The following is a 72,089-nucleotide window of genomic DNA, read 5'->3' as shown; positions in this document are numbered from 1 at the left end:
TCATCAATACCATATGCAAACTTATCAGACTGAGCACAACATCTGTCTAGCATATGCTTTTGGGTCGGTAAAGAAACAACTTGGAAGCACAAGCTGCAAAATTATTTTAACTATTCTTTTGCATCCTGAGTCAAGGTTGTGCCAGAAAGTTTAAGAGATGCTGTCTGGTTTTATTGGTTTCATGAGTGGCTGGTGGCTCTCCGTGAGTGTGAGGTTCTCAGTCTGATGTCATTAGCAAGTTGCTGTTCTCAACAATAATTCCTGGATACCAAGTGCTCTGGCATAGAACTTTACAACGGAATTAAAAGATTTCTTTAAATACATGGTAGGTTTGAGAATGGGTAATGAGGAAAGCAATGAACTTCACTGTCATCCTTTTAGTAAGTGCTAGGCAAAATACATGAAATATGGATACCTTTCCAAAATCAGCATGTGCAGAGAAAGGCATCTGATTGCTTGGTGAGGATTTAAGACTAGCTGTACTTTGCTAGATCTGGACATGCTCAACTTTATGCTCCTGCTGCTAATGGAATTTCAACAGAATGAGGACTGTTAACTCAAACATTTTCTATCTATCTTCTTCAAGTCTATATGTCCATGAAGAGGTACAAGACTATGAAGGTAAAAAAAGGGGATGAGCAAAAGGTACATTCAGCTTTTCTAAATTGTTTTTCCTATTAGGTCAAATTAACTAAATGTCCAGTTGGAGCCTGAAAGAGTGAGAGGAGTAAGCTGATTCCTTTCCAACTGAGTTTAGAATAAATGAGGATTCAAGCACTGAAGAAAGCATACCAGCTTGGTTTTGATAAAACAGATGTTCTGATGAACAACTTCAAATAATCTATGTCAATAAACGAACTGATAGACATTCAAGTTTCTGCCAGAAACAGTATTTTGTTGTAAATGAGGAGATGCAAAATGCGTACAAAATATTCTGTGGATACAGGAAGGAGCTGGAAAGAGAAGTTCATGAAATAGCCCCTTTCGAATGAGCACAATTTTTTTCTTTTTTTTTTTTCTCTTTTTTTTAAAACCTTGAACAAGCTATGTTTTTGAAGGATGGAAGTAGCAAATATAATATAAATCAAGTCTTCCTTTCTAGAAGAATTCTGCACACTAAGAATCAGATCTGTGAAAGTCCATGTTAAGGCATGACTGTAATTGTTGTGGTTCCTTAAAGGAAGGAGGAGGTTGTAGCCCAAATCCATAGGGGATAGAACACACTCCAGTCTAGCATTCATTTGGTGGTCATTGATGGAAAGCAGTTATTCAAAGACATAATGAGACTGAAACAGTTATCTGTGCTTTGTTAATAGGTACATTTTACTGTTGAGACACAAAGCTTTCTAGCTTTCTGCTACTTAATGTGGTTCAAGGCTATATTGCTACTGAAAGTAGATACTAGGTTTCTCACACAGTTTTACCAGTGTGTTTCTGTACTGCATTACAACACCTCTTCTGCACTTCTAACAGTCTTTTTATGAGATGGGACTGTTCTGAAGCTTGGAGAATTAACTATAGTCAGGCTTGGTTCACTCACAGTTTAATCTAGACATGACCATATCAACCCAGTACTAAACAAGTTTATCTCAACTTTATTTTTGATCTTTTTGGGTTTGTTTTTAATTTCTTCATCATTCATGGAAAATTCAAAGAGGGAAACAGAACTACTCAGAGATCATCTATTAATATCTTTCCAGTGTTTTCCAACAAAAATTAAAACCTCAAATAAAAACAACAACAACAACAACAACAAACAAAAACAAAAACCAACCAACAAAAAAAAAAACACCAAAAAAATCCCCAAATTCCCACCATCACTACTTTGGCCAAGCAGAAATCCCACCCAAAGCAGCTAGCAAATGCCCTGAAGCAGCCTTAAATTTCAGTGAGCAGGTCAGGGGATCATGTGAGCCCATGTCCATTACCTCAGCTATACACTCCCATTGTTTTCATAAATACCTTTTATACTTCTGTATTAGCTCCTCTGTGTCAAAACCCCCCTTGGAACCAAGCAGCTTCCCAAGGAAGCTGAGCCCATTTGGCTATGAGCATCAAGTAACCTGATCAGGTGGTATCATCTGACTGTTTCTGACCTCCCATAGCAAATGCAATCATAAGTCTGTTCTGCCAAGAACAAAGGTTGCAGAAAGTTATTATTCCCCATTTGCAAAAGAACTAACCTTTAGTATTTCCATCACATGTCTCAGTATTCCAGTGTAGGTTTTATTTTACTTTTGGGATTGCACCACCCCATTCCTGATTACTTTGTTTTTCCTAACGTGTTAGCTACTAAGCTATGTATTTAAGTAGTAAGGAAAATATTAGCTGGTTTCTTCTGTGATAAGAAAAGATAGAATAACCCACAATAAAACACTGTCAGCTCCAGAGCACTACCTAGGCTTGCATCATATCACTGAAAAATAAATGTGCAATATTGGAGAGCTTTTCTCTATGTGATCTTTGCATACATACTACAGTAGCCTCATAGTTTATATAAACTAATAATAGTTGCCTTCAAAAAACTTTCCAATTGTAAGTTAAATTTACCTCAGTATCTATAATTGCTGTACTCAGTGTTAAATTCAGCCAACATAGCAGACTGTTAAAATAAAGTTTACAGAGGCTGATAGAGATAAAGATATTTTACAAGGGATGTACAATTTCAAAAATGAGACTTGTCTCCCAGCTGGTGACCATCTGGCGTCTGTGACTGTGTGTTTGAGTATTAGTCTAAGTCATTATTGTGTCAGTCTTACACACACAGAGACCACCCAGCACCTTACTGGCCCTACTGCTCAATGCCATAACGGCACCGTTGTTTCTCCCTCAGGAGTGTCATTTGTGCATTGCAGACTACCTAAGGGCTGCTTCCTGTCCACATGTTCTTTGGCCTTCTGCAAAAACACATTCCCTCTAGAGGGAAGAATGAGGTTTAATATTGCTGCAAAAAAACTTTAGGAAATATATCCAGAGTGATAATTAATTACAGCAATATACAATTCCAGTCCCTTTTGGAATCTAATTATATTCTTGCCCTTGACTCTCTGTAACTGTGACTTCCACAAGCTAATTACAGGTTGGCTGAAAAAGTATTTCCTCCTAACTCTAGCTCAGTTGTTGCTTTGCACATTTTTATCATGACCATCTCCTGCTATGAATGGTCTGTTTCCAAGTTTCTTGAGCACTGTCAGTTTGCTTTGAACAGCAGCTCAAAATACTTTCTTCAGAAGGCAATAATCTTTACTGCATATAAATTGCAGATAGGACATTTCTGATTTGCAGAAGAGTACGTTAGTGATCTCTATGTGGACTGTGTAAAAAAAATGAGCTGGCTAACTGTGTTTGTGTTTCTGATCTTGACTTCAAATTGAGCTGAAAAGTCTTGGCTCAGCTATCTGTGAAGTGGTCCAGTTTATTCTCTTTGAGTTGTATTGATTCAGCTTCACTCCTAGATGAACATGGTTTTATGCCACAGAAGTTTCATTTGTCAATAATCAGAACAAAGTCCTGTGTAAGAGTTAGAGACCTACATCTTTAATTCATACATAGGCAGTCCTTGGTCACTGGTAGGACACTTGCTGGCCTCTAAATAGAAGGAATCTTCTCAGGCAGATTTAATAGCTTCTAAACATCAAGGCCAAAATGCCTAACCTCTGTTGTGTGCATGTTTGCGTAGCTACAGCTCTTTATCACTCCAAGCGTGTACTCTCTCCATTCTGGTGTAAATTCCTTTCTTAGAGAAGCTGACAGATGAAACATTTATTTAAAGATGTCTTCCCGTGTCCAGGAACATTAAGGGTACAATTAATCTCCATATTCAGGTATACTTTTCCATACAGACTTGTAAGAGGACTTGGCATCGCTCACATCTTTATATATTTGATTTCTTTTGAGAACTAACTTACTCCTCCACACTCCCCAGCACCAAATAATGGTGAGTTCAGTGCACAGAAAACAAAGAGAAGGTAAAAGCAGAGATAGAGTGGCTTAGTTCTTGTCTACAAAATAGAGTAAAAAGGTTCACCTAGGAACACATTTTAAAATGCATTAGCAGAATTAGACCTATACATTAGAAATAGATATGTATATAGAGTCTATCTTCATCTTGTGCCTCATTTATAACTTCTTAATTACTGTGCATGATACTAATGGCATTTGAATTAATAACATCAGTGGCTGAGACCACAGATTTAAACACCATGCTGAAGGAAGTTACTGTTGACTGGGACCTGTGTCCAGTGGCAAACCTGCAAGCTGCAAGTGCTGACTACCAGTGAATTTCCTTTGAAAACACATGGAAGTCACTGAGGAGCTGTCAAAGCCTGGCCAGATCTGAATGTCCCCAATTTGTGTGATAAGATCTGCCCTGCGGGATTTGTACATGGATCCCTTACGATCACCATTCAAATCTCAAATAGAAGGGAAACAAACAAACAATGACATCCGCCTCACACGAGGTATGGAAACGACTTGTAACAAAATAAACCACTGCTCAGTGGGAGGAATTAAAAAAGGATTCAAACCTGGCCACAAAGGCCTTGGGCAAGCATTGTGCAAGCAAAACTTGTAAATAATAAACACATCTTTGAAGTTCTGCAGCCAGTTAGATATCTAATGGCATGTTGGTGCCTTATTTATCCAGCAGCATGTGTGGTCGTCGTCTCCCTTTCTTTGGTAGAAGATCGGTCAGACTCTGCCATATCTCCTTTTCCCTTTCCCAAGAAAATAATCACATCAAGTTCTCTAGATCAGAAGATCAGGCTAAAGAGCCTACTGTCTCAGAAATACTCTCTCTTATATAGATGTGAATCACTTCACAGATTTTCCCTTTTCTTTGTTTTCTGTAGCAAAACTACAACCTTTCTGCCTGTCCATTTGACCCTCACTCCCGGTTCCTCCAAAATCACAGCAAGACTGTTTCATTTGAGGGAAACAACAGCAGGACTACAAGCTGAAGAAGCTCAAGATTTGCCTGATTCCAGAGATCCATGCAGTTCCCCTCCATCCCAAACTATTTGTACACCCAACTCCCCAAAAAACAATAATAAAACATTGTAAAGAACATGCATCTGTCTGTGCAACAGCATGGGTTTTTTAGAGATGAGAGGGCCTGGGGCCAGTCAGTTCTACACACTTATGAGGGTAAGCTGTTGTTTACTGAAAGAAGTACTAGAAAAGAGATTGCAAAAGAGAAACAGGCTCCTACTGCAGGGCCTGAAGCAGGGAGCTCTGAGCGAGGCACTCATAATAAATAGTAGCGTTTGATTTGAGCGCTTCCCTAATTTTCATGAGCTAGAAAAATTCCCTTTGAAAGAGATGTGATAGCAAGTGCTTCCAGCACTGGATAAACAAACCAATCACTCCAAACGTAGGAGGCACTGTCCTTCATTCAGTGAAGAGCATAAATGCATACTGGATCCTAGCTAAAATGGAAAGGCTTCACCTGCAGCCTGACTGCTTCCACAAAGACATTCTGTGCCAACTCATCAATGTTTTACCTGCTCTTTCCCCTGTTTGTAAGCAATATTTATATTAACTTCTTTGAGTTTACAAGGTGGCAATTTTGAACCTTATTCCACTATACTGTGTACGTTTCCTTTTGTTTGGTTGGTTTTGTTTTTTTTTTTTAAACACAGATGTCTTATATGCTCACCCTCCCCTAGCCTTCTTAATTCTTTGAAGTAGATAATGGAGAAATTTTCAGCATCTTCAGCTACTCTTTGCCCCAAAGTCCACTGCTGTGTGAAGTATAGGAAAGGAGAAAGATGCTGCTGTGCCTGTGTAGGAAACTAAGAAAGACTGCTCCAAATTGGTCACTATGTCTTACCATACATTTCCGTAATGCTCCAAAAGGTCAGAGACCTGTGTCTGTACACTGAAGTATTTCTGATGACTCCCTGGTACTCTCTGCATAAGGTGAGGAAGGCAGGCACAATGATGGGATTTTCTCAAAACACTTTTTAAATCCAAGGAAGGATGTAGCCTTTTCCTGTTGGGGGAATTTCCAAGAACAGGAGTCAGAACTCTCATTTCTGGTATGTATAATCTCTTAAGTCAGTAATATCTTACCCAAGCAGATAGAAAATTGGCTCTGTTTCTGTTCTGGCTGCATTTAAGCTCTCCAGTTTCCCTTTGTTAGCATATTCAGTGGGCATCTCCCACAGCTCTCAGGCATTTCAGGGCAGGTTAACACACTTTGGGACTGACCTGAAAACAAGGCCTGAGTGGTCCTTTGAGTCTGTCTTAATGGACTAACTTGGCCTGCAGTAGATCAAGTTACTCACGATGCAGAAATACTTAGGTTGAGTTTATTAAGCATATCTGCTCTTTTTGCACCATAATTTTGCTAGAAATGCATGGATATTAGACAGTGGAAACCACAAATGGGAAACTCGGGGGAATAGCATATTGAAGAAACAAAATGAAGCTGCACAAAATCACACTCTCTCAATTCTTCCCACCAGAAATGGAAAACTAGTAGTCTCAGCATATCAAATAAGAAAGGTGGTGGCCTGCAGGACTCAAGCAAATCAGACTAATTCAGCTCTAAGATGAATTTGATTTTAGTATTGTAATAAAAAATTAATCCTCTTTTTATGTGACAGTTTGGGGTTGGGTATCTAATATAAGCAAAGTACTAGCTCTCATCTTCTCAGGTGCTATAATTGCAGAGCTGAGCTAATTCACAGACGCTGATATTTTTTCCAACCTTTTATTCCAGGGCCAAGAGGCATAACAGATTGAATATAGCTACAAATAGCTATAGGCTTTGTCCTGTTTTCATGCATTTATGATTTCATCTTAAAGTCAATGCTGTTATAACATTGTTTACTGAACATTTAATTTGCTGAACACACAGAATTCCAGCTGAAGCTAATGTGAATTGCAGGTGCTCAAACTGCTGAAAAATAAACTGCCCCTTTTGTATTTAAATGTATGCTAATAGAAATCCATCAGGTTGCTGTGTTTCCACAATCATTAAAACATCAAAGAAGTCTATAAATATATTTATAAATAAATGATAATTTGCAAAAAAATCCCCAACATTAAATTGTACTTCCTGTCCTTCATCCCAGGTCTTCCTGAAGGGCTTGGTCAAAATTTCCTGGTGACAGCTAAAACGTTTCTTTTGCATTCAGCAGACTTTGAACCAGGCTCTAAATGCCTAAGAAGAGACATGAGCCTGTATGACCTGAACACATGCCAGTCTGGGCCACCATGCTCCAGTTCAGAGAAAGTCAGCACTGGAGGATGGGTTGTGGGACACTACATGTGGCTTTCCTAGCCCAGTGTCAAAGTAGCAAGCCCAGAGACGCTGGCATGTAGCAAAGGGTTCAGTGTGCAGCAAACCAGGACAGGGCTGCAAAAACACATTTGTAGGCAGGGGCTTGTTCACCCTGCCAGCTCTGCAAGCAGAGCTCATGGGCTAAGCATGAGGCCGTGTTAAGAGAATGTCAGGGGAGATTATGTATCATTTCTACCATTCATTTCCTTTCCTGGACTTCAGCCTAACTCTTCAGTTCTTTTCAGGACATTTCAGAAAGCATTACATAAAATGAAAACCTCAGGCTTGCATCTAAAATCCAAAATTAAGCTGTTATTCATATCTCCTGGTCACCTTCAGAGGCAGATAAAGAATAAATGATGCCACTAGCCAATACACTCGCCAAAATTTTGGGGGTCATCTGGCTTTGGCTATGTGACCAAGAAGCTGATCAGGCATTAGGACCAAATCAAGGGAGTACAGAGGAAGGGGAAAAAATCTCCCCTACCTATTGCTGCTTGGTGCAGCAATGCTATCAAGTTAATCTGTACTTTACACAGTAACTTTACTTTTATATCCTGTCTGTGGCAACACGTGCTTCAGCCATCTGCCTTAACTCACTTCCCTCACCTCACATCATGGAGAGAACTACAAGATATGGAGGTAAGGAAGAGGATTATTTTGAGCATAGTTTGGTTGTTTTAAGATTTATATCTGTGGGAGTAGGGTCAGCTATTGCCCTTCAATATTTTTTAAAAGCAGCTACTTCTGCATCTGCAAAGGGAACAGAACATTAATGTAAATTGTAGCCTTTCTCACAAACTTCCATGTTCATTTTTTGGCCTTTCCTAGCATAAACAATCCAGCTGGTGTGTTGTGTACATCCTAGGATCAAGTGTTCACCATGCCTCTCTGCTGCTTCAAAATCGCAGACTTCTGAGAGAAAATCTTATTTATTGTAGGGGCAAGAATGTATTGTGAGTCACCGTGGTTTTCTGCTGTCTGCATTAAACTGTAGTGAAATTGAAATCATACTTCAGTCTCCATTTAAATGCCTTTTCTTGGCAGGAAGAACGAAAGTTTGGCCTCCAAACTCTGACTGGCAGCACACTGCTTGGTTGGTAGCTAACTCCCAGCCTTATTGGGTCCTCCCTGTTGTCAACAGGATGGATCTTGTCCAACAAAAGCAACATCCTGTCAGCTACTCCTTCTTCCAGGAACCTGCCTTTTCCTCCCCCGCAACTGCTCTCTTTCTCCAGGTTCAGGCAAGAAAACAGTGATTCATGAAAGGGATAGAGCTACAGATGGAATAGACATCAGACCTTAAATTCATGCTTCCTATGGGCCGTATAATGTTCTTCCCCATTCATAAGGTCATTAAGAATGAATAAATGCAGCCTCTTTCTTTAGCTGGTAAAGACAACTAGATAAATGGGAAAAAAATACTTTCATGTAAGGAAGTCGTAAGGAAAGAAGGGGACATATTCTTAGGCCCCTCTCCAGATATCTCAGGAATACAGTCTTGGGAGTGCAGCTATAGGAATCCCAGCAAGGAAAACCAAGTTATTTGGGACAGGGAGGGCAGCCAGCCAGGTAATACAAAGACAATGCTTGACTTCTTACCAGCATCCTGCCACTGAGACAACAAGATCCCACACTTCAAGGCTCTTCTTAAGGGCATATGATAATTTATTTCCAGATGTTAGAAAACAGTTGTATAGATGTGGAGAATACTGGGAAGAATGAGAAAAAAAGGAGGGAATGAGGAGGGCTGCAGAGAAGGTTTCAGTTTTTTATTGTAGGCTGGAGAGGAGATAGTCCCTTCTTCGATGCTCTCTTCTCTGGGATGTGATGTTGTCCTTTCCTTAGCTCAGCAGATTGGGAGAGAGAAGGCAGAGAGATGCAATCCATCAGCAAGGAGTGGGAAACGGAGCCACTCATTGGGATGCAACTAGCAGAGTGATATGAAAACCCTTCCATTACCCCCAAGGGAGACTAGGGATCTCCGATCATACGTGGGTGGGAGAAGACCAGGTATTGCTAGACAAGGAACATGAGTATCTCTCTTCAGAAAGGAAATGTATGAAAAAGAGATTGCTTTCTTTCACAAGGGGAAAGGAAAAGCCTGAAAAGCTGACCTAGAAACAGGGGATAACACACACAATGGGCAACATGCAAGAGAACTGATGACAGCCTTAGGCATGACTTCAATATAGCCTGAAAATTTACAGGAATGGATTAGCTGAGAACATCCCATAAGAGTGCGCAGTGTTTTCAATTAATACTTAGGTATATACGATGATAATAAAATACCTTAGGGCTATCCATTTTTCAATGACGTGTCTATATTATTCCTGTATTTTTTTTCACTAAGTGATGGCTGCTACTGACTGCTAAGAATGTTCTGCTTCAGTAAACTTTGATTTTGCTTGCAGTTGTGCATTTATTAGGCAAGATTATCATCATCCAAGTTTCCAGGGTTGGGAATTCATTTGAAAAATATGGTCTATTTGCATTTAATTATCACATATTTACAGAGGAAAAATATAAACACGCCTGTTTTAGGCAAGGAATGGAGCCAGTAATGTACTGCAGACTTGGGATTGCGCTTTTTAATATAATAAAACTACTGTTATAAACAATTCACAGTTTCCACTGGGGGAAAAAACTTAATATGGTTTCCCTGATAGTTTGAATTTTTTTTTTTTAAATGTATAAAGCGAGGATATTTTACAAAATACCAAAATTACTCAACATGTTTGTATCATATGAGATATTATTAAAATTCACCTTGAAAGAGGATGTAAAGGGGGAAAAAATCCCCTCTATGAGAAGTAGCTACCAGTTGCAGCTGCTAGAAGAAATAAAAAGAAGAAATATATTCTTGTAAGACACCAAAGTTAAAGAACCAGATGACAAGATGAGGAAATGTCAAGTTAACTTTCAGGAAATAAATCCTCTGTTCAGAGTTCACATAGTTCCAGTCACTACACAGACCTCTTACATTGTTTCCAATTTAATTGACTCACAAAATGGAGTTGAGGGATGCTGACTTTACATCAGAAAGGCAGAATTATTGAACTGATATTAGACAAAAGAAAAAAATCTCACGGCTTTTCAAAATTCCTGCATGAGTGATTTCCTTGTCCATCTTCTGTGGTGTCCTCTACAGATTTTGGTGGGCTGAAATAGAAAGAACAATCAGCTTCTTTTCAACAAAGGACTTTCATCCTTCCACAAGAAACTGGAGGGACTGTCATTGACAGTTACCAAATCCTTGTACAGAACATGCTGCAGTGAGGTTGCACTAGGCTAGAAGAGACAGACCCTTTAGTGTAGCGATAGGCTGATGGGACCGCACTGTCTGCTCAGCCAAGGAGCAGGTAGCCTGGGACCAAGTACATAGGACTGAAGTGAGGGGTTATATGCTGATAAGAAGTAAAGTTGAAGATGTCAATAGAGTTTGTGAGGCATTTCATGGGGCCCCATGAAGATGGCTAGAACGAGATGAGCAGCTCTTTGGACTCCACTGGTAGCCTAGACACCTAGCTCACATGTAAACACCTACATAGTCAGAGACCTAAGCAAGCGTCTTACAATATCTGAGATGCACAAAACGTGCTGGTGTGACAGCATGGCACAGACCTTACAGTAGACCTGCATTTTCTCAACCAGCAAATGAAGGTTAGGCAGGCTAGCCCAAGGTTTCCCAAACAATGCCAGACACCTGTGTTTACTTAACTGAATCCCACCTTTGGTGAGGAACATAGGTGTTGCTCAGTGGCTCCAGAAAGGTACTGTGCAGCCAAGAAGCATTCATATTACTGAGGAGAAAGGAAACATGTCATATCAAACAAGATGGGGAAGCATTCTCTGTAGTGATAGCTATGGAAGGGGCAGATGATCCTTCGTGACATTAAATTCAGTAGTCAACACATGAGGCTTCCTCAGATACTAGTCATTTCATGCTGATAATTCTTCTGCTGTGATCTTGTTGCATCACAAAAATAAATAATTATTGCCTAAAAGTTCAGCATTAAGCAATTTCAAATTGGGTTTACCTATTTATGGTTTGATTTTATTTTAAGACTCCTAAAATGTTTGCTTGAAAAGTATTGTAAATATATTTATTACTACTGCTTTTATTTATTATTATTGAACAAATGAATACTAATGCCTGTTCCTGCTACTGCAAGAAGCATGATATTCCCTTTCATTATATTGCTCTGTAGTTGCTAGTTTTTACTTTCAGCTTCCTTCCTCATCCGTAGATGGTGTGAACGCTGTCATCTTTGTCATGTCTGTCTTCCATAGTCTTGACCTTGTGATTTGCTGTATGAAGTAAGATAATGATTTCTCTGTACTGGCGTGTTCTTCCAAAGAGATCAACACTCAGTGAGATGCTAATAGCATGAGACAGATCCAATTGTATATTTTTACTAAACATTTAAAAAGCCTTTATCTTTTTCCTAACCACATCACTCCTTGCTTTTGAAATTACTTCCATAACTTTTTTCTATTTCTGAATTTGACTTCTCTATCTGCCTTTTAAAAATTAAAAAAGATATAGGGTGCATATGTAGCCAGAAGCAAGTGAAATTATACCATCAGATAAAGATTTGTGACAACTAGAACTTCAGTTCCAGGTTTAAAAGGCATTGTTGCACAACTCTTTTCTTTTTTTTTTTTTATTCAGTACACCACTACTGTCTATAGGTCTACTTAGGCGTGTAAGACTCATTCATATGAATAAGTACTTGCAGTTATGTCCCATGAAGAAAACAAAAAAGGCTTCAGGCAGTTGGCCAGCTGATTGTTGAGGACTTAACATTTATACAACTCATTCTCCTCATGAACAATAACATTTATTGTGCTGAGAGTTCAGGAACTAAATATAACAGGAACCAGCAATAGACGGCTAAAATTAAAGCAAGGCAGAAAGGAAGGCCATAATGTAGAGCCATGGCTGTTACTTAATTTCCCTTCAGAAATAAGAAGGAAAAACAGGACCATTCTTTCATCCATTCTTCTCATCTAAAAATAAAAATAAAATTAAAAAAAACCCAACAACCACAAAACCCTCATAGATACAGACCACAGAAACTCTAGACCCTAGGTCCTGGTTTGCAGAGATTCAGCTTCTGCCAAGTGGACACAATTAAGAGGGTGGAATGACTCTCAATGAAAGCAAGGCTTAAGCTGAATATGAAGTATCTCATCCCAATACCCACTGGTACTAAAGAGAATGGCATCCTGAAGACTGAAATGCATACCCATCTGTATGCATACCACAATATTCAACAGGATTGAGATATGGCAGCCACATAGAAAGATAACAAGGAAAAAAATTATTACCATCCTTTTTTTTTTTCCACTTTTCCCGAAAAGACACCTAAGACATTCATTCCAATCATTTTGCTCAATAAGGAACCAAATTCTGAGAGAGCAGATCATCATTACTTTTGATGAACATCAAATAGTTTTAAAGTTTTAGAAAATCTTTAGATTTTCATTTAGGAATTGGAAAGAAGAGTCATTTGGTGGACTTACACAACTTCTAAAATTAAATTCTAGTCCCAGTGAGGTCAATGACTGGGCTTTTATTCCCTTCAGCAGGTCCAAGATTTCCACCACAGAACTCTAAAAAATCCATGTAGAACTTAGATGGGAGAATCAGCCTTACTTTTTCTCAATATTGGCAAGTATTTGACTAATTCACTTATGATATTCAACCAAAAGAGTCTTTGGTTCCCAGAAAATACATAACTGATAGAATTAACAAGGAGTAAGAAATAGAACACACACCGATGGTTTATGTTAGTAACTTGGGGTTTTTTGTGATTGCCGTAGTACTATATGTAAAACATAAAATTGTAAGTAATGGAGAATACTCTTTAAAATAGAGGATTCAGCCTTATTTTAACGTGAAGTAGTTGGAATATCCTGATGCAGGTTCAAGGACCTTTGTGCCAAAGGCATTTTCTCCTTTAAAATGTATGTTCTTTTACAGCATCTGGTCTGCAGTATCTTGAAGAGAAACAAGACTGAGAAAATGAAGGTACAAAAGGTTAATATCAGCAAACCTATCTCTCCACCTGAAAAGTAACTTGAATATGTGTGGCTTCATATTTAATCCCTTTCCAGATCTTGATTAGTAATTAGTAACATCCCATGCAGATGACCACATAAAGAAGTTAGTACTTAACTATATTGGCCAAGAAAGATGAAAACAATCTTGTGAGCTTTCTGGCTCATGCTCAGGCAGAAAAATATCATAAGAATTCCCTGTCATACAGCATTTCACAGTCTTGCTTTCAGACATTCTTTGAAACAAAACCTGAACAGCTGTGAAACAATCAGCTACAAAAAAAAAAACAAACAAGCAAAAATTCCCTGGTGTGTTTTGGTCTTATTAGGCTGAGGTTGAGTAGTTTGGGTCAATTCTTCTTTTATCAGTGTGGGTCACATGTTGTTAGCAAACATGCTTTAATACAGTGTATTTACAAACTATCACTATATAGAACAGGAAAGCAAAGCAAAACTGTTAGAATGAGCTTATTCTTACTGCATGCACACCAGTCCTACTTCGGCAAAGAAAAGCCTTATTGTTTAACAGATTGAGACACACTAAAGCAAAATCGAGTGACTTGCCGTCTGCTGGACAAACTACTGACTGGAACATTATAATTTATGCTGATTTCAAAAGGCCAAATCTTACAAAATCTAAACAAAATTCTGTTACAGAGCATTCAAGTTTGGTTGATTCCAGTAAGAGTTTGGGATACTGGTTGTGCTATAGCATAAAGCCTTCACTGTCTTGAGGCAGTTATGAACATTTAAAATTGCTCTATGTTTCCAGTTTCTCTGTGACTCTCCAAACATGTGAGAAATAGAAATGGTGGGGGTCGGTAGGGGGGAATATCCCTTTCAGACTGTGGATTTTGAAAGGGAGAAACTGTGCAATAGTGGCTTTCTATAGCAATAATTTACTTCCTCAGATCATTGCCCTCGTCAAGTAGCAATTCAGGAGCCACAGCACCATTCACAGGACAGCAGGAAGCACAAAGGGAGCAAATGTGAGGTAGAAATGGGAAGGGAAGGGAAGGGAAGGGAAGGGAAGGGAAGGGAAGGGAAGGGAAGGGAAGGGAAGGGAAGGGAAGGGAAGGGAAGGGAAGGGAAGGGAAGGGAAGGGAAGGGAAGGGAAGGGAAGGGAAGGGAAGGGAAGGGAAGGGAAGGGAAGGGAAGGGAAGGGAAGGGAAGGGAAGGGAAGGGAAGGGAAAGGCAGGACAAAACTGGTAGTTCAGATCAGGAAGATGACAGATGACTATGGAGACTGAAGTTCTTTCTATCAGTTTGTTGCATTCCTTCCATCCATTTTTTTATGTTTTTTTCCTGCTGGCATTAATATCATCAGTCACCTGAGTCATTCTGCCCTGAAGCTCCTCAGTGTGGAAGGAAAATCTGTGCAATGAGGAATTTGCAACCTGCTCCTTTCTTGCTAGTGACTGCTTAGCTCTGTTTATACAAAAGGAACTGCATGGAGCATGCTGATGAAATAGCCCTGTGTCATTCAATATGAGAACAACTTGTTCCTAACATAGCTGAACAGAAGAGACCACAGAATAGACTCTGGTTTTGTCTATATATAAATACATAATTTCAAACTGGACTAAAATAAATATTTATTTTAATATACAGTATATATTAAATGCTATTGATTACATATAATATTTATACAGATCTAATAAATTTAATAATATTAGTAGGTATAAATAATAATACAACATACATATAAATTAAATTAATTATTAAATAATTATGTCATTAATTGTTCAGTACCATGGCCCAAATGATAGCAAAATTCAGAATCAGGCACAGTTATTTCCAAATACAGGTGTGGAATTTGACAGACTGCTATCTCTGGAGTACTGTGTCGTTCTGGGCTCCCCAGTTCAAGAGAGACAGGAAACTGCTGGAAAGAGTCCAGCAGAAGTCTATGGGTCTAATGAGGGGCTGGAGCTTCTCCCTTGTGAGGGAAGGCTGAGAGAGCTGGGCCTGTTCAGCCTGGAGAAGGGAAGACTGAGAGGGGACCTTACCAACGCCTGCAGATGTCTGAAGGGCGAGTGCCAAGAGGATGGGGCCGGGCTCTTGTCAGTGGCGCCCAGTGACAGGACGAGGGGCAACAGGCACAAACTGCAGCACAGGCAGTTCCACCTGAATATGAGGAAGAACTTCTGTACTGGGAGGGTGCCAGAGCCCTGGCACAGGCTGCCCAGAGAGGCTGTGGGGTCTCCTTCTCTGGAGATATTCAAAACCCACCTGGATGCACCTCTGTGCAACCTGCTCTAGGGGAACCTGCTTTAGCAGGGGGTTGGGGGTTTAGCAGGACTAGATGATCTCCAGGGGTGTGTTCCAACCCTGACCATTCTGTGATTCTGTGATCTCCGACATCGCATGGGCCAGAAACAGGATCACAAGTTCTGGGTAGTGAAATACCATTACTCCTGAAGGTTCCTTGTGTGAAATGGCCATATAAGTGTTTTTCAAATTGCCCTGATAAAGTCCATCATTTTTATTATCTTTCATTTCTGATGTGTGGGATATTTTGCGGAGGAATACTGAGTTGCAAAGCAGTATTGTATATTATTAAAACCATTAAACCACAACACTTTTAAAAGCCACTGCTCTTAGAGGAAAAAATTTCTGAAAGGTTCAGAAATTACAGGGAAATTTAGTCTCCTGTTCTGTCCTTCTGTATCTCACCTGGAGTGATCAGTGAAAGTTGACTTTGGACATAGATACCCCAAAAAATGGTGATGGCATGGAACTGATCAACATTTTTTCACAGGAAAAGTACCCCACAAAGGCTGCATTCCTTTCAATGGTCATATAAGCCCTCAGTAGCTGAATGAAATAAGATTACAACATACTAGTTAAAGAGTTGTTACAACATTTCTTGGCTTTTGCACTTCAGTTCAGCTTCAGCACTAAAAACAACAAACAAATCAGGCCTCCAGAACACACACAGGTTGTTTAAAAACTGTGAACTTTAAAAAAACCCACAACACATCTGAAGATACTTTATGCATTTCTGTCATTTTAGCTTTACTGTACAGTCATAAGAGTCATAAATACCAAGTTTAAACCAGGGACAGAAGAAAAAACTCCAGCAGATGAGGTCTTAGGAAAAATACTAAAACCACAAAACTTTTCTTAAAAGAGGAGACAGCACTACAATACAAGCTGGAAAGACGTCATGTGTGAATCTGAAACACTTGTCTCTGTTGACTGCTGCCTGGGAATTGTGCATTGCTGTGGAAGGTGGGAAGAGTGACACAGTAGCAACAAAAAAAAGGGACCATGGAACATAACCAGCTGTGAGAGGGGAGGAGGGAGTGCTCTGCATTCTTTCTTCTCTAATTTCACATTTTAATTTAAAATGAAAATTATATTCTTAAAAAAAAAATTAGCCTCTGCTCTTCCCACCCTAATTTGCAACATCCCCTTTATGAAGGCTGTTTGAGTGGAAATATGAAGTGAAAGAAACCCCAGAAGGAAGGGGGTTTTGTTATAATTAACCTACCATAATTAATAGACGGGTAAATGTGTATTGCATTAACCTCCAGCAACTGCTAAGTACAGGCAATTTGCAACAATATCCCTTTATAATAGCATTTCCTATTGCAAGAAACACCATAGTGGTTTATAACTGAGAGGACCACACACCTTCACCTTACAAAGATACTGAGTTTGCTCTTGCAACACTTTTTTTTAAACTGTCTGAAGGTTGAGCAGGGTGTGTGTAGCAAAACTGAGCCGTGCCACAGCACTTTCAGGGGTCTCCTCAGCTACACAGCCCTGCGCACCCTGACTGCTACAGTGCAGCTGTGGAGAATCCAGTGGCAGCTCCAGCCTGGCGCGCACCTGAGTCTATTAGTGCTGGCTCCAGGTGAGAAGAAGCTTTGAGACCCCAGGCAGGGGCTTTTCAGGCTGTCTGTAGCCCACAAGACACCCTCAGAAAATTCTTGCTCTGGAATATTTGAAATTGGGTCCAAATATTGGAGATGAATCGATGTGGGCAGCTCAGGATGGCACAGGCACCTTGCAGCCAGAGCTTCATGACCATGACTATCATGACAAAAGTCTTGTTCCTGGCAGTATTTCCACTGCTAGTTAGGACTCAGCATAAATAAACATATTCACAAAATGAACAACAGCAATTAACCCAACAGAGCTCCACAAAATATCAGTGTGGATCAGGAAGGATTGCTGTTACACTGTCACACCTTGTTTCGTTTTATAAACCAGTAAACCATGCTTAACTAACCAGAAAATTTAAACTTTTAAAAAATCTTTTGCTATTTCTTTTTTATCATAAATCTGAAGAAGGTGATTTCTTGCTTTTAAGTATAGTAATATAATATGTAATGTAATATAGTGTTGGATATAACTAATAATACTATTGCTTTAAAAACAAACTTCATAAAACATACTGCCTGGTTTCTCTTGGACTGATATTCCAAGGCAAACTGGGAACATCTAAAATGACAAAAAATATCTCAGTTTATGAGATTTTTATGTGACCTTTTTTCAGAGCAAGACCTTAAAAAGAAAATTATTCCATTGTTTTCATTTACCTTTAATAGATTATCGTCTGAGTACAGTTGCTGAAGTAGATTATTATATTTTGCTTTACTTTCAAAAGCCGGGTTAAAACCTGCTTAGGTTCTGTGAGAAATGGGGTTTGCAATATTAGGTCAGTTGCAGCTAAAGTTCATCCATAAAATTTGCTCTCTTTCTACAAAAAAAACCAAAGCCAAACAAAAACAAAAAAGGAAACCCAAAGAAGTAAATTAGAACAGAGCAGATGCCTTGTCTGAAGAATCAGAGGCTGTTGATACCATAAGACAGGACATATTGTACTTGATGTTAAAACTATTCAACCATTCTAATATATTAGTTTTACTTCAACAGTCAGAAGGACCCCCAGTCCCAGGCTTATTCAGATTCTATTATGCTGCTCCATGGAGAAAAAAAACCTGTCCTGGTCCCAAAGAACTTTCTAGGCTCCACAGGCTGTGATGATCGGGTGTCCATGAACTATATAGGAACTGAGACATCCTTCCTGCAGAAACCTAAAGCTCAGGGGGCTGAAACTCACCTGAGGGCATTTAGGGAATCCAAGCACTGACTCTTATATATATATATATATATATATACACACACACAAGGTAACACAAATTTTCAATTACAAAACTTGTGTATTTGCACAGGCAAGGATTTCCTGAAAAGGTGAAGGAAAGGGTCCTGCCACCTCCCATCAACCTCCCACTGAAACAGCAGGTACAGCATGTTGCAAGTCTCAGGTCTACAGAAGTGCCAAACCTTTCCCCAGTTCTTCTTGCTGAAGAAATAAGCTGTGACACTCTGAAGCAACTGGGGAATACATCACTATTTCCTGTTTCAGCTTTTTATCCAGCTTGATGCAGAGGTATGCAAATGCAGAATGGTACTGTCCCCACTCCCTCTCTCATTTAGGATTGTTCATTTATAAGCGTGTATGCACACCCTCATGCACACGGGCAGGCACACAAACTCATCCATCTCCACTTTCGCATAAGATCCTGTTTGCTGAAGAAATACAGAGAAAAAGTTCCAAGCCTTTATTTATTCAGAATAGACTTTTGCAACACTTACATGTGTAATTCGTCATGGGTGATAGGGTTGCAACATCAGGCATGAACCAGCCAGTCTATAGAGGGCTGTCTCGAGGCAATTGATGTACCTTACCGTTGGCTAAAGATGAACAGACTGCCAGGATTTTGTTGCTAGTTTTGTGGGAGAAGAGAGTGAGAGTGAAATATATCATCACTCTGCCATCATATCTGTATCAAGGCCGAATCCTACAGATACAGTCTTTGATACTCTGCTGATAACTCTTAGTTGTGCCAGGGTAATACAGAGATGGGCATACACCAAATGCCTGAGCTGCACGGACACTGAATAGATTTTTTTTATATGTCATTTAAAATCTATCCTTAAACCTTTTTTTCATTGATTATAAGCATGCATTAAAATAAGACACATCCCAAACTCCACACGCTTTTGTGATAATAAGTGATGGTTGAAGCCGCAAACCTAGCTCTGGTCATCAGCTGGGAGCACAGTTATCATTTCTTGCGTCCACATGTTTAAATCCCAGGAAGCAGACATATTTCCAGCTACCATCATGACACTATTTTCATCTTTGCTTAGAAGACTAAAAAATCAGTATTAGATCCTCAGCAAAACTATAACAACAAATAAATATTAGGTAAGGGCAGTACATAAATAGGTTATAGAAGGGCAGAATAACATCATAAAGGGAAAGTATTTGTGACTCATTTTTTCTAATTTTTAGGAGTTTTCCTAATGTGCAGTGTACAATTGAAATAAATGGAAACTTCAAGAAATATTCTACATAAGGCAGAGTCCAAAAATGCAGAAGGTTATGCAAGGCTAACTGTAAAAATAAGCAGATGAGTCCTCTAAAAAAATATTGCAACATTTTTTGGCTTCCATTTATTGGTTGCCATAGGATTTTTACTCAGTGAGCAACTGCTAAACACAAGGCTGCCTCATACCATAGTTTGGCTTTTAAAAGAAGGAAAACATTAACTATGTTTAATGAACACACTTGTCTGGAGAAGTATTAGCAAATGCGAGGAACTCATTTTCCTACTGCCTAAAACCAGAGATTTGCAAGTGTTGTGTTTATTGTGCTGTGCACAATTTGAATCTTCCTCTCTGACAGCATGCAGATCTCTCTGCCAAATAAAAAGCGACTTGTTTTTGCAGGAAGTTGTGGGGGGAGACAGTCTAAAAGCAAACAGGTTAAATTGACATGTACACAACAGAAAGGATCACAAGGCACCTTTAATGAGCTATTTGAGTTACACCAGCTGCTTCTGGAGCCAGAGAGCACATCCTCTGGTGGACACTAAAGGCAAGAAATGGGAAATGCTTTTCTAAAGTATTTATTTTCTCTACTTAACATGTGGTAATTTTTTTTATTTCACTAGGTGCACATCCTACATGGAGGTGTAACAAGAAGAAAACAAAATAGTGACATAAAGTAAATAAATACATTTGCTCTTCATCTTTTATTCAGTCTCACAGTGTATCTTGGTATATCAACATTCATTGTTAGTATTTTTTGTTATGATGATTTATGCTTTCTCTGAAGTTGGGTTTATTTCTGGGTTTTGTCCAGAACCTACTTGATGTAAAAGGCTTAAAGCAGCCCATGTGTGCCTGTGGCTGAGCGCTTACTCACATATTACATAGGGGTCAGGCCTCCTTTGGCTTGAAACTCTTCTGGGCCAACATTTGCAAGCTTGTTCCACAAGTGGCCAATTCTGAAGAGGGAAGGAAAGCTTTTACCCACATAAATTACACAAGTATTTACATTTTTAAAGGTACCCAAGTGTTGACACCTAGGAAACTCTCAAGCTAATGAGAAAATAGTGTGCTGAACTAAAGGTTTTCAAAAGATAAGGTCTTCTAGACCACCCTACATGGATGTCTATATAGACATGCTTACTCACTGCCATCTGAGATGCTGCAGGGCACCCCACCCCATCTCCAGCTGTCTCTTCACAAGAGATCTTTCGTCCATAGCTCCTGTGTCACATCTGCAAGCCTCATGTAGATATCTTGGATACCTGGTATATCTCAAAAGGAACGAGATATTTCTGTGTATGCAATTGAATTTGGGCTCTGGTGAGGAGGAAGGATTAATCCCATCTGACTTTAGACATCTATGCCTGCACTAGTCACACTGAGCTGCTTTTATAGTCACCAGAGAGAAATATAGTTGTCAACATTTAGCTGGACAAATCCCACTTCCAAATCCCACTTGTGTTAAGACATAACTCCCATCTTCAATAGCATTAGATGGTCTGAATCTTGTCCTTGTCTTCCCTGTACATGTAGAGCTGCAGTGGGTTTCTCTGCCCCTCTGCTAGGAACTTGATTTAAGAGATGAGGGGCAGAACAAAGCTTGGGTTTGTCTATACTGACTCCAGAAGTGCAGTCAGCCTCCCCTGCTGTGCTCTGACAGGGTAACCTTTTGTTGTGAAAACAATCTTGGAACAAGCTTTGAAATTGCCCTAAATATCACCAGTCCTTAGTCTAGTTCTGCAGCAAAGGCATGATGATTCTACCCCAGTCAATAAAGCCTAAAGCCTGTCTACTAACCTCCTGAAAGAAGGTCTTTCCTAGGTCTCTAGGGATTATATCTGTTATTGATTCAGCTGACTGGAGCTCATAGTAAATTGATGGTGTCAAGAAGTTGCAAAGAAACATAGAAAGATGTGGTTTAGATACTTTTTTCCATTTCTCTGAACATTGGCATCCAACTGCTACAATGTTGGAAACATTAGTTATGGATGGGAGCAGCAATATTTGGAGTCTCTTAATCCCACCTACCATTAGAAAGAAGATGAGAAGCCTTCTACCCTTTAGAAAAGTCGGGTGCTTCTGAGCTACATAGTCTTTGGCTATAATAGATGTATTTCTCTGTTACTTTAAGTTACGGTGTGCTCACCATGGTGGCCTCCAAATGCACTCTGAGTGACCTAGCAGCACAAACCCCAAGGTAGCAAGCGTCACTTACAATTGCAGTTGTCCTAAATAAAAGCAGAGTGTACTGGCTGAGCAGAAAAAGTCAGAATATAAAACTATTTAACCACCATGACTGAGGGATTTCAGTCTTTGTTCTGCAATGTAGGAAAACAGATTACTGAAAGTCTATGATTGCTTGCATAAAATAGCCTGTATCTGCTACGTTCATTATCTTCATGACTTATTTATAGGCAAGACTATCTGATACATAAAAAAAAATTTCTCTGAGTATTATTAACTCCAGAAAATGATGACAATGCTGTTGAAGAATTGCAGAAGGCACAGAATGATACGCTTGTTAAATCATGGAGGTACGTTATTGATATATTTCAAGGCATTTTGCAACATACAATCCCAGCTTACTTGATGGAAAAAACAAGGCACAGGCTTCCCCTTGCTCAGCTAGCAAATAAGTAGAACTCAGAACACCACTTGGCCCTTGACAGGTCAGCATGCAGAGTTATTCTGGAACAGCTCAGCAATGCCTACATAAGGGGCAAAGGGTATTATTTTCCTTACCTTTACCTACACAGACAGACAACTCCAAAAGGGAAAAGAAGAGCACACTCTGCAACTCCTGTGCTCTGAGGACAATAAATGCAACCTTGATCTTGTCCTGGCTTCCTACACACAGCTAAATTTATGCTGGAAAAATTTCATCCTGCAGTAAAATGTGGGTTATACTCATGGCCTGCTCAGTCAGTAGTGCTGAAATGAGATGTTTTGACTACTTCAGTTTTATCAGCTGCAGTCAATAGCAAAATGTCAGTGGATTTCTCTGAATCATGCATTTCATGCTGCCTGATGTTCTTTTTTTAAATTAAGACAGCACATTGCTAACTTTCTGACAAATCTCGCTGCTGTCCTGAGGTTACATAAGATCACTGGTTATTCATGTCAGCGGCTCCTCAGACATGGCAAAGATTTGGTATTCTAAACAGTACCAAGAAAACGGAATTGTCAATGTTCCTTATCAAGCTGATAAGAAAAAAAAGATGTTTTTTCTTTTTCTGTCATAAAGTCTCTGCTGTAATCATGCTATTTCCAAGATATGCTCCTTTGACTGAATTATAGAGTAAAAAGAAAAAAGTGGTAAAATATGCATGTATTTACTCATCTTAGGCATGTTGATTTGATTGGCCTTGATTTGAGCTACCAAGGAGAGTAGGCACATTATGTAATTTTTGAAGCAATGTTTATTCTAATAAAAAGTTTGTATGTGGTAAAATCTTTTTCCCCTAATGCAGCTGGAGCCCTGTCAGAAACTTGGTACCCAGAAGAGCTTCAATTTTTACCCACAGATACATCTTACAACTGCTGTAAAGGCTGTTTGCATGTATCAGGCACATTTCTTGCTAATATGAAAACTAAGAATCTTAATTAGCAATTACAAACACTTAGAAATTACAAATAATCTGCTGTTATGGTGTTTACACATAGGAGGGAGTAGAATACAACAAAATATGAAGTAATAAAATGGCCATTGGTAACCAGTAAGCATGAACTCCCCTCTTCTAGGAAGCTGATACTGAGCTTTTAAAATTAAACAGTTACTGCATGGAATTGAATTTTTTTTTCAACCCATGATATTCTAACTAAAATGCATGCCTAAATTTTGTCATTTCCAGTGACTGAATTAGATCAAATTTTAAACATAAACTGTTATGAGAGAAACAATGAAATAACTAACTTGGAAGAAAAGAAGAAGACCGAATTAAAGAGTGCATTGCATCAGACAAATGGTCACTAGTTGGGACCAGTGGTCCTTATGGAGCAATGAGACTCCTCTTGTGGAAGCACACACAAATATCCAAGCCAGGTACTCAGAACCAACACTGAAATTTTCCTTTTAAGGGTAAGCATAGAATGTAAATGTACATTTAACAACATCTTTGTACTGCACAACACATGGGCTGTTGAGTCAGGTCTCAGTGCGAGCAGAAATCAGGTGTTTATCCACCTCTGCCCCATACTTTGAAGAACTTGGCTTGACCCACGGAGCACGCTATTCCCAGGTGCCCTCTTAGTGCAGGTATTTTCAGTTACAGGTTGAAGTGCCTGTTTTTAAGGGTACATTCAGTCACAACCAAAGGAAGATACCCATTTTCTGTTGCTGCCCTCCAGATCTCAAGCACGTTCCTGCAGACTGGGGAAGGGGAGGCAGTGTAGTTTGAACTCCCACGGTAGCAGCTCGAGCTGCCTGCACCCTCCAGGCAGCAGGCAGGGGTGGCATGCAGGGGCAGCAGGCAGGGGCGGCAGGCAGGGGCAGCAGGCAGGGCGGCAGGCAGGGCAGCAGGCAGGGCGGCAGGCAAGGCGACAGGCAGGGCGGCAGGCAGGGGCAGCAGGCAGGGCGGCAGGCAGGGGCGGCAGGCAGGGGCAGCAGGCAGGGCGGCAGGCAGGAGGGCAGGCAGGAGGGCAGGCAGGGCGACAGGCAGGGGCAGCAGGCAGGGGCAGCAGGCAGGGTGGCAGGCAGGGCGGCAGGCAAGGCGGAAGGCAGGAGGGCAGGCAGGGCGGCAGGCAGGGGCAGCAGGCAGGGGCGGCAGGCAGGGGCAGCAGGCAGGGCGGCAGGCAGGGCGGCAGGCAGGGTGGCAGGCAGGGCGACAGGCAGGGCAGCAGGCAGGGGCAGCAGGCAGGGTGGCAGGCAGGGGCAGCAGGCAGGGCGGCAGGCAGGGCGGCAGGCAGGGGCAGCAGGCAGGGCAGCAGGCAGGAGGGCAGGCAGGGCGGCAGGCAGGAGGGCAGGCAGGAGGGCAGGCAGGAGGGCAGGCAGGAGGACAGGCAGCAGCAGCAGGCAGGGCGGCAGGCAGGGGCAGCAGGCAGGGCAGCAGGCAGGAGGGCAGGCAGGGCAGCAGGCAGGGTGGCAGGCAGGGCAGCGGGCAGGGGCAGCAGGCAGGGCGGCAGGCAGGAGGGCAGGCAGGGCGGCAGGCAGGAGGGCAGGCAGGAGGGCAGGCAGGGCGGCAGGCAGGGGCAGCAGGCAGGGCGACAGGCAGGGGCAGCAGGCAGGGCAGCAGGCAGGGCGGCAGGCAGGAGGGCAGGCAGGGCGGCAGGCAGGAGGGCAGGCAGGAGGGCAGGCAGGAGGGCAGGCAGGGCGGCAGGTAGGGGCAGCAGCCTCCCACCCTGCTACTCACTGGTTGGCAGCAGCTCTCCCACTTTCCTCACTGACCGATTACACACGCTTAGATGAGCACGCAGAAGAGAAGATTGGCATTTGCACTGCTGTGTCACAACATCCATTCTCACTTTTTCACTGTGATTGGCTTTGTGGAGGCCAAAAGTTCAGATCTGGATTTCCCCATGAGGAGGGGCTGCCCAATGCCCACCTCAAACAAACTGTCCGCTCAACACCCGTTTGGAGATTACGATGGGAAAAGTCAAGCCTGATGGAAGCTTCATAGATTTTCACAGGGGTCTTATCAAGCACAAAGTGTTTCAGCCTTTCCAGGACCAACTCTGGTGTCAGAGGGCAAGTGGAAAGCGCAGGCAAACAGGCTATTTCCCTCTGTGCTGCCTTGGCAGTATGCATTTTGCTAACCTAATCAGATGAAGATAAACACCTTGCAATATACTGTATAACCGACGTCAGCTTTTTGTGTGCTTGGAATGATGTCAGCACCAGCTTTGCAACTACACTTTAATCTCTTGAGCAGAAATAAATGCAGCAGAGCTAACCTATTACTTTCCACAAGCTGCCACACAAAGATTGTTTTATTTTTCCCCTGCAGGCTATGGAAGTTGTACAAAGAAGGCAGGAGAGCCAGAACAATGTGATCCACTTCTGTGCTGAGCCATTTTTTGTGAGGACTGTAAATGAATTTAAATTGAATAATAACTAGAATAAATGACACCTTTCAGCACACAAGTCAGGCTCATTTAGGCACTTAAGAAATGGATTCCACTGATCTACACCAGCAAAAATAATATCAGATTAATTTCTCAGGATTTACACTACCATAACTGTAAATACATTTTTTCCTCACACTTACATACACTCACCACTATACTTAAAACTTTCCAAGCCAAATATGGCCTAGAGTTTTGAACTTGTATAGAGGCCTCTGGGGAGACATCTCAGGAGGATCAAAATTAGCCTAAAATTTGCTAAAATAGTCTAAATTTGCTTAATTCAGAAGTCACAAAAGCAGAAATGGAGGCATAGGCAACTAGTACCAAGAACATATAGCAAGGACATTGGGAAAAGCAAAAGTCAGTGCCACAACTGGCCTGATTTAAGTTTGGATTGGTTTTTTTTTTTCTTTTTTTTAGAAGAAATTTTCCTCAGTAATTTTTCATGTTCCAGTGGAATTACACCATATTACTTGTCATTTATACCCTGCTTTACTTACACTTTGATTTCAATTTGTCTCATCATGTTACCAATTTTCAACATTTGCTTCTACTGAAAGAATAGGAAAGTTACAAGCTAGTTAAGTTGTTAGCTATACTGTCACTTATTAAATTAGCAAGTTTTTCATAGAAACCTTAGACAAAACTTTAAGAATAAAGAACTGATCATTACTAATTCTTTTGGTATTCATTATGTTATTAGTCACAGAGCTCACTCATACATTTCCAAATTTCAACATAATCATTTCAGGATGAGGAGTATTATTTTTTCCCCTTCCCAATAATTTTTCCTTAGCATCACATTTCATACCCTTCCTCTCCGACTGCCAGGAAAGTGCGGTTTGGGGTTTTAGGGGCTTGGGTTGGGCTTTTTTTTGATTTTTTTTCTTTTCAGAAACACAATTTTACCAAGGTTATTTCATCTCTAAGAATGTATTTTTAATTGACTTGTTTATCCCTGTAACACATGCACACCACAGTAAGACTGAGGGATCAGGTTATATGACATCATGGTGCCAAAGGAATAATTGTCACTTGTTTGTGCAGTCCTGAAGAAAAGCCTGTAACTTGAAATCACACACAATGCTGCATTGAAAAAGTAAATTTTGTTGTAAATAACAAAACCTAATTGTTTTTTTTTTTTTAATTGGGAGGGGTAGAGGAGACAGAGGGGCTGAGGGGTCTCTGCCTCCAACATCTGCCATAGGGTCAAGTTTTGTGCAATGGTTCTGTTTGTAGGCATGGCTTTTCACCCTGCAGAGTTATGAGATGATCATCCCTTTTTCCAGGACTGGGAGGCAGCTAAGCCCATCCGACAGCCTCTGCTCACCAAAATCCTGCATCCCACTACAGTTACTACCCAAATCAGGAGTTGAGCAGCGCTAAGAAAGCTGTTGAGGCATTTCTGCAGTAAGCAGTACTATACCCATACTCCACTAACAGCGCCCATGAAGCAGAAATAAAATAAATAAATAAATAAATAAATAAATAAATAAAATAAAAGAGCCAGAAATCAGCTGTTTTGAATCACAGATCCCCCTCTCAGGTTTCACTTTAGGGACAAGGAAGCTCAGAAAACAAGGCTCCCCTTCAGCGTTTTGTAAATCTGACTTCAGCTGCCAAAGGATTCCTCTGCAGCAATACCAAGAAAGCTTTTCCCTCGAATAAAAAATTCACTGCAAACGAGCAATCATTAGTCAGACACATTTTTCATATAATTACTGGCAGTGAAAAACCAAGCATGCAGGTTGCTGTAAAATAAGATCTAACTACTTCCACCCAAACAGAACAGAAGCCGTTCACATAAGTTTTAGTGGGGGAGAGGGAAATCCTCAGCACTCCCCCCTCCCCTTCTATGACTGATTACAATCTGTTTTTTTCTATAAAGCACATTTATTGTGGGAGTTTGATTTGAAAGAATTTCAAGTAATTTAAACTTTGGCTGCAGGCACACAGATCATTTAAAAACTGATATTCAAGTGTTTCTACATGTTAATAACATTTCTGGTTGGTGCTATATTCAACGGTTTTAATTCTCAACCTACCAACTGAAATATTCAACACATGTCAGGGATCACCTAGGATGAAATCATGTAGCACAAAGTTAGCCAGCCTGACAGTAATCCCTATGCTAGCAGTTTTGGTGAAACACTTATTTTGAAGTGGAGAGGTTTGGGGTTGTGGCGTTTCTTTAGGGGTGATCATCAGCTACCTACAGCTTTTTCAAACCATAGAACTGCTGGAAATAGACTGCATTCTGGTTCAAATCAAAGGCCAGTTGAAATGGTCTTTTCTTACTGGACCAGGATTCATCTATCCTGCCTCAATGTTCACAAAGCACCTTATTACTCCACATGTACTTCTGCATGATCTCACTACCTGCATCTATTAATTGTTATCCAAGATGAATGACAGAAACAGAATCTGACCCTAAAAAAAAAATGGTAAACGAGGAGATGCTATTTCTGATCTATCCTTTCTGGAATTGAGGTGCAAATGCAAGATGCACGTTTCTTCAGGACTTTGGAAAGTGCAAGTTCCAGGTTGCTCCATTTTGATATCTCCCCTCACCAGCCAAAGAGCCTCCCATCATCAAAGACATACTTCTCACGGCATTTCAATACCCTCCTTGAAAAGGGTAAATGGGCTTGATAAGTGGTAGGGACAAGCCAAAAGAAAACAAACAAAATAAAAGCCAGTTTCATTCATAGCAAATGGTAAAATTTTTGATGAGAAGGCTTACAGTGTAACCTTGTAAATGTAAGTGCCAAGCTTTCTCAGCTCACAGTCTGGCAAGAGCTTGTTAGCAGCACAAAACATACCAGCTAAATGATTCTAATGGAGCAAACTCCTGCAGCACCTCAGACGTTCAGCAAGAACATTGTTCACCACTGAATTTTAGTTAAATATGCACAATTTTATTTATTGAAGAGATTAGGACAAAAACATTAAACCAAATACATGACAAAGCACCAGAGGCAGTAAAACCCCACCATGCACATCACCAATCTTTCCTCCTATAAGGTACTTATAAAATAAAAAAAAAAAGTCCTTCTTGACACAGCACCATCTTCAGAGTGTAAAAACATTGCTCCTTTATATTCTTAGTTACCAAAATAGAACCAAGGCAGGTCAGCTGCAGCTAGCTTTGTCTCTTGATAAAGAACTGTGAAACATCCTCTTGAGAGTGGGACCATAACCTTCCTGCAAGGCAGGCAAATAGCATCCATACGTCAAATGCCAAGTAGCTGTACGCACATGCCACATACTATAATTAAGCACAAATTCAAGTAACATTTACATACTACAGAGTCCACATGTACCTACCCAAAAAACATGACCACTTCACAAAACATATACAGGCAGTAATATCAGAACAACTGAGGTACTGGAAACACAAATATTTATGCCAAGAGATTTCAATATCATACAGCAATATAAAAGCAGTAATAAAAACATTTGCCAGTCTAAATCAAATAAAGCTATCTAGAAAAAGAAGCTAAATAAAAAGTTATTTAGGGACAGAAATACCTGAACAGAAAAGAAGTGTGTTAACTACAGCATGTAACATGTCATCCCAAGTCAACCCGTAATTGAAGTACTGGCTTAATACATCACTACTGTGACATTTTCTTCAATAAATAGAATAAGTCTTGACAATACAAAAGGTGCATATTACTGTGTATGTTTCAAGAGGAATATCTGTAATATAAATGTTCAGCTTATTAATACCCTCTTATTTCTTATTCTGGACATAAACAAAAATCAAACCCAAACAATTCTTTTCCCAAGTTGAGAGGAATTTAAAGAAAAAAAAAACCCCACAATACTCTTCTTCAATAATAAAGAGCCCTCTATTTACATGTGGGCCAGTCAGTTAAAGAAGAGATCGGTTCTCAGATAAAGACATGATTAAGGGCTTTCTGCCCTCTCTAGTCATATACGTGCAGCATGGCAGATATGGAAGCCAGTTATCTCATATCTTAAAAAAAAAAAAATTATACAGTTTTCTTCTCCCCCCAACCCCCCCATTATAGCAGTAATGCATCTGGAAGTTCGAGTTATAATAGCTTCCTGCAACAAACCATTTGACACAAAACAGAACAGCTTGTTAAATGACAGTTACTTCCCCTTAAGGGAACAAAGCATTAAAATGTCATTTCCTGACAAGAATATTAAGTAGTTTATTTAGAAGAAATGAGTTGAAAATAGCTATCAAGAGACATGAACTGAAATTTTGTTTGTTTTTAGCACCCACTTTTCATGTCCGTCTTTGTGCACCTAATTTTTTTCTTAAATTAATCCCATTAATTATTAGACATCCGATTAAAAAAAATGTTAGCCAATTGTACTTTCCCTGAATAATGGCTGAAGTTAAATATCTAACAGTGCGATGCCAAGATGTGAGCTGAGGCAAAAAAGTTTTTATTTGTTGTGAGTTACCACTATTTTTAATGGAACAGAAACAGGAGTGATACAGCTGCACCAGAATTGGCATGTGCAGTCTCCTTGGCTCCAAAAAGGTGAGAAGCTACAATTGCTCCATGCTGCCTTTTCTCCTCCAAATCAATCTAACCTGATAGCAAGCTCCCCCCGCCCCCCACCCCCCACCCCCAGTCTGTCCCCATGCTACATTTGTTATATTAGCTCCTTGTGGAGGTTCCTTCTCAATCCGAGGACCTCCGAGTGTCTTTTGCTACCAAGCTAGGCTGATGCAGGATGTGATTTAACACGGTCAGGAAGGGCTCCTTCATGCGTCCATCTCCAGGTTGTGTACCTTCTGAACACCAGTCTGTGTGCTCAGTTAAAGAATGGGTCCAAGTCTTCTTCCATGTTGACATCAGGCACCAGCTGATCTGATACTTCCTTAGCACCATATCCTGAATTCGATACATTAAAATCTGTAGAAAACCATGGATGGTCCAGAATTTCCTGTGAAGTCAGCCTTTCCGATGGCTCCCGACGCAGTATGCTACGTATGAGGCATTTTGCCTTGGGGGATAGAGTTTCTGGAATGTTAAACTGCCCACGACGGATCTTGCTGAAGAGGGAACTAGGCTCAATGTCATGGAAAGGATAGCGTCCAACTAGCATGGTATAAAGCATGACGCCTAGACTCCACACGTCCGCTGCTTTGCCAGAGTAGCTGCCATTTGTGTTCAAGATCTCTGGACTCACATAGGCTGGGCATCCATGCTTATCAGAAAGAGAGTCATCATTTCCTCTTAAAATATAAGCATCTTCTAGGCTTTCCAATTTCACTCTAGTCCTGCGGGCAAAAAAACCAAAACCATCAAGGTAAGCAAACATCAAAACACAAATTCCTGTCTGTTACAATTACATGGTTGTAACAGTAATACTCTACAAAATTCAACAACCGCAGAAGTGCATCAGTTTAAACTCCCACTTCCAGCACTTGTCACAGATAATTGATACTGTCTCTTCTACGCTGGTTAGAGATATTAGAGGCACATAGGAAACACTGCCCCACGCACAGCTACCAGATTTCAAATACAGTTATGTCCAGTAAACATATATTTCTAAGACCTACTGATAAGTAATTGCCATATTCATGCGTTTGGTAAACTTTACATAGACATGATTTCCAAAAGGAGACATAATTGTCAAGATTTTTCCTGTGTTGGCTGCACTCTAATGTACCTGTGTAGGACTCATGCCCAAACACAAGCCTAGCCCTAACCAGACAAGGTTATTTTGACACCTTCACACCTGTGAGCAGTTGGTTGCACCTGGAATTCCACAAGGTTCAAAAGAAATAAAATGGTCGCTCTGACCAACATTTTCCTTTATCCCAGCATTAAGGAAGAGCAATTTTAACAGATTTCAGTCTTCCTAAATAGACCTTTGGGCAAAGGGAGATCAGATGAGTTGAACACCACCAAGATTAACAGCAAGCTTATCTACCCAGCTGAACCAGAGGAACTCCTTATGTTGGAACGAATGGAGAGGCTAGCAAAGGGCTTACAGAAAGATGACAGGGATGCCTTAATCTAGACTGCAGACTCCTTCTGCCTGCAAAGCACTGTGAACTTGTCATTGTGCTGCAAGACAATTTTCTTCCTTTAGGGATATCACACAGCAGCAGAAAAAACAATGCAGACTTGCTTGTCACAGCACTAGATGGAACATAACCTTTCTTTCCTTTTAATTCTCACTGCTAGCATCTGTAACTATATTTAAAAATCTGACCTTGTTAAAGGCATCCACAAGGATTAGCAATTACCCTTTAGACTATTTGCCAGCAACAGTTGGTTTTGAGTGCAGAATCACTACACCACCAACAGCACTTGCCCAGTGCAGCTGGATGGAAGAGTAACCTAGCAGTAGTGCAGGCTTTCCTTTCACCAACTCGAGATGATAACTCAACTTTAGGTACTACTGTCCTCGTCCCTCAACCTCACTGGTCTGTACGCTCACTCTTAGCCCTGTGTCATGGCCATGTTCCCATACCACAGACATTCACAGGCAGGGACTGAACATCACCCCAAAAAGCAGAGCTCACGTCTCTCGACTAAAGCACATCATTTTACAGGCATTTAAACAGACAAGGAGAGCCCTGTTTCTTAAATGTTTACTGAAGACAACATTGCTCGAGCTTGAGCTGCAAAAGACAGCTGGGCCAGCTTTGGCTGAGACTTGGTTCCAGGCAGCTCAGCACTATCTTCTTTGAACCAACAGAAGAGCATTTTACTCTGTGGAGTACTCCAGAGGCAACTGTGCCATAAACTCTCATAATGACACTTGGACCTTTTCAACAGCTAGAGACGTTTACTAGCAGAGGTGAAAGCCCCTTTGGCAACGTGCCTCGAATCAGGAAGTCATAAATACAGAATTCAGAATACCTGGCTCCCAAGCACAGTGTGTCAAGGCAGCTCCTTCTCTCCTTAAACAGGGCAGTGTTTTCTCCTCCAGCGCTGATGCTGTGGGGGTTTGCGCAACGCACCTGCTTCCTGATTAATTACCCATTGCCAGCCTAACAGCACCTCTCCCAGTGATGGACAACCCCCTCATTAGCACTCAAACAATATTTTACAGCAGCAATACCTCACAAAGGAAGCTGGCTGCATGGAGAAACTTAACTACAATTATCAAGACCACAGCAATTTCCCTCTGTACACAGCTCAGAGGGTCCAAAACAGCACAGTGACTAGAGAACAGTCCTTCCACGATGAACAGCTTCAACATGTTCCTGCACCTGCACAGCATAGGAAAAGCAGCGAGGAGGAGAAATGTGCACGGGAAAAAAAAGAACACCACCATAACAAAAAAAACCCATAAAACCAACAAACACCGAACATCAAGGAGGGCAAAGAACAGAAGAACAGAGAGGAGGAAATCAAAGGGAAGGCAGGGACATGAGTTGTGGTTCCATATGCACTGCCCACCTCAGTTTTTCCATAGAAAAGGATGTGTAGCAATAAACCGGTGAGACCAGCTACTCACACATGCATTAAGTCACTGAACTGCCAGACAGGAAAGCATCGACTCACTCCTGCTAACTAACAGAAGCAGAACACACACACAGGGAGTGGGGCAGAGCATGCTATTTATAAACAACTTACAGGAGTGAGTTCACCCACACACACACTCTTCTGCCATCTCAGTGTCAACAGCACAGGGAAACTGTTTACTCTCCCATCCTATTTTACATTTCCAAGAGTTGCCCAAAAATTTAGAGAAATGGTTCAATAAGAAGCTTTTATATTACAGAAAATTATCGGAATTTATTAATCTCTTATTTTCTACAATGGATGTGGTACAAAACCACATAGAGCAGACTGCAAGGTGTGTAAAAACATTCATCCTTTTCTACAAGAGGAGAAACCATTTACTGACAATAAATCAGAAGCAGCATGCAAAAGCCTTATCCCTGTCCTGCTTTTCTTGCAAGGTGCTGCAGCCCTCTGTGCATGCTACAGCGGGTTTTGTGTAAGCAAGCAAATGGAACAACAGCTGGCCCTTATCTGCCTGCTCTTCCATAAGCTGTGGCCAAATGAAGCAAACACTCAAACCAGGTTTTTCACCCTCCTGAGTTGACAGGCTTTGAGGAAACAAAAGGTCCCAAATTAAACAAAAATACAACCCTCAGTCTTCCTCCTCCCTCTTCACCAGTCCCCAAACCCCCAACCAGTAACACCCTTGTGTGTAAAGTACAAGTGGTGAAATGGCTCCTCTGTGAAATGGCTCCTCTGCAACGAGGCGGTGCTCACACCACTCCGTGCAGGTACACATTTCCCTTGCAAACTACAGGAGCTGTATCTCTTGAGCACATACGGCCAGGTACAAGGCCTTGGTGTACTTTCTCCCCCTTCCAATTATCACCATAAGCAACTTGGGTGTCCCCATTTCTACCTGTAAGGCTGGGTGTCTTTGCAGAAAGTGACAATGCAGGTTTTCCATCCTTACAGCACAGGGAGCACAGGAAGCTCGGCACGGCAGCTCACCCGCTTGGCACAGCCTGTGCACGGAAGCACTCACAAGCTTTTGCTGCCAAAGACCCTGGCTCGGCTCTGGCAGCACCCCTTGCCACGAGCTAGCATCCAGGCTGGGGAGACCCACTCCAGTCTGTTTTCACCAGTGATGGATGGATTACTTCAGTACCTCAACCGTGCATACAGAACAGCCTGTAATTGTACCACAATTGAGTAATACACAGGTGTAAACAGCAAGTCTCACTCCCCTTTTCACAGTCATTTCACGTTTTTTCAGGCAATCAAAAAGAAGCAGCCTGGCTTAGGAGCTGCTGCTTCCCAGTGCACAGCACCCCGTCTCTGTGCGATCCCGCTCTGGCTGGCCTTCCTTTCCTCCACATTTCAAGCATTACCTAAAAGAGCTCTTGTTTTCTGCAAGGCAGAGATTTTTTTTTTTTTTTTTTTGGGGGGGGGGGGGGCATGGGGCAGTGGTGGTGGAGTGGGACAGGAAAGAGGGGAGTCTAAATACACAGAAATGCAGAGAAGTGCTGGATGAGAAGAAATCTCTCTCTCCCCCACACGCTCTCTCAGAGGAAGCACTGAAATCAAATACCCAGGAAAAAGAATAGAAGCCAACAACAACAAACAGACCCTCAAAATTGCAAGTATTTTCTGAGAATACAGAGCCTCCACAGCAAAGGGTGGGGAGTGCAGCCAGTTGCAGAGTAACTGGACAACCCTAAATTTGACACTTGGCAGGCAAGGGACAGAAGCAAAATCAAACACTGAGATGTGAAATCACAATCAACTTTGAAGGGCCTCCCATCACAGAGCAGAAAAAGGACAAAATTTTTTTTTTTTTACAGTCACATTTCTAAAAAAATCTCATTCTCTAAATAATTCCCATCAGTCAACTGAAAGACCCCCACAAGAGAAAAAAAGTTCTCCAAAAGCATCAGCATTCGAGTTCAACCATTCAAATGGTTGCAACAAAATTAATCCCTAAAGTTCAAATGTAAGCCACTGCCAAAGCCGGATGAGAATCACTTTGTACACATACTGTAGGGCAACAAAGACTTTTGTCAAGGCTTACGTAATTACAGTACATAATTTCAAGTTTTAATGCAGACCCTGAATAAGCACTTGGAAAAAGAGCATTATGCATCTATCAGATCATTGATAAAACACTGTGTTAGTCTAATGCATTAAAAAAAAATACAACCCTGAATCATGGCTATATAAAAAGGGGAAGCTATTCTGCCTGTGAATGCTTTCCCATTACTGGTGAATGAAACCACAGAAGTGCAATCAGAGGGCAGCAGCAGCACTCGGACGGGAAACGCGTCTTTGTCCCCATAGAAACCGTCAGGGAAACCCATGAAAAACAATACCACTCTGAATTTCTTATCAATATGCCATTCATTACTTGACTGCATTCAGACTTTGCTCTTCAGTAATGTAACAAAACCTAATCAATTAAACGTCTTCCAGAAGATTCTCAATGCAACCTCCGGAGTTAGCACTCTGGCAGACGGCTTTGTTGTACATCCTCCACTTTTTCCAGTGATTCGCATTATTCCTCCATGCAGAGCTTAGGGGCTACTGCTACCCTGCCTTTTGACACTGAAGCCAGGGCTATAAGAACCTGGCATTCACACTCGCTCTTCAAAAGCAAACATAATTTCCATACCAAAGTCAGTGGAATTATTCAGAGGGCTCTAAGCTCGTAAGGCAGGAGAAAAAAAAAAAATCTGGAACATTTAAAGCAGAAATACTGACTGAAAGTCTGAGTGTTTTAGAGGAAAATATCTCCACTGCAGTGAATAAACAGTCAGTAGTAAAGGAACGCAGGCCTGACTCAATGAAGGCAGTTGCTTCTAGTCTGTCCCCAATGCCATCTGTATGGGAAATAACACCTGAGCCACAGCTCAGCCACCGTTACCATTTTGGAAACACTAACTGCAGACCAGACCCACAATTTTAATACAGCATCATCCCCCAGATGACAGCCAGATCAGTTGCTTTGGGAGAGGATGGAAGGAGCCATCCTGCTCTGGACACTCCAGGTACACCATGCACTTGCAGTTCAGGCTTGGTCAAAGTCAAATGGTCCAGATTTACAGATTCTATACAGCAGCCTCATGCCTCCAGAGATCAGAAAAGAACCATCATCACCATCTGAATTGCCATTTTATTAAAATGACTGCAGGTAAACATAAACCAGCAACATCTAAAGGGAAGCGGTGCCTCACAATATTCCCCCCTACACATAAAAATGAAGGCACCCAAGCAATGCTATCTCATATTTCAACATTACTCTGACAGAGGCCAGGAAAGCCTTTCCCTAGGTAGAAGCACTCAAGCCATCAACTGCCCAGTAGATCAAGGATTGCTCCTATGTGGCCAATAATTTACAGGTCGTTTAATCAAGGTCAGTTGCTAGAACCCATCATAAAGACAAGATGAGCATGAACACAATGATGCCATTAAAGTCACAAGGTGGGGGGGGGGGGGGGAATAAAAGGGAAGCTTCACACTGGAAACAGTTATCTTTTGCTAATTGATTGTTTTAACTAAGGGAAATCTCTCCTAAATAATGCAGAAGTAGGCTGCCCTCATGAAGACAGCAAGATGGTGAAGGCAGCTAACGAAACCCCCTGCAGATGATTTGCAGCTTGGTGCAAAGACTTGTTCTGAACTCAGAACTACCCGATCTCCTCTGGGGGCGGTGAGGCACACGGGATCAGAGGGGAAATGTTATGCCATTAATTTAAACTCTGCTCCTTTCATCCCTTCCAGTGCGTAACAGCACACAGCCTGGGATTTCACCACACAACATCCTATACAACTTCAGATGAAAAAAACCAACACTCAAACCCTACACAAAGGCTGTCAGACAAACAGTCTCTTGCATAATGAAACAAGCTCAAGGATACGTTTCGAAAGACAAGGGGGACTTGCAGGCAGAACAGGTTTACAGGATGAACCTTGTTCCTAAGGGAAGATTCCCTCACTGGTACTTCCGCAGAATGAGGAAGCTTCTAAAAATGACACATCCCCCACCCTTCCTCTAAAGGGATGCTACCAGCACACTCAGCCCTGCCCTGCACCCCCTTCCTGATGTGCAGGACCCAGCAACTTTGGCCTTTTAACTTCTTTCAAGCTGGCTCTTTTCCCCCTCAGAATTCCACTTACAAAATGCTCTGAGACCACCCCCTTGCACACCTCCACGAAGGGCTGGGGCCTCAAAGACCTCAGCTTTACAACACTCAAATACTACTGCTGGGAACAGCCTGTCCTGTATGCCGTAAGGACATGCATAGTTTCTGCCATGCCCTTATTGCCTAAGGAGACAACACGTTCCCCAAGAAGTAGGTAGGTAGGTAGGTAGCAATGTGTGCATTTGGATGCAGGCTCTGAAATCCGATGCAGACCCTGCTGCGGAGGGGCTCAGTTACAATACTGCAAGGTGTTGATAAGCATCTGGCTCAGGGCAGCTCCTTCACCTGCTTTTATCTTTTCAGACTGCACCAAAGGTCAGAGTTTCAAAAGGCTCTGCTGTCAACTGTATGCTGTGTTCACCATCTTTTCTAGGTCTTTTCATATGATGTGTCGGGAAACTCCACAGGGAGACCAAAATTTTATTTTGTTAACGCAACGGCATGTTGTGAAAAAAGCCCTATGATTTCTGAGGCTGCAGTAGGTGTGCTCAGCACCTCCAAGACAAAGCAGTGCCGTTATTTCACAACCCCGCTGGAAATCTTTTGCTTAGATGTCTGTAAACCAAACAATATACATCTACCAAAAAGCAGGTTCTTAAGACTGAATATGCCCCACGTTGGCTCCTGTTTACAATCTCCACCTTTCCTCTCCCTCCCAAACTTGAAGTAATCTTGTGGTGTAATAACAAGGACAATTAGAAGAAAAGGCAGCAGAATTTCACCATGACAGTCTACTGCAGCCACTGCTAGCTGGGCTCCCCACCACCCCTCCTCACCCCCAGCACGGACATCCACAGATGTCCTTAGTCTCTGCTCAAAATTCAACATGAAGTATTTTGCACCAAGATTATGGATGGAGGTTTCCATGTCTTCAAAATGACCAGCTGTTGAACTCTTAATGCAAGATGTCTCAAGAGACATCTACCTCCAGGGACCACAAAGCACCTATCATTGGAGAGATTCATCTCATGACAGGCACCCGTATCTGGCATTATAGCAAACATGTAACACAGCATTCAGCCAGAGGGACCTCTCAGAAAGTCAGACAGTGTGGCTGGGGACGCCAGGCAGGACATGGTGACAACCTGTAGCAGTACAGCCCAGCCTAAAGGCAGGCAGGCCCCCAAGCAGGGCTCCCTTCCTGCTCCAAGCATGGCATGGGGCTGCACCTCAACACCGCCCTTCAGCAGAGCTAGCACATGAGGCTGCAAAGGGGCAAAGATTGAAGAGTGAAGAAGATACAGGTCCCACTATGAGCCAAATACCAAACGACAGCACAGTCCAAGGGTAAAACCTCCTGCAAACTCCAGAGTTGGGTACTGAAGCAAAGGCTCTCACCACTCATGGTCTCACTGAAGGGCCTTGAGATGACTCAAGGTCTGCTGGAACTCCTATTTCTCATCCTTGGCTTTTGCTTTCATTTATGACCTCAGGCATAGCTCTTAATCTATCTATATCCTCAGGAGAAGATTTAAGCACTTCACAGGGCTTGTATGATGTTCAACATCCACAGATAGCCTTCTGTGCCCCACAGGGAAGGATACCACATACCCAACAAATCCAAAGCTCATTGCTCCCAGGAACACCAGGAGAACACAGAAGCTCAGTAACCAAACCACATGAAGGCAAAAGGGAGCACAAACTCTTCTGTGGAAAACAATTGTGCAACTACTTAATCTTCCATCCCGAGTTTGACAGCAGAGACTTGCTGCTTGTGAAGAAATTTGCCTTCCTCCCCATATTCTAGGAATAGTAATTTCTGGGTTGGAATCTGACCTATAATTCTCTACTGCTGAAGAATTTATGCTCTTTGGTCCTGTGGCCCCATTGAGAGTAATGTGAAGAGCTTAAATGACAAAACAGATCAAGACTGGTTTTATTTCTAAATTTTCTGGTATTTAAAGAGCACTCCTATTTTGTTTGATTTTCTTCCACTTCAGGGCTCTCTTTCTAGGACTTAAGGAAAGCGTCAACTTACCTGTTCTTTATGGAACTGTAAGTAAAACAGCAAGTTCTAATACCATGGGAGAAAAGTGGCTGACTGCATTACAATTTGACAAATACCGGGGAAGAAATTTACTACTGTAAGAAAATGAAAGGTCTACCTGGAGAAAGACTGGTATATGCATTTTGTATTTTTTTGTGGGATCAGGTTTGTATCGCTAGGATTGCAAACAACTAACTAGGTCACTTTAAAGCATCATCCACTCAAAGCTGATAAATTCCAGGGGGGGTGGGGGGGAAGCAAAAAACATTCTAAGAGCACCAAATAAATATGTTATGCTAACACAGGCTTCCTAAATTAGTGCATTGTACTGGCTGAATTCCCCTGGTGCAGAGCAAAAAGTGTCAAATTCTATTTATTTTTATTGAATCCCACCTGCCTCATATTTACTCAAAGAATACAGGAAAATTACAATATCTAAATACTAAAATTATCTTAATTTTCCCTTCAACAAGTATGATGAATGTACAAGGTCTTTAAGCTTCAAATATTACGACAGCTAATATTTTAATATAATTAAAGGCTTAAAAATGCACTAAAGAAATTAATAATTCCCTGACAGCAGAAATATTCTTGTAATAAGAAAAGCATTGGAACAACCAACACAGAAATGCTTGATTTAATTCTGAGATCTTTGAGGTGGCTCTTTCTCAAAGCATGTGCTCTGTATCAGACTGATGAACTGTTTTATCAGTTATATACTGTGTATAGTACTATTTTTAGCACAGCCCAAAAAGCCCTACCTGTTCTGCAACATCATTATGGGACACCAGCTAGAAGAAGGGCACAGTTGCTCTGCCCAATGGCCTACTACAAGGACAGGCTGTACAAGAAAAACTGTAAATACCATGCCATGAACACAGCAAAAACAATCAAAAGCAAGAGCCCCACAACATCAACATTGACCTGGCTTAATATCCGGGACAAGAAAAAGTTACCAACATGAGTGGAAGCAGAAAATATAAAAAAACCCATGGGTTTTGTCTTAACTCAACTCCACTGTATTGGATTGAACTTTCATTTAGAAGTTTAAGGGCCCCATACTTGAAGTATTCAAGAATCTTACAGGTACATTAGAAAGTTCGGTGAGACTTCCAGTGCTCTGAAAGTCACTATCCCCATTTAATAGATGCGCTACTGTTGCTAACCCAGTGTTACAAAACATTTCCAGCTATGCTGTAATGTCTCAGAAGTTCTGCTTCAAGATCAGCTGCAGGTTTAAGGAGTTTAACTCTCATTTCAATACTACAAGACTGGGTATTTCATCTATTACAAATGGAACCACAGACACACCTCGCCCCAAAAACCACAACCCCCTCAGCCTTCTTTTATACAAAAGTGCTTCATGGAATGCAATTTACCGCATCTTCAAAATGCCTGCAGTTCAGGATTAAAACTAGCTGTAGATAAAGTACCTTGACACAGACAAATTGTTTTTGTTTCCACACTGGAATTCTTGATTTCACTTCAAGTGCTGATGTATTTACACACACGCAGGAGTAAGATGTAACACACCATCAAAGTCAACCTTTGAGTTAGCTCATCAAGAAAACATCACTAGCAAGACTAGGACCCCTACAAAATGCTCAGCACTACCAGCCTCCAACATTACTTTTTTCCACCTTTCTACCTTCTGGTTCATTACAGACATCCCAAAGATTGGGGGGGGGGGGGGGGGGGTTGGTTGTTGTTTTGGGGGTTTTTGGGGTGGTTTTTTTTCAACTTTGTTGCAAAAATGTTGCCATTTGCAACATCCAAATAACATACATTCTTAGCAGTGACATCAGTAGCGGCCAAGAGCACTCATGAGGCTGCTAGAAGAGGTGCCTCAATCTTTGCAAATTCCAGCTGTAATTTAGATAATGGGAACAGGATGGAAAGAGTTTCAGTGCTGTATGCACCCCTCTGCAAAACTCTAGGAGCTTTCATTTCGTATTGAACTACCAGGATGTCATTAGGATCAATGGAAGGAGTATATACTAAGAAAAGCTTTAATTGATTTTCTTTTCTAAACAAATGGAACTGTTTTCATAAATCCATCACATTCTCTCTGGCTCCTCCAGTCTGGCAGCTCTCAGTTAAGAGCAAAGAAGGATCTTACTGGGAGGAGAAGGGGGGTAAAAAGGGAAAAAAAAAAAAAAAAAAGAAAAGGCAAGTTTTCCATTCATGTGTTACCTACATACTGGATTTCCCATCTTCTACCAAAATAAAAGCTATGAGAGTCTTCAAGAGGATAAAATTTCAAAGCAGTAGGTACTTAAGGTGAACTGCAGAAAAACAGACTTGAAGAAATAGTTAGGAAAAGAACTACTAAGAAAAAGCTCTACTGAAGAACAAGCAACACAGCAGTAGAGTTCACACATATTCCTCAAACCATCATTTTCACCTCTTTTCTTCCTCCTTGGTTCATTACCGGTATCAAAGAACAATAGATGGTGCAGCACCCATTCCCAGGCACTGCTGCCGACGGCAGCTTCTGAAAGGCAGGTTGCTCAGCTCGCAGGCATCCTCACGGGGATGCAAGCTTGGAGGGTTGTGCAAGCAACACACAAACACCTCTGTGCACCCAAAAGGACAGGGAAGATTTTTCAGCCTAAATATAGCAGCACATTGAAAGTGATGACTGATTACAGTCTGATGATCAGAGTATGTGAAAAAAGACAGCGCTGTTTGGTTCTATTTCTACCTCACACTATTCCATCTCTGTTTATTTAGCAGAGAAAGGATTACAGTAACTCCCTGCTTACAAATCAACATTACGTCCAGTAGAAAACCACACTATGATTATCTTAAAAATAACCAGTGTGTCCTATTTGACCTTTAAAGTGAATTATTGTATAATTAGAAGACACTGTTCAAAAGTGAGTAACTGTGATTTTGCAGATGACAGTTACATTAAAAACATTCATAAAAGCAAACATTGCTATTATAGTACACACCACTCTTCTTGGGTGGCTAAAGGATTTGGCCCTGTGCCTTGTGTTGCATTCAGTTCCTAGTAAGAGGCAGGGTAGGAGTTCAAAAGTATTCAGCACGGGCCCACGTCTGCTCCCACTGCACTGCTCTGAGCTCATGCTGCCTTCACTTGGAGCAGCTTTTCTGAGTCCTGGCCTTCATGCAAAACCACACAAGTTTACATATAACCCCAGGAAAAAAAAAAAGTTAAAAATCCATTTAAACATTAGGACATTACCAGACACAACAGAAAACAATCCCTCCCCTCTACATTGTAGAAGCTGCTGTCTTATTTGCATCAGAGGTGCTATAAATGGCATTTAATTATTAAACTTGGGAGTAGAAGTTGTGAAAGTGCAGTTTACATCTCTCTTTTGCGTTTCTCTCTGTATGGACATTAAGCTGGTTTCATTTTAGGCTTTTTTATTTGAAGAGGAGGAATGGGTAATTGTATATATCAGGGCTGCAGTATAGAAATAAGGAATAGCTATTTGCAGAGAACTGCCTGAACTGAATTAAGAAGTGCAAATATGTCCCTTATTTTTCAGTTTGTAAAGAGATTTAAAGAAGTTTATTTTGCAAAACTTAGCTTGTAATAACATTTAAGTAGAAAGTATTTAAACAGGATAGATGGCTGTAATTTTTATTTTAAGGCCACAAATTTCTCTTTCCTGACTGAATTGTGGATTAGTTTTTCTAGTTCTCAGATCACGGACTTACTGAGTCTGTTGAAAACTTATGTGCCTCAGCTGTTGCTTATAACTTCCCCAAACAGCCCCAAATGGAATTGATATGCACTGGTTATTTTTAACAAAGCTCTCCAGAACATGCATTTCACTATGAACAAGCTTTCAGACAATTTGTAGGATTTAACTAAAAGGGAAATACATGTCCCCATCTTCTACCAAGATATGAAGAAGCACAAGGGCAGGCTCTGCCCTCATTTAGTTTCTTTTGTTTGTAATGGTCATCTTCCAGTTTAATGCCTCTGTGAAAGCCTGGCATCAGTCTGGCAGTGTTTATTACTCTGGTGCCTTACATGGAAGTTGCAAGTGAATACATGATGTAACATAATGAAAAGTGGTAACCACAAGGAAAGGCACATGAAGTTTCCACAGATACAACAATATAGCTATAGCTCAGCATCAGAAATAGCACATCAACAATGTATCCAGAGCATACAGCATTCTTTCTCTCCCTGTCTTCCCATACTCTTTCCCCAAATCGTTTCCCGCCCAGATGCTGTGAGAAGGATGTGCAGGGAGGAGATATTAAAAAAAAAAACAAACCAACAACCAACAAAAAACACAACAACAAAAACCAATAGTTCCTCAAGTACCACAACAGCTGTGATACTAAAAACAGGCGCACACACACAGCAAGGCAGTTGTAGTCTTAGTACGATTAGTGACCACATAACAGCCACAGAAGCAGCCTCCAGACTCTTCCAGCACAGAAAACAAGAAGCTGTCTTCAAGGCAGCCCTTCAGAGCACTGATGGCCCTTCCCTCCAACCTATGTCAGCATTAACCACTTGGCTGCTCTTCCTCTTCATGCCTCCTCGCTGGAACGAGTCATTTCTAACCCTCTTTAACATACTGGATCTTTTGCTCCTTTCCTCTTTTAACACCAGCAGCACTTGTGATAGTGGAGCTCCTTACACCAGAGAGTAAGGCAGAGCCATCCTCCAGGAGTTATCCCCTCCTCAGGACTGAGGGTGGTCCTCTAGCTGGAGATGCAGAGGCCAGACACAGATGCAAACAGCGCTCTATACTTACTTTACTCCAAAGCCTAAGCCAGAAGGTAAAATGGCACATCCATCCCATGATCAGGTTGCAGAGGAAAATAAACTGTGACACCTTGCGTACCACAAATGAATGGTGTGGTGACAACAAAGGGCACAGTGCCTGTAACTGAATATCTGACCTCAGGCATCCCCACCTGTAAAGTAAGGGAGACTCTTACCTTTCTTCATCCTTGAAAATAAACTTTCGCAGCTTGAGATCTCGCAGTACCAGTCCACCATCATGGCAGTGTGCAACAGCAGAAGCTATTTGATAGAAGAGTTTGGCTGCCTCCTCTTCTTTAAGCTTTTTGCAGGTTCGAACAAACGAATGCATGTCCCCATAGCTCCTTTCAAAGAACACATACGCTTTTGTCTCCCCAAGAATTATCTCAGTAATTTGGTTGATATTTTTATGTGCAGGCAGACAAAAACATGGTGCTAATAACTCCTGGTAGCAGCCAATATCAAAAACCTGCAGGAACAATGACAGTAAAGCCAGGGTTAGCAACACGAAGGACAGTGAAGTTGCAGTACATCTAATTCTGTTAACAGAACCATCTTTAAGTACAATTTATGCTGTTACTGAAGCTGCACCGATGTAAACAGGAAGTCACAAGCTCAAGGCACTGAGGACAAGACAAAACAGACTATACAGCCCCCGCCGAAGATGCACGTAACCTTGACAGGAAAGGCTAGTCTTTAAAACCTGTAGCAAGAATAAGCTTCATTAGCTAAAAGCTGATCAAATTTAGAATGTAATCTGAATTAACCTGTGAACATCAGTGAGGTATAAGGGCAGTACTCAGAAGGAAACATGTTTATCTTCTGTTTTCCATCCAAATAAACTCGGAGAATACAGCCAGTAGCTTTGTATTAAGAGAAGCTGTCACATTTAATCCACCCTGATACACATGCCTCCCTCTCTTGATTTTATTAACCCATTAGGATTTTCAGCTTTAAAGTATCATCTATTGCTATTCATATTTACTTCCTGCCTTTTTTTCATCTCTGACAAACAGCAAAGTCACTTTCACTTTCAAAGTCTCAGTTTTACAATGGCTGTTTATAAGATCAGAAGGACAACCCGGGAAATAGCCCTGCCTGTTGGAGTGCAGACAAACATCCTTCAAAAGGCAAAGACAAAACCACCCTGAACTCTCTGCATTTCAATCAAGTGCTCCATTAAAAGCAAAGTGTCCCTTTACTAGTAAATATGTTATCGCTGATCTTATGAATGAACTGTAAGAATTAAAAAGGCTGCTGGGAAACCCAAATATAAAAAGTTACTATAATCTAGTGATGACGAATGAATCAGAATTTGAGTCAATTGAGAAATGCCCACATTACAAGAAAAAAGAAAGACTTCATTGAGAATAACAGAAGTCAGGGTGCTAAAAGAAAATATGAGCAAAGTACAGGTAGGAGTTGTTTTACTTTTAATTATACCTGCTCCAGAGGTATTACAAAGCAAGGGATTAGCATTTCCACCAGCATAAAAACTCAATTAATATGTAACTCACTCTTGGGTGTTTTGTTACTTTGGTAAAAAGAATTTAAGGTAGTCATGTGTCATTCTAACTGAACATAAAAATGAAGAACTGGTATTGGTCTCTAACCAACTGGTTTAAACTGCAGTTGTTTTTCTTCTTTTTGTATTCTAGTATTTGTATTCCAATAGCAGGTATTTGTAACCTCTCCAAAGAGGCAAATCTCCCTGCTTTCTTTGAAGCCTTAAAAAGCTTCAAAACAGTGAGAGAGATAGGGTTGAATCAAAATTTATCTGAGGTTTCAAAACCAGAGTAATTTAACACTTCAGAGTGCAACCCTAACAAATTCCTTCTGCAGAACAGGACCAAAACCCCAAGAAACAGGGACACCCCCTCCTCACACACCTCTTTTTCCCCCCACCCCATACCTGTGCTACTATGGTCCAGCACAGGCAGAAACAACCTTAAAGGCAGGCTGCCAAACAGATCCAACACGTTTTAAGGGGGTTAAATTAGCACTGAGGCATTCTGGTGACACGGTGGCCAGGGAAGCAGGACCAGGGTGGGGAGAGGGTGCTGCTAAAATCCCTGGTGTGTAATTCATTCCGGAGCAGAATTCATTGACATTTGGATCTCAAAACTCCTAACTACTACATTGTAAGTGAATGGCTTTTCTACAAAGCAGCTGCTATAAAATAAAATTTAAGCAGGAACATTCATGTAGCTCAAATCTTCACATGAAAAAGCACCTTTCCAGAATCCTCTCCTAACTAGATTATCTTAACATAAATTAGTGACATTTTGTGGTTCTCAGACGATGTTAAATAAGTAGGTTTGGATACACACTAGTACTATGTTTGGATGGGGGGAGATGGGAAGCGCTGTCATACTGCTACAGTCTAGAATACCTTTTATGAAGGGCTTCTTTGTATCCCAGCTTTTAAGATCCCTGGCCTCAATTCAGCAAATGTCCAGCAAGCTGCAGTTTGATTTAGTTCTTGCTGGGAACTGGAAATGAGAAGTTACCATTGTTTGGATGCCACAGAGCCTTGAAGCAAATAACGGCATCTGTACAGTCGGTGGGTGCAGCCAAATGAATCTTGAGAATCATCAGTATGTGTCTGTTATCTAAACCAATGTTTCTGCAAGCAATTTCTAAGCATCTTCAATAAGATACCAGATAGCAGGTCGCTTAGCTGGAAGGCTACTTGACAAATAGTAGTCCTGATACTGCAGGCATTGTAAAGCACACATTAAATTAAGATGAGTTCAGGACTGACAACTGCGTATTCACAAACTAGCAATTCAGGCTAAGATCATATTTTTGGAGCACGGCTAGAAATAGTGCCTCACACATATGGAAAAACTGATACTTTTCAAATGTCAGGATCAGCTCAAAAACATACAGCTTAAAGGGAAGGGAAAAAAAATATAAACGTCCACTCTTTGTGAGCTGCAGTTATGCTGCTCATACTGTTATCAAAACAGTGCCTTAATCCTGCAAACCAAACAGGAAACAAAGAGCACAGCCTCCGCTTTACCACTTGCTATGCAAGTTCACCTATAATTCCATGCAGAGCAGCAGCTTTGTGGGATCTGTTTATTTCATGAAAAGATGCCAATGTCCTAGAGTGCAGCACTGTACTACTGCACTGAGCAGGGCTTTCATTCTAGAAATTTTCATGTTCTGTTTCAGTTTAGTAACAAAGCATTCAGTTCAGCATGCAGTATTAGTCCTTTGCAAAGTCACGGGCCCTTTTTCCCCCTAAATAATCACACAAAGTCCTAGGTTGCCTTAACATCACATTTTATAACTCAATCAGCAAGCATATTTAAACTGCCCTCTGAACGCCAATCTTTACAGCAAACAGGAGCAATTATTTTCACTTCCCTGCTACAGGCTAGTCCATAACTTCTTATGAATCAAGTATGAGAAAGTATGAAACAGTCAGCAATACCACCATTAATCCCTAGAATATAAATAAGCTACAGTATGTCTGTTTCTCCGTTTTGCAGTTAGTTCGACGCTAGGTATTTGCTGCGGGTAGCCAAATGGCACTATCCTGCATTTTGGGAACAATACAAACACTGCAGTGTGTGTTACAAGGTAGCAATTTGCTACGTAGTTGTAAAAACTGCTACTGGGTACTGCCTCAGTGTGCTGGGCGTAAGTCTGGCTCACCACAGGCAATGAGAATCATAATTTAGGAACAAAGGAAAATATTCCCTCAGCCCGAAAAAAGAGACAAACGTCCCTCCACAGATGTGCACGCGTGTGGGTTTCTTTTCCCCTCACAGCACACCTTTGAATAGTAGGAGCAAACTGGGAGGAGGCAGGGAAAAGCAGGCAGGCTACAAAGAGTGGGATAGCTATTTTGTCTGCTCCTCTAAAAACCGTAGGTGTGCAGGTTTTATTCTTGCTCAGTTGTGCAATGGGGGAGGATGCTGTTTGCAAACAACCTCCACGGTGAGGGAGCTCAGGCTGATTAATTCGATGTGGATTTTTTCTTTTTTAAAATCACTTTTAAGGCAAAGCTGACGGCAACCTCCCCCCACCCCTCCCCTGCTTCTCCATCCTCTTCTGTACCCCAACTCACAGAACAAGGGGAGTAAAATACCGAGGAAGCCAGCAGGTCCCAACACCTTAAAATTAGCCGGGGATTCCCTACTCCATTTTGAAAAGTGAGAGTAGGGAAGATGAGGCTTTCTCCTTATCTGAACTCACGTTAAGACCTACTTAAAGAACGGCCCTTTCCCGAACAACATCCCTCGGGTAAGAGGCAGAACTGGCTCCGGGCCACCGCTATAACGTGGCCATTGTCTAGAGAGGGAAAAGTTACAGGATGCGCCTTTAATCCCGTCTCCCTCCCTTTTGTATCTCAACTGTTTAATAATTGATCTACACGGCCGTGCTCGGCCCTCCCGCGAGCCACGGGAAACCGACACGCGACAGGCGGCCAACCCGGGGGAGAACAAGGCGCAGAGGCATTACCTTGCAAACCAGCTCCTCGCCACTGTGCAGATGTACGGCTCGGAAAACGTGGTCTCCCTCGAGAGGCTCCAACAATAAGTATTTCCCGATGCAAGAAACGCAATGCGACAAGTTCGGGGTCTCCGGCGGGCTCGGCGAGCCTAGATTCGGGCTAAAACTCTGGCTTGGCTCGATGGACCGTATGGACGAGAGCTCCTCAAAATCCTGGGTTTTATTCCGCGGTCTCCCATATCGTGCTATCGTGATAGGGGTTGACCTTTGTATGTTCATGAGTATGGAGAAGACCAGCCGAGACGCTGCACCGGAGCCCTGGCGTGGAGCGCGGTCCCTCGCCCGTCCAGCTGCGGCTGCCTTTGTGTGGCGGGGGGGGGCGGGAGCGGGAGCGCGGCGGCGGCGGGCGACCAGCCTCAGCGCCGCGTCCTGGGCACAGGGAGAGAGCGCTCAGCCCGCGGCCCTTTGTTCCCGCCGGCGGCCGGGCGCGGAGCAGCGCGGCGGCGGGGCAGCGGCGCCCGGTGCCGGGGCGGCGCGGGGCAGGGGGCGGCAGCGCGGGGCGGCGCGGCCGGGCCTCGGCGGCCGCCGCTCCCGCGGGCGCGCAGCGCGGGCGAAAACAAAAGGTTAGGTAACGCGCTGCGCGCAGCGGGGATCGTCCTTTCTCTCTCCTACGGCGAGGCAGAGCCGCGCTGCCGCGGCCGGGCTGTAGATGGCGCGGGAGCCTCGCCGCTGGCGCCCGGGGCGCTCCGAAAATGCCCCGCGAAATAGCGAGGGAGCATTTAACTTAGAGCGGGCAGCGGCCGGGCCGACAAAAGAGCGCCCGGCGCGGCGGGAGGCTCGGCGGCGGGGGGAGGGGGGGGGGGGGGCCGCGCACCGGCGGCTTCCGCGCAGGCACCGGCGGCGCACCGCTCCGCGCCGGCGAAAAGGAGCGCGCTGTCGCTGTCGCGGCCGCCTCAACAGAACAAAAAGTGCAACCACGGGCAAGGGAAGCGGAACGCCTTCACGTTTCCACGGCACGGCGGGGTTTCTGTCTGGGGGCTCGGCGCCTTCGCGGCGTTTTGATGTAGTTCACGCACAAAGAAAGGAAAAACCAGCACGGCGAGAAGGGGGCCGACTTCTTGCTGCGGGGGCTGTAAGGGCAATAAGCGAAAGGCTGGGGGGGAAGGAAGAAATTGGAATCGTTTTTAAAAACAAAAAAAAAATGCAGAGAGAAGATTTTGTTTGAGTCTTTTTGAGGTTGGTTTTTTCCTTTCTTTTTTTTTTTTTTTTTCCCTCGGGAGTAGGACAAGGGGAGTGAGAGGGATGGCCGCGCCGCTCCCCGTCAGCAAGGCACCGTCTTTCCCCCGGCGTATTAATAGCTACTTACGTGGCGGGGACGCTGGCTGCCTCCGTGCCTCGCTGCCGGCCGCCGCACGCCCGCACGGTGCCCAGCGCGCAGGCTGACTGCCCCGCCGCCGCCGCCCGCCCCGGCCCGGCCCGGCCCGGCCCGGCCCCACCGCCCACCGCGCCGCGCCCCGCCCCGGCCGCCCGCCCCGCCCCGGCCGCCCGCCACCTCCCCCCGCCGCCAGCCGCGCTCGGGGTAAACAAGGTGAGGCGTTCTTCCGCAGCCCTGCCGAGCCGTGCCGAGCCGAGCTGTGCCGGGGGGCTCCGGGGGCAGCCTGGCACCGCTGTACACCACCACGCACCGGTGCGATGCTGGCTGCGGCTCCCCCCGCGCTGCCTGAGCGCCGGCAGGTCCAGCCTCTCGGGGGGATTACCCGTGCGGTTGGGGTCACTAATGTTAATTAATTAATTTTAATATAATAACGAATTAATAAATATTAACAGCCATAACGGTGGGCGCAGGCGGTGGCAGGCTGGCGCCGGCCCGGCTTTTTTTCTCAATGAAGAAATCGTTTTTTTCCGGGCAGCGCGGGTCTCCGCGTACTTACGGGAGCAAGAGCGGTTGCTTCCCGGTGCTGTCGGGTGGGAGGAGTTCTCCCGACTCCAGGCTCTTAATCCATCCCAAAATTAAAATGGGGGGGGCAGAGGGAAGACGTAAACCTTTTCGCCCTGCACAGAGAAAGCCATGAATGAGGTCGGTCTGTCCCCGCCCAGCACCACTGCGGTCTGGTAGGTTGTTTTCACCCGCTCCCCTAATGTTTAAATAACAGGAGTTTGGACATATATTGAAGTTTGATGAGCGGCTCCCTGAACGCCGAATGAGTCTGGCATTTACTCCCTAGTTCTTGTCTGTGTGTTGGTTGTGAATCCCTTTAAAACAACGACAAAAAGAAAACCCACAAAAAAACCCCACCAAAAAACCAAACCCAAAACAGTACCCACCCCCTAAAAAAAAAAAAAAAAACAACCACCAAAACAAAACAGAAAAAAACCCAACAGTAAGAGGAGAACAGGGTGGTGGGGAGAGCAGGGCTGTGGCCCCGAGCTGCAGCCTTTTGAGGGTGATGCCATGGTGCCATGGGGCTGGCTGTATTTTGGCTCCCCTTTCCCCACATCAGCACAGGGGAGGGTCAGAAATGGGAGAGGAGTTGTTTCAGTGTAAGGACCTGCAGGCTTGAACGATGCTTGTTTTCAAGGGGTAGGGAGAAATTACCATGCTAATATTCAAATAACCCTGATAGAGAAGTCTGTTCCGCAGGTGTCTGCTTTCAGGTAGAGAGAAGAAATACCTCTAAACAGGGCTCCAGAGAGGCTGTAGGGATTCTTCCATCGGGAGCTAGTCTTGACAGGGGAGTTTTCAGAAATGGCTGTGGTGAGGGGTAGTTCTCCCTCCACGGTACTGCACCTGCCTCATCTCGTTCCCCACACTGGGAGCTGTACATGCCCTGTTATGCAGTTGTAAGATAGGATTCCACTAAGAAAGGATTGCCATGATCTTAAGTTTGGCATGGAGGTGAGCCTTCAGCAACAGAGGGGATTTGACCTGCTGAATGTCCCATGGGTAATGAGGAAAGACACAGAATCAGTGATCTGCAACAACCTGTAGGATGACCTCCAGACCTGGTCTTTGCTATTTGCCATAAAATGAGAAGGTGTTTTCCTTCCATTCCTCACTTATTCCCATCACCTCTGAATACTCTGTAACTTTTCAATACCATTTTTAGAAATGGGATGAGCACTGCCGGATATTGAATCATTGCAAATAAGGACAAGCCATAAAGTTATGCAATACATTCTCCCGTCTCACATCCTGTGATCCAAATCAAACATTCTTTTCTTAGTAGATGGCTTTTTACACAATTTCTCCCTTCCTCTTCCCCTGCATACTCCTTCTGACTATGACAAAGCCCGAGAGACATGGGCTCTTGCATCAACCTTTTTTCTCTAAACCTATGTGTTCTCTTTAACTTTCTTAGTTACCCAGCATCATCTGGAGCCACAGCCCCTAGTAATTCTGGAAAGGCTATCCAGAGCCTTCAAGCCCAACAGGAGAAAGGAGTGAAAGGAGAAAGAGATGAAAAATCTAATTCTAAGCCTCAGGTTAGAAACTCCTGATTTTTAATAGAATCTAAAGAAGTGATTCAGCATAGAATGGGATTCACTTGCCCTAAATATTCAAGTTTGGGAAGAAGACTTTTTAAGTTTTGGTTTCTGGATTAATTCTGCCCTAAGAGGCATGGAAGGGTACATGTAGTGGGAATGACACTTTTATCTATCCATGAGATAAATTTTGCTTTTCCAGTATATTTTTAATAATTTTACTTCCCTTTTATATGCCGTACTTCCCCAAACCAACACTTTGTAAACATTGCTTCTGCTCTCAGATATGTCAATGAAAATATTGCCATTTTAGTATGACATTACAGGAATAAACTCTGAATGAGCAAATCTTTATATCCGTCATAGACACAATAGGTGTACATAATCCTGTGCCTGTTTTTATTGACCCAAGTCTCCATTGGTCAGCTGAAATTGTAAAGCAAGTTCAACATATAACACATGAGATGTGAACAGGAATCAGATCCTACAAGTCAGATCAAAGTCTGAAGATCAAGTCGGCAATGAAGTTTTTTCTGACTGCTGCCTGCTTTGCATAGTTGTGGTACTTATGTAGGAGGCATTAACAAAATGAGAAAGAGATGCCTGACTTGAAAAACGTTGGCCCAGAATGTGTGAGCTAAAGGGATGCCACTGGCTGATCCAAGCCTAAATGTCATGTTCACAGTATTTGGAGACTCTTGTTTGAAATGAACTGTGTTGGTAGTGCAAATATTGTTTCATTATATTTTCTCATTCAATTGAATGAGATAATGTTTTTGAATATGTAATATAAACCAGTTACTGAATCATTGGTACCAAAGAAACAGCCAGCAGAATGGCATACAACAAAACTATCATCATCTCCCATGACCTTCCTGAAGACACCAATACAAGTCAGAATAAAGGTTGCCTTCCTTCCCCCAACTGAGCTGGGGAGGATTCCTTTTAGGACTGTTCACTGACTGAGTTTTCATCTCTGGACTTCATTGTGCTGATTTACCTTGTCTGGAAACTGTCACTAAGAGAGACAATCCCATTAGAAGTTTCTTTATCTTTTAAACAGACTCTGCAATTATCCACTTTGATTACTGTGTTCATTACTATAGTGCTGAGTTCCCTCTCTGGAATGGCTCTTCCTGCAGGAAATGCAGCTGGGGGTGGGGTAGGGGGGGCAGTTTCCCTGGAGCCTTATTTTCCTTTTTCCTATTCTTCAGTGTCCCAGGAGAGTCTATGAAGGAGGCCTTCTATTTTCATGCTATAGAAAGTACCCACAAAACTCTCCCCTTTTCTCTGTCTAGGGTTTATCTGCCAGTAAACAGCAACAATAGGATGTAGAAATTGGAGTTTCCTGTGTCAGAGAGTAAGGAAAAATATAAAGTGAATAGTGTGTTATAAATCTAACCTTGTGCAAAGAAAAGCATCTTTTCTGTAACTCTGAATTTCGGTATGTTTTATCTTTCAGCTTTTGTGAATATGGACTCTGCGTGGACAGGAGCCAACCCCCCCCTCCAAGCCAATAGCAGTCTTTCTTCTATTGATGTCAATGAGCGTAGATCAGAGCACAAGTCTTGCGAGTGATCAAAGACAGCTCTACATAAGAAAGACTTCCTTTTCCAGGTCAGTCTGCTCTTTGTCCCTTTACAGAAAATATATTATCGGCATACAAACACAAGCTAGAACAAAAAGGATAATAATTTTTGAAGTAGTAAAATAAAGAACTTCATTTTATTTTTTGCTGATTTACAAAGCGCAGGGCTGAGCCTACTGGGAACATTAAACAACTATTAGGTGTTGAGAACTGTCATATTGAGACGACAGTCTTGTTCCAGCAAAATTAATCCAAGTAGCTCGCTCAAAATATGCTTGCAAGTACCATTCCACCAGTTGTCAAGGCTGAATTCCCATGACAACTTGGATATGTTTTTCTATTTTTTAATAGTTTTTTTGTAATCATTTACACTAGAACTTTAGTATGTTAATAAGGAAGGCTAAGCAAAATGATAAATCATGGGATGCTAAAGGGCAAGTGTTTTCTCCATACATCAAAAAGGGCAATTCAAAGACGTGGAGACATGTCTTTAAAAAGAGATGTGATTTTGGCTTTTGGTCTGTAAGTCCTTTTTTTTATTAACTGAGCTGCTTTCAAGAGGTAACTTGACAGGAAACGTACCCATTTGCATGAACTGCATATGTGGTGATTAAATGCATGTGTAATAGGGATACAACAAAGTATGTAAGGATAAATACCTATGTACCATATCTATAGTCAGAATCAAGCCTTAGGCTTAATTCTTCACTCAAACAACAACACACACCAAAAAAATAAAGTAAAAAAAAAAGTATTATTCAATAACTCATTGCAAGATTTACAACTGACTATACTGCAATAAATAAAAAACAACAACAAAAAAAACCAAAACAAAAAACCCAACAAAAAAACAAACAAAAACAAAAAAACCCAAAAAAAACCCCAACACCCCCAGCCCTCCACAAAGTGATTTACATACAGAAGCCAGTTAAACAGGGTAGAAAGAAGCAGGTCCAACATTTCTGCAAAAGTCTTCTTGTTATATTGTACAGAAATTGTAAAGAAAAAAAGCTGTTAACTGAAGTGTTGTGAGCTTTGCCTTCATATGTTTATTCATCTGGGACCTAGGAAGTATCTTAGCTGTCTGCAGGACAAATCTCTGTGTATGGAAGAGTGTTCTGCCTAGGAGACAAAGCAGTCTTTGGGTCAAGAATCAGGGATCTTCATCTCTGGTTCTGAATCCCAGTAACGTAGTAAATTTTTCCAAAGTGATAGTATTACATATCCACATTTTAGGCTGTGGCTATGACTATGGTATGTTCCCAGCCTAGCCATTCCTGGTAGTTTAGAGATCTCCATCTGTACATTGGATGCGTTGCTGATGGGTCTCAGGTAGCATAAGCAAAAGCAAATTGACCTTCTAAATCACAACACTGCCCTCCAAATCAGACTGTCAAGACTGTGGGCTGTTAGCTACCCTAGTCAGACCTTATATTTTCTGTTACCACTAGCTCTCATTATTCACAGATGGCACCATTCCCAGAAGCTAAAAAGTGGTTGCGTTATGTATATCCATATCAATGTTATCCCTCACTAATTGAAATCAATCTTATGTGGTAGAATTCTTTTCTGAACAGCCCCCTCTTTTAGCTGTATGAAATTACCTGAGGAAGAGCACTCCCTCACTGATCAGATGTAAGTGGCATGCCTTTTATATTTCCTGTATTTTAAGTTGTACTAGTATTGCTAAGAGAAGGAAAAGGGTGGGTTTATTTCTTTTGTAATGAACTAGGTGAGTAAAGCACACCCATGGGTGTAAGATCAGGAGATCAGGAAGAGATGTGCTGTGTTTGCACATTCCAGGAAAACCTTTGTATGCAAGAGAAGCTATGAAATATTACGAGTGGTTATTCCTAACTTTTTGGGATTGAAGCCACTTGCCATTAAGGTCTCTATTCTTTTAGGGAGGTATAACATACACTTTTCACTTTAGGAATAAATTCCCTTGGAAGTTATATTCCATACAAGTACATAACCTGAACCAGATCCCTCTTAGGCAGGTTTTGCTGCCTTAGTTGCACCCATCAGCATGATGCTGGTGGAGATGAATGTGAGATGGAAACACAACAACTGGATGTGCTTCTAGAAGCTGTTCTCCAAAACCTCCTTGCAATCTTGTGTTGCCATCTTTTTAGGTAACACTGAAAAATGAGCAGATTCCCAAAGCAGAGCTAGAAAGAACCACCACCCCCATCATTCACAAAGCACCTTTTGATTACACAAAAAACTGCCTTTAGCTAAATTTGGATTGCATTCTTCACTTAGAAATAACTTTATTTACTTAAAAAAATGTTTGTGTATATAATTTACACAGTTGCATTCACAGACGTTAATGATGTAAACCATCTTAACACCATTTCTGACTCTTCAACATGGGTCATTAGCTTACCTCGACTTGAGCTGATTCCTTCCTGTTGAACAAGAGCAGGACTTAAGGAGGATTAGACAGAAAAGACACCCAGCTGTATCATAATGAATAGTAAATGGTTGCAGTAGTTGCCTATCCTTAATCTAACAGAAAATATGCACCTTCAGCTTTCCATGGATTTCCTTGTATATTTTTCTAACAGAACAAAACTGCCCTAATGGACAGTGTCTATTCCACATGAAAGCACTTACAAAGCATAATCACGTTATTCCTTAGCTTTTACTTTGATACACTAAATCTAAATAGACTTACCCTGTGGAGTCACTCCATTTTACAGCTTTTTCTTTTTCCATTCATACTCTTGTGGTTTTTCTCTGAACTACCTCCAATTTGCCAGCATCCTTCTGGAGCTGCTGACATCATGATCAGCATTATTCCAACAGCTTTTACCAATGCCAAATGCAGAAGTAATACAACCTTCTTACCCCCCTTCGATGCTATCCTTTGCACATAGAAAAAGATTGCACTGGCCCTTTCAGCCACATGATTTCAGAGGGCTCTGAGGTTCAGCTGGTTGGCTGCCAGGACCCCCAGTTCATTTTCCAATCTCAGATTCCCACAGGAGATCTCTTCTTAAATGAGTAAAGCCTGAGATGTTTCTTCTTAAATAGGTCCTTTATGTTGGGTTACATGTGAAACACCTGTTATTTCTTTTGCATCTGCTCCTTAAGCAATGCCAAAAAGGCATTGCCCATTTCTGCCCATTTCCAAATTTGTGTTCATTCAAAAATATTATTAGCGAAGACACTGCTTTCTCCCACATTGCCGAATGCATTATTAGTAAACACAAGGCTGATAAGCAGTCCCTGAAGAACTGACTCTCTGATAGCCCCATGTTACATTAGGCTGTCAGATCTAGTGCTAGCCAGCTTTAGAACAAGTTGGTTGGCCAGGTGTGTTCATCCTGTTATTTCTGATTTCTGTAAGAATCTCTTGTAATACTGTATGGCAAATGCATCCAAAGTCAAAGTATACAATGTTACCACAATTGCTTTTATTCACCAAATTTGTAATCTTATAAAAATAGCACATTAATTTGATAAGATCTTTCTTCCATTAATCTGTGTTGATTGCCATTAATTAAATTGCACTGTTTTAATACTTTATTAATTGACTTTCCTATCAGCAGCTCCATCACTCTGCCTGGAATAGACTTCAAACTGACAGGCCTATAATTACCTGGTTGCCCTATTTTGTCTGCAGAAGTAATGGCAAAATATTAACTATCATCCAGTCCCTCCTCAGAAGAATGTTGGTTTCAGCTGGTGTGCACATCTTTCTTAATTGTGGCTTCTTGAAGATCTAACAATTTTTTTCTGAGTTGCTGTAAATTATTATTCATATTTTTGTTGGTTTAAATTTTCTCCTCCAGGCTGGCTGATACATCTCTTAATTTTTTTTCAGCTTTGTGGAACAAGATCTTTTAAGGCAATGGTTATAAATCTTACTGTTTAGGACTTTATCCTGCTTACATGTAAAACATGTAAAATGCACTTTAAAAGCACACAGAACACAAGTCATTATCAATTCCACCTAAGCAAACTAACTTTTGTGATTAATATTTCCCTGTCAGGATAAGGTCTAATGTAGAAGTTTCCCATGCCAGATACAGCTCTTTTTTAGTCAGGAAGTTGTTTTGTGTATTTTTTCTTGAAAATCCAAGAATGCTTTAGTACTTGCATCATGAGACATCCCTTTGCTCTCCCTTCAGATTTATCTTGCTAAGACTGAAAGTGCCATATATAGTGAAAGGCTTTTAAAAGGCTAATCGGGAAGGTCACTCTACACCCAGAGGTAAGGCTGGTTAGATGAGCCAGTTCTGGGTTATTTGGAACAAAGCCTTGGTTCATGCTATACTGTCAGTGTAACCACACTGCTGGCACTGAACTCCGTGAAAGCACTAAAACCAGAGAGTTTTCCTTGAGTGCTGGCCTTGGTTTTGTCAGAACATATTAGCCAGGGAGAGATACTGTCTGTCATGATTCTGGCTCAGCACTGTGCTGCTACTGTGCAGGTGTGTCCTAGCTTTCAAATGATAAGCATCAGATCTGCCATAATCTGGAGAAGGTAAAAAAAAAAAAAAAAAAAGAATCGGATCATTTAATTGTCCTTATGCATCTGTGCTCAGGCTGCAGGTAGCAAAGGTCTCTTTCAGGTCCCATGGAGCATGAATACCAGCAGCTCTGCAGGCACCAGCCTGTGCCTCTTTGCAAAGTGCTTCCTGTTTGGATTTCCAAGAGCATTTTTTTACCCTCCATTTGCTTAAGTGATGACATCAACCAGACAGAAAGATATATGATTTTACTGGAATGATCTTTTCTCACCTTCAAGCATAGGAGTTCTGTAGGTACACTAAAAACATAACCATGACCATACAAAGTCAGAGCAGTGGCCCATCGAGCACCCTATCTTCTCTCTGACTCAGGGCAACAGCAAATGTCCATGGGAGAGGACAAGAACAGTGCAAGCATATAATGACACACCCTCACAGAAGTCTCTCAGGCCCCTCTGCCAGTGGTTTGGAGCCCATTTGCTCACTGAACCAGCAGCAGTGCCTTTCTGATATCCATCAGCGGATTTTTCTTTAGTGAATTCTTCTGATTCACTTTTGAGCCCTCATGTGCTCTTAGCAACCGCAGCATCCTGTGGCCAGGCATTCCATAACTTAATTATAGATGTGAAAAAGTAACTCTTTGTTTGAACTTGTGTCATTCAAGCCTCTTAATTTCATTTGATACCCCCTCGTTACTGTGTTAGAGGAGACAGCAAGCAGTAATTCTGTACTTACTTTCTCCCTGCCATTCATGATTTTATAGACCCTGTATTATATCCCATCTCTTTTCCCAGCTGAAGAATCTCAGTCTATTTAATAATTCCTTTTATAAAGATCTCATTTCACTCTCCCATTTCTGCTTCTGCTATACCCTTTGGGATGGGAAACTAGAATCCCACTCAATATTCAGTGTACAGAAGCAGTATGGATTTATAGTGACACATTGTTGGCTTCTGGTTTATTTCATATTTCTTTCTGATAGTTAGAATCATAGAATTGCTCAGGTTGGAAAAGACCTTTAAGATTATCAAGTCCAACCATTAACATAGCACTGCCATTTCTACCACTAAACCATGTCCCTAAGTGCCACATCTATACGTCTTTTAAATACCTCCAGGGATGGTGACTCAACTACCTCCGTGGGCAGCCTGGTCTAATGTTGGTCAACCCTTTCAGGGAAGAAATTTTTCCTAGTATCCAAACTAAACCTCCCCTGGTGCAACTTGAGGCCATTTTCTCCTGTCCTATTGCTTCTTACTTGGGAGAAGAGACCAAACAGGTCCCTGGTCAGGGCAGCAGGTGAATCACCCCCAGCCTACTTCACCTTCCCAGGTGCCCCTATACAATAGGTATGCAGCTCTGGAACCTGGAGGCCAGGAAAATGATGATGTGGACAAAAGCCCATCCAGGTGGAGAAGTTGCCTGGGGAAAGTTGTTCAACCCCATGCATCATGACCAACTTTGCTATGAAGAAAAGAAAGGGGATTGTCACCAGTGACTCCACTCTGAGAGGAATGGAAGGTCTGCTATGCTGACCATACCCAACCCACAGGGAAGGCTGCTGCCTCCCTGGGGGCTGGGTAAGGGATGTTACCAGACAGCAACCTTGTCTGGCACGGCCCTCTGTTCACTATCCATTACTGGTCTTCCAAGTGGGCAGTGATGAAGTCCACACAACAAGAAGTCTGAGGGCACTCAAGAGAGACCTCAGGGACTTGGGGTGACTGGTTGAGGACCTCCAGGCCCTTTTCTGACAGGCAGCTTTTCAGCCACTCTTCCCCAAGCCTGTAGCATTGCACAGGCTTGTTGTGACCCAAGTGCAGGAGGACCTGACACTTGTCCTTGTTGAACCTCATACAGCTGGTCTCGGCCCATCAGTGCAGCCTATCCGGATCCCTCTGCAGAGCCTTCCTGCCCTCAAGTAGATCAACACTCCACCCCAACTTGGTGTCATCTGCAAACTTACTGAGAGTGCATCCGATTCTCTCGTCCAGATCATTGATAAAGTTATTAAACAGAACTGGCCCCAATACTGAGCCCTGGGGAACACCACTTGTGACCAGTCACCAGCTGATGTAACTCCATCCACCACCACTCTTTGGCCAGTTTTTTACCCAGCATAGACTACACTCATCGAAGCCATGAGCAGCCAGTTTGTCCAGGAGAATGTTGTGGGAAATGGTGCCAAAGGCTTTACTAAGATCCAGGTTGACAACATCCACATCCTTTCCCTCAACCACTAAGTGGGTCACCTTGTCACAGAAGATCACGTTAGTCAAGCAGGACCTGCCTTTCATAAACCCATGCTGGCTGGGCCTGATCACCGGATTGTCCTGTACATGCTGCGTGATGGCAACTCAGGAAGATCTGCTCCATAACCTTCCATAACCAGTTATTGATACTGACTTGCTTTTCTGACCACTGCTGATTGTGACTGTGATTATGGCTGTGTTCATGGCTGCAAGATTTCTGTGCTCCCTCAGTGATTAAGACCAGATCGGAGCCTGTTGGTGGGTCATGAGTTAGGGGTATTTTACCTTTTTCTGATATGCTTTGCATTTATCAACTTGGGATTTCCTCTGCCATTTTATTACCGAATCACTCTGTAGCATAAGGCCTCTCCGCCACTCCTCAGAGTCAGCTTTCATTTTTATTACCCCACATGAGCAAACATTGCAGACACATTACTTGCTTCCGTTTCCTGATTGTTTTGAATATAGAACACAGGACAATATACATACTAGGTGCTTGGTATTGAGAGCAGCTGGCAGCACAGAGTAATGCCAGAGCCAGCCTCCAAGGCAGCATATGAATGCAGTCCATGAAAAAGGACCAAACCGAAAAGGGAGAGCTCAGCCTTCCTACAAGCTTTTTGGAGCTTTAGAGAGAGCCTTGGCTCCTTTTCTTTTCCTTGAAAATGATGTATGTAATTGAGGCACCTAAGTTGAAATCCTTGAGTCACCTTGGCTTCCGTCAGTAGTGAGCAATGGACCTCCTTAAGGACAAGTTAAATCCTAGGTGAGCTAAAAGGAAGTTTTCTGTCTCTTTGCATAGAATCATAGGAGAAAATTCACCTTAAGCACCTGATTTAAGCATCTCCAATGAAATGGGATAAATTCAGGTTTTAATTTATAGGGTTTCTTTGGTGAATTGTAGACTGTGCAATTTTACAAGCACAGGGAAAGCAGAGTTATATGGTATCACCTAGGCTGGAACACTGGCTATTTCAAGCATGTTATAGCTGATCTATAATTCACATTCTTATTTTGACAGGCTGGCTCTTGTTAGTTTTCAATGGGTGTGGGAGGAAATAGCAGTGCATAAAACTTGCACATTACTAATACCATTGCCATATAAAACAAATATTTGAATAGGAAGTTTCAGAAATGATTCAGTGCTCTAGCTGCAGAATATCCTACAGGAATTTTTTATAGTAACAGAATTAATGAAAAGCAAATCCTATTTCTCCACCATGGGCATAGGGTGGTCCCAGTGCAGCAGAGCCAATGTGATTCTCTATCTCAGGGACAGAAAAAGCAGCCTCTGCAGATTGCTGGCCCCTTGGGTGACTGAAGCTTGCTTTGAAAGGACTCCTTGAGCTGAGAGGTTGCTATATGCTTTTTAAGTGACTGCACCAGATCGTGTGTGGGTGCAGCAGACAGGGGCTAAAAGCCCTAAGCTGCAATACAGAAGCAATTGAAAAGCCACTCTGTTGTTGCCACTCTACCAACTGCAAAGGAAAACTCTCTTCCCACCCCTACAGACTGTTCTAACCACATCCTTTGAAGGTATTGAAGTTATTTCACTCACTTAGCCCACAGTTTTCTCAACATTAAGTCATAACTTGAAAGCTACAGGGTGAGGAGATAATTGTTACGTCAGTAACAACATTTCATTCAGACACTGTCATAAGCGGAGGATTTCTAGGTGCTGAAAATGTGATATGACCACCAAACAAAGAAGCCAAAATACCACTTTAAAAATAACTACCTTCACACTGTGGCTTTTTAGTTCACTAGGAAAAATTTGCAGGAAGTTTGGTCTCAGATCTCTTTCTTATCTGAAGTATGGCTGTTCCATTGTACTTAGGATCAGCCTGGAAACAGTTTGGAGCAGGTATTGTGTCGTCCTTGTGTCTTGTGACTTCTTTATCACAAAGTATCTGTGGGCCTTCTCAGTTTGTGTCTCAGATCTCTATTGAAAAATGGAGGGAAATCACTTCATTAACTGCTGGCGAACTGTGGTTGTTTCAGATGCAACAGTAAAAAAAGGACAGAGGAATTTGTGAAACTGAGACAAATTTGATGCATCTGTGGCACCACTTTGGCAACCCCTACTGTGCGTGGTGACATAACATTGTCTGTGAACTTCAACAGCTTGACCAAGGAAAATTTCTATTTTTTCAGTTTTCAGTAACTTTTAAAATGTTGATGAGTGTATAATAGGCTTTTGACACTGGAAAAAAACACCTCATACTGGAGAATCCCTTTTATCTTTTTGAAATAGGAAAAGCCTGTGTCTCATATCTGTGCTTTGTTCCTAGAATAATTTTTAGATTGAAATGTAGTATACTGCTATTTTTTACTTACATCTATTTTAATGATCACATTTATATGATACTTCAACAGGTGGGGTTATTTATGTACATGGAAAAAGATGTTAGATCTGTAAGTTGTTCAAGAGCTTAAAATAACTTGTGTACTATAGGAATCCTTTCTGTTACCTTTAGAAAAGGGTGAAGGTGTGGGGAGGAAATGAACATAAAGTCATTTTCTTTCTGTCTTACAAAGCATGAATGAATAACCATTGTCATCTAATCTTTCAGTGTGGGTCCCCAGTCTGCTATTTACAGGCCTTTCACATTACGTATTTTCCTGACTTCCTCAGCTAAGATGGACAAAGAAATATTGAACAGAGAAATTTTATGCTTTCAAAGTGCAATAGACTTGAGAAGTGTATATTTTTTCCAGGTTTTAGGAATGTGGAAACTAATGGAAATGATCCTAAGACTAAAATAAAGAGCTGTCCCTTAAGCTTACAACATCCTGCAGCAGTGATGAAACTGTTCGCAACACTGACTGAATAGCCAAGTGTAATTCTGATCCCTCTGCTTTGCCAGGCTGTGACACTGGCAGATTTCCAGAATAAGCCAATTTCAGAACTGTGGAGCCTCCAAATATGATCTTCTGTCAGTCACAGAGATTTCAGCTCCAGGAAAGGAAAGATTGATCTGACAGATTATAATCACTACTGTATGAGACAGTGAAAGAAGTGATCTTTCCTATAGTGGGATGCCAGCTACTCTGGGACTAGTCATCACCTTGAACCGTGCTGGGAAGTGGCGGTGACTTAGCTCAAGTATTATTATGTCTCATCCTGCTCTTGTGATGCAAACCACTGTTTTTTCAATAAGTGCTAAAGCAGCAACTCCCAACCTGTGCTGAAACAATCACAATGCTTCAGAATTTCCACAGCCAACCCCATTCTGGGCTTTCATTTCCCTGAAAAAAGAGAAGTAAAGAGTGAAGCTGACACTCACACCTGATTGTTGGGCTCTTACTGCAGGACAGAGCAGACATCCCCAGACCAGTTCATGGTGAATGCTCTGCCCTTTCCACCCCACTGTGGAGTAACAGCTATGCACCTCCATGGCTCATCCCTGGCAGTGTGTCACAGTAATTGAGGCTTCAGCTCAGAAATCTGTGGTCAGGGGGAAAGTTTATAACAGAGAGGCGCAGTAGCACCTTGCAGCTCCTGTGGGGTTTCCATCTCACATAGGACCCAGTGCCTGCCTGCAGAGAGAGGGGAGTTTAGGCAAACGCTGGTCACAAATTACCAAGGGAAGTTCCTCAATGCAATATGTGAGATGCGGCACCAGGTTGGTGGTGTGAAATCAAATAACCCTGATAAACAGACTGGCTGTAATAAACAAATGGACCTGAATGTATTTGCTCCAAAACAGCTAAAAGACTGTGTTATTTAGGTAGAATGCACTTCATAACTTTTTCCTAACCTGACTAACCAACACCCCAAATTCTCTTTTCTTTCTAATCCTAGAAAAACATAAAAAGGAATATACTGTGTCTGTGACAAACCTGGATCTCTTGGGTGGTCCTGATAATGGGATACTTGGTTAGACATGAGCTTTTTTGGCGAATTTCATGGCTCCTGCCAACACCTTCAGAAGATTACCATTTCTGGTAAGGGCTCAAAACATTAAGGGAAAACTAAAAAGAGAGCAAGTTCTTTCAAGAGTATAAAGTTGATGCTGTGGGCAATTGGAATGAGCTACATCAACTTTCAGAGATTAAACAGGAAAAACTGCAAAGAAGATTTACCAGTCAAAACTCTGTCATTAGAGATCACTTTTTTGCCATTAAAATAAAATGAATTTTAAAAATGAAACTCTATGTGTGTTTGCTTAGGAATAAGAACAAACAACTATTCCTCCACCTACCGCTCAGCTGCTGCTTTATGTAATGAATGACTACTCATTTTTAACATTTTTGGTGTCTTATCTAAATGAAAAATAATGAGAGGACAATATTATTTCAGGGAAACAGCTGCCCATCTTGATACCTGTAATTATCTCTTATAACTTAATATTATGGGCAAAACTGTAATAGTCTGGCATTCAGTAGTTCCTTATTACAATTACAAGCAAAGGTAGTTGACTGGTCTACTGTCTGTTGTTAAGGTTGACTAACTGTGTTAGGCAAGAGGAACATTTTTTGTTGTTTATAACCTTATCAGACTCCAACCAACTGAATTGAAAATACCCTCGCCAGACATCTGTCTCAACCTCTTTTCATGTGTTTGCTTTTGAAACATTTCAGCTAAAATGGTGTTGGGGGGTGGGGATGGGGGAGGGGAAGGACAATGGAATCTGTGTTTGGCCTCATGTGTGCCATTGGTAAGGTCTTTCAGCCCTGTGATTAAACAGCAAAAGCTAGAGGAAAAGAGTCAGGGGTTTTTGTTCTGCCACTTGAGAAATATTTTTTGTGGCCCCATGAAACAAACCTGCATGACCAAATCATTAGCCTCCTACCACCATTCTCCTTGTGCATATGCTTAGTAGAGCTGAGACCCAACTTCATTGAAAAGGCCTCTGCAATGACTATGTTCTGCCAAGAGCTTCTCAGACTAAGCAGGATTTTCTGTGCATTACAGGGAATGCTATAAAAGTGCCAGACAGTAACCAGTCCACCTCCTTCTCTCTTCTGGACTCTGCAGTCATTCTACATTATTAAATGGGTACAAAATGACAGAATGACAGGCGTATTTCTCTTGCTTTTATGAAGTGCCCAAGTAACTGAGCTGTTGGTCTTCCTCTGCATCTTTCCCCATGCCTCTTGCATTTGGGGTTTCCCAGTGGCTTGGCTTCAAAAGAAGGCTGAGGATGAGCCTGTGCTGTGTATGACCTGGGCATGGCACTGTCTTGACCTATGGAACCTTTCCAAACCATTAGATTGCTATAAAAACCATAAAGAATAGCACCATTTCTATGGCTGTTTAAGAATTTGTCTAAAGTCAAGCCTGAAAGATGTAAGGCTTGCCGAGTTACACACACATGCCAGATGTACCCCTGGCTCCAGTGACTGCATGCCACAGGATGAGGATGAGTAAGGGTTCCTCTTAACTTGTTCTGGACAACCTCCTTCAGCATGCTGGGGTTTGTGGGTCGTCTTTAGGACATGCAAAACTCTTCCTATTACCTCTGTTTACCTAAATCACATGATGGGAGCAAAGGATCAAATTTAGACATTATCAGTTGTCTCTGCAACCGTCGCCAGATAGTAGCATCACAGAATATCCTAGGAGCCTCATGTGGATGAGCTCTGTAATGATTATCTATGGAGAGAGAACCACAAAGAGGTCAAAATGAGTTAAGTATATATTTTATACAAAATACAGATTTAAGGTGATTCATTAATAAATCTGTAGTCCTTGCTTGGAACAAAAGGGCTAAAAAGAATTAACCTGTACAGCTAGCACTCTGTACAAAATGGAATTGCAGAGGGAGGAAAAAAGCTAAGAACATTTATATATGATAGAACAGTATCCTTAAAGGTTTATCTCTTGGAAATTTTACTGAGTGGCACAGTTGTCAACGGGGCTGATTAGCCTGGCTTACTGTGAATAATGTTCAACTTCTTGCTCTTAAAGAAACACTGAAACAGTGACAAAAGAAAAAAAACATACCATGTAATAAATGTTCAAAATATTAATTGATTACCAGCAGGTACAAGGAAAGTAGTATCAGTATCAGTTAGATACAAAACATCCCCTTCAAATTATAATTACCTCTCTCAAATTAAAGGGTCAGATACCAGAATACATGCTGGGAAAAGTTTGGATAGAAGATCAAATCTAGGGTAGCAAGGAACTTGCAGTGAAAATTGCAGTGCTTTAACAACTTGCAGGATACTTGGGGAATAAGGTAAATATTCTGAGAGGGTGCATTTTTTAGGAGGGAATAAAAGAGATTTCGAAAGTTAAATCTCTCAGCTTTCTTATTACACTGTGTTTACATAATCATATCCAGATGCTTTAGGCAATAGTCGCTTCCTGTGCTTACAGTTTGCTGTTGTCTCATCATCCTTTATTAATCTTTGTGAGGATTAGCAAAACAAACAAGATAACTGTGAAGCTGAAAACAATTTCATGCTACTTCCTATGAGTTTTTTTTTTTCCAAGGAGCAGTGTTATCTTTTTATATATCCTGGCTTTCTTAAAAAAAAAAAAATGTGTTAGGAATTTTTTGCTATAGCTATACTTTCAGGATCAGTATACTTTCAGCAAGGCACTGAACTCTTCTCTCCTCCATGTCATGTGTAGGTTGGATTCTGCATGTCCACAAATCATTGCAGGAACAAGGCACTGGGTTTTTTTAAGTCTTCCATTCAGACTTTGTATGTAAGACCATGCACACCTATGGTGGCCTATAAACAACAGCACCTTTCATGGTATTGTCTAGCTAAAAATAGACTATGCACTTACTATAACATGACATTTACCAAGCAGCTATTTCCTCTGCATGTCAGCAGAATAAAATATACATAAATAAAATATCTTCTATACACTGAAAATAGCACTCTATAATCATCCTGGTACACGGTATGGAATTATTGTGCAATGACAGCACACCTTGTTGAGTGATAGTGCAGAGCTGTTGCCCTTTGCTTAGCAACATACCAAAGCATGGGATCAGAGTCTACACCCTGCCTTATTGCTCAATTAGGATCTGGCAAACGTCCCTTGATGTTACCCTGGCCCGTATCCACATATTTTACTCACATATGTAACTTCACATTGATGTTAAGGGTAGACCTGTTTACATGTCTGCAGGGTCTGGGGCTGTTTGTATCTTGAATTCTCGTGCAGGAATATGACCTATCAAAGGACAGGGGCTTTCCTGGCTAGCATGGCACAGGTAGCATTTAAAAGAAAGCCATGCTCCTGAAAGTCTTAACTATTGAAGAAGCCAAATAAATTGAGTTTAATATTGTCACAGAAGAGTTGCAAAGTAAGGAAGAAGTTAAAATAACCCCTGCAATCTCCTTGACAAAGTATTCCACATATATATTGCACATATTAAATTATATTTTAAATGGAAAATGTATACACAAGCATAATAGTTAAATCTTAAGAAAATCTAGTTTGTTTTACTTCAGGTGTATTTTAAGTGTATGTAAAGACAGGCAGAGGTTTTAAAGCATTGTCATTCCCAAGGCTGTCATTCTTCAGGATTGGGATGGTCACTCAAAGTGCTGGGGAAGAAGGGATTGCTGCCTTTTGTCTTGTTCTGGGAGCCACCACCTTGTTTCATTTGAGTCGGAGGAGCGACCACCTTGAATTCAACCTCTGTGTTAGACATGCAGCTACTGCAAACTTCCTGTGCTTAAAAACCAATTCAACTGCAAAGTATGTTTCATTTTCATGAAATAGTAGCTGCACAGAGTGAGGAATGGTAAAATATGTACCAACACTATAAAGCCTGAGTAACTTCCCACTTCTCAATGTATCTTTGCTTTTCTGTAACATTTAGTATTTCTAATATTGGCTTGAAATAATTTGAAGTTTCCTAGTAAAATTTGATTAGTAATTAAGGTGAGACATCCTTAATCTTAAGCATCAGAAGTACTTCACTGTATACTCAGGGTTTTGAAGTGAATTGGACAAGATCTGGAAAAACACAACTGCCGTCTGGCCCTCACTTGTCTTCAAACTGAAATGTTGTCTCTCCCAGTAGGAGCAGAAGCCAAACATCATGACAATGTCTTCATAGATATTCTCATGGATTTTAGAAGACCTATGTGTAAAGGATGTTTTAATTGCCCTTTATATAGTTTGCACTGAATGATATTACAAGCTGTGGTGATCACAGAACAATAACTGAAGTTTCAGTTCAGCCATACCTTTCATCTGGACAGAGCTCAAAGCTGGAGTGGTGACTATGTTTCCTTAGGGCTGGGTGACAGCCTATCTGAGTATTGAAAAAAATGGGGGTTTGCTAGCACACGCAGCTGCAGGAGAGCCCCAAATGTCTGAAACAGTGTTCATCACACTCATGGGACAGAAATGTATCCTAGATAAAGTTGTAGACAATCAAAATGGACCTAAAATTAACATATTTACAAAATTATGGAATATTTTGTGACAATAAATGGGAAATAGAGGTAAAATTTTTAACTGAATTCCACTAAAATTGCAGGACCAGCTCAGCCCTCACTACAACTCAGTGAAACCACACCAGTGAAATACTATAACTGATAAACAGATTCTCCAGCATTGACTAAGGTATAACTCAGTCATATTATTATAGTGGTTGGGACACTTCTGTTTTGTTATGTGGATGCTCTGATATGTAATCAGGAGTGAGCTCACATTGCATCCTTACTCCCACTGAGGACAGCTAACATCATATATCTGTCCTATGCAGTTTCATATTTTCAAAATACTTTTAGCAGTATGATAACTTTGCAATTTCTATTTCTCTGAAATTTTTCAAGAGGTCCAAAACCTATTTGTGAAACAAGGCAGATAGAATGGTAGTGAGACTGATGGACAAGTGAGTGCATCATGGTTACCTTGGCCCCCATTCCTTAGGAAACTAGATTAAAAAGTGAACAAAAGTTACTAAATAATAATTGGTTTTTCAGCAACTTTATAGATTTAATGACAAGCAGAATTATGCCTTCTTGTGAAAGTGTAATACTTAGCAATACCTTAAATTTGTTCCTAAAACAAACCTAGATTTGTTAAAAAATGAAAAAAGATGCTGTTTAAGAGCCTGTTCCTACAATAATGTATAAAGAAACTGTACTTATATCAGTACAATCATTGCCTCTTATATGTCGAATGAAGGTTTCCCTTACAAACAAGTACCTGGTGTTTCCTTAACAAATGTAAACATATTAAACACACTGGGGGTTTTGAGTGCTTCTGTGTTTATATTCTACAAGACCATCACTCTCATGTATTTATCTATATGTGGAAGATGGAACTTGTTTACTCTTATGGTTCTAGCCCTTTTTCTGCCCCTGTGTTATCAAAGGTACTGCAAGAAGTTGGTGATGTACAGAGAATGAAACTGTAACTTCATCCAAAAAGTTATGACCATAAAAATGACCTTCCTCTGTTGTGATTAAATTGTTCATTGCTTGAAACAAGAAAAAAAAAATTACAGGCTTACATATACCCTCATTAGAGCTGTACATGACAGTCAAAAAGCCTTTCTTATTCTCATTAGAGTACAGCAGTGAGTGATGAGGCCAAACCTTTCAAAGCAAGGTTTTCAAATACAGATTACCCAAGCCATACATGACACTTCACTAAGAAACCTGATTCTCAGAAGCTCTGAGCACCTCTGACTCTCATCAAAACATTGAAACTGCTGGATATTAAGATTGCAAGGCTTTACAGCATTGGATTTTCCAGCAAATCTAAGCAACAGTTTCAAGAGTCTGCATCATTTGCTGTCACCACCATTACCACTTCTGTCATCAATGCACTGCTAGTCATGCCTCTTACACAGGAGTAGAGATAATATCCCTGTTTGAAAGTCTTCAGTAAAAGGAGAGAGTACCAGAAGACCAGTATTTCAGGAGACATAATAATGCCTTGCAAATATCTGTATCACTTTTGCTGTGTGCTAGGGACTGCACGGCTGGGCTATAGCCCTGGAAACCAGCCACATACCTTCTAAAAGCTCATATTTGCTAAGTAGCAGGGTTCATCTGACCTCCCACTGAGTGCATGAATGCCAGTTCAGGGTGCATAAATCTGAACTATCATAATCTTCCAGAAAGATACTATGGTGTCATCCCAGGTTTTATAGACCCATTTATAATAGTACCAAAAAGGAATGTATTCCCCATAGGTAAAATTCTAACCCACATTACAGGCATAAACAAGGTATGTGAGGGCTGTCATTCGACTCTGCAAGATGTTTGCCCTGTGTGTTAGAGCAAAGGCTACAACCACTTTGTGTATTTTATCAATACAAGGAATCTCATTCTAGCAAGGAATGCTCCTTGTTCATACAGTTTGTTATTATGATAGCCCTAGTTTCAGTACCGACCTTTAGACAGGTGCAGATTTATCTGAAAGATAGCTGTGTGCCATTAAGCTCTTTGTTAATATTACATCTTTCTGTATCAAGTGTTGTGATGGTTTCACAGTTTCCATCTTCCCTTTTTAAGTCTGCATTTATGTCTTCTAAGAAATATTGAATATTTACAATACCAGTAATTTGTTACAAAAATATTTGCCCACGTGTATGATTTATAAGGGCTGTAGCCAGCTGAACACAGAAGTTACTACTATTGTAAGTCATCCCCATGAGTTCACTGCTACTGTTCACTTCTGTGCAAATCCCCCTTATGTGTATGCTTTTGCAGTATGATGGCTTTAAATAGCATCTTTGTCACATATTAAAGGGAGAAAACTATTTCAGCCTACATACATACCTCAATCTTGAAAGTATATAGTGCTATAAAGGAAAAATTTACTCAATATCAAACGTGGAAGACTTCCAGGATTGGTGCATGCTGCTAAAGTGCAGATATGGATAAAGGGGTAAGTGCTGGTGTTTTTCCATTTCATCGTAAGCACAAACTCTTTTTCAAAGCATGTTGCCATTGTTTATGCTCTGAGGAGACCAATATTTTTAGCTTTACCACTTACAGTACTAGGATGTATTGCAAACTTTTTGATTAAGCATCATAGGCTACAAGAAAAGCTTAGAGCTGTAATGCTTCTAGCACATTTTTAGGCAGTTACCATGCCAACTGTAAAAATTATGAGTAGAATGACTACAAGAAGCTTTTTGGAAAATAAAGTAGTGCAAAGTTAATGAAGGGTCCAAAGTTTTGGAACACTGTATTCTGTTGTTGGAAGATTTATCATCATCCATACATAAACCTACTGGTTATATCAGGAGTTCATCAGCTGTCACTAACTTAGTCTGCAAACCTGCAGAGGTTTCACTCAAAGACTAAAGCATCTGGTTTAGCCTTTGCAGAGTCTGGAATTACTGTAGAACCATGAGGAAACCTTCAAGCAAAGAATCACTCCAGACTTTGTGCTTGAAAAGTATATGTTAGGTATATGTTAAGTAGTGAAAAAGAATCATGACACTATAGAAATCCCTAGATAAGATCTCCCTGATGCTAGATAAAAGTTCAATATACATGGTGAAACACAAATGCAAACAAATAACAAGTGTTCCAAACCCAACCCTTGCAACATTTGAAAATCAGAGATGAGGTTAACGCAGAAGACGTCTAACCAAGTTAGGACTGGCAGTGGGCCCACATACCCTGGACTTTGCATTGGGTGATGCAAAGAAAAAGCAATACACTTAGGATGGGAATGTAGTAGACTTTGTAGCCTC

The 72,089-nt window shown here is 41.6% G+C and overlaps 1 protein-coding gene and 1 long non-coding RNA gene across 3 annotated transcripts; one reads left to right on the top strand and one right to left on the bottom strand.

Annotated features, from left to right (window-relative positions):
• Window positions 1–28,667: 28,667 nt before the first annotated feature.
• Window positions 28,668–50,126, bottom strand: TRIB2 (tribbles pseudokinase 2). 2 transcript variants are annotated; one of them, XM_056343893.1, is made up of 4 exons: window positions 50,007–50,126; window positions 48,650–49,069; window positions 44,350–44,642; window positions 28,668–31,040 (listed from the first exon to the last, which is right to left on the bottom strand). In XM_056343893.1, the coding sequence occupies exons 2-4, from the start codon at window positions 48,917–48,919 to the stop codon at window positions 30,572–30,574; spliced, it is 1,032 nt and encodes a 343-aa protein (XP_056199868.1). In that variant the 5' UTR covers window positions 48,920–49,069; window positions 50,007–50,126; the 3' UTR covers window positions 28,668–30,571. The 2 variants fall into 2 exon arrangements, with proteins under 2 accessions (XP_056199868.1, XP_056199867.1); XM_056343892.1 differs by having other exon boundaries at window positions 48,650–49,793; window positions 50,007–50,083.
• Window positions 50,127–50,214: 88 nt separating this feature from the next.
• Window positions 50,215–64,597, top strand: LOC130151946 (uncharacterized). The gene is made up of 3 exons (XR_008822815.1): window positions 50,215–50,752; window positions 53,586–53,740; window positions 64,250–64,597. It is a non-coding gene; the product is annotated as an uncharacterized LOC130151946 (long non-coding RNA).
• Window positions 64,598–72,089: the final 7,492 nt, after the last annotated feature.

Source organism: Falco biarmicus, chromosome 6, assembly GCF_023638135.1.
Source record: "Falco biarmicus isolate bFalBia1 chromosome 6, bFalBia1.pri, whole genome shotgun sequence".
Taxonomy (NCBI): domain Eukaryota; kingdom Metazoa; phylum Chordata; class Aves; order Falconiformes; family Falconidae; genus Falco; species Falco biarmicus.
Note: the sequence above shows the minus strand (reverse complement) of the source record. Positions and strands in the feature narration are given on the sequence as shown.

Excerpts from the sequence above, each read along its gene's own strand:
- TRIB2 (XM_056343893.1), bottom strand. The coding sequence starts at position 48,919 with ATGAACATACAAAGGTCAACCCCTATCACGATAGCACGATATGGGAGA. Across the intron at positions 44,643-48,649 it reads GCGAGGAGCTGGTTTGCAAG|GTTTTTGATATTGGCTGCTA; the intron begins GTAATGCCTCTG and ends TTGTTCCTGCAG. Across the intron at positions 31,041-44,349 it reads ATTTTCAAGGATGAAGAAAG|GACTAGAGTGAAATTGGAAA; the intron begins GTAAGAGTCTCC and ends TTTTGCCCGCAG.